The sequence below is a fragment of the Globicephala melas genome, chromosome 19 (genome assembly GCF_963455315.2).
Source record: "Globicephala melas chromosome 19, mGloMel1.2, whole genome shotgun sequence".
Lineage (NCBI taxonomy): Eukaryota > Metazoa > Chordata > Mammalia > Artiodactyla > Delphinidae > Globicephala > Globicephala melas.
The window spans coordinates 26,186,325-26,243,383 of NC_083332.1; the positions used below are offsets into that span (position 1 = coordinate 26,186,325).

The 57,059-nt window shown below is 38.6% G+C and overlaps 1 long non-coding RNA gene and 1 other non-coding gene across 2 annotated transcripts; both read right to left on the reverse strand.

The window, feature by feature from the left end:
• Positions 1-2,342: 2,342 nt before the first annotated feature.
• On the reverse strand, positions 2,343-45,444 carry LOC115840332 (uncharacterized). The gene is made up of 3 exons (XR_011376958.1): positions 45,368-45,444; positions 20,018-20,114; positions 2,343-8,021 (listed from the first exon to the last, which is right to left on the reverse strand). It is a non-coding gene; the product is annotated as an uncharacterized lncRNA (long non-coding RNA).
• Positions 37,992-38,121, reverse strand: LOC115840336 (small nucleolar RNA SNORA11). Its single transcript, XR_004034435.1, has one exon. It is a non-coding gene; the product is annotated as a small nucleolar RNA SNORA11 (small nucleolar RNA).
• Positions 45,445-57,059: the final 11,615 nt, after the last annotated feature.

Sequence of the window (57,059 nt, forward strand, 5' to 3'; positions counted from 1 at the left end):
GTTGACTAGAGTGTTATATCAAAATTTAAAATTCACCTCGCCTTTGATCTTGCAATCCCATACCTAAGAATTTGGAAAGATACTCTCCATGTGCTCAAATGGATTTGTGCAAAAATGTTGCACTTCGCAGCACTGCTTTTCAGAGCAAAATCAGAAACAGCCCATGTGTCCATCAACAAATTGCTTGAGCAAATTAAGTTATGCATACAACGAAATGTCATTGCAGTTCTTCAAAAGAATGATAGTTCTGTATGTAAAGTGATATAATGATCTCCAAAATAGTATTAACTAGAAAAACAAAGTATAGTACACCTTGTTTAAGACTGTGCAAAAATAATATGAAAATATATTTATTTATGCTTGCATATACATTAAGAAACTGGTAATAGGAACTGGAGGGCAGGAAGAGGAGGGAGACATATTCCATATCCTATTGTACTATTTGAATTTTCTACTAGGTTAACCTAATATGACCCCCCCCCACCCCCGCAAAAGGGAAAAGGATTTGTACACAGCTAATGAGGTCACCTGACCCACTGTTGAGGGTGTTGGTGGTCCTAGAAGGCTTTCTAGAAGAGTTATCTCCAAAACTGAATCCCTAAGTAAGTCAGGTGGAATTGCCCAATCAAAAGTGAGAACTCACCAGGCAGATGAGACAGTGTAAGCAAAGGCAGAGAGGTCAGGAGTTTAGCGTTGTGAGCACACCAAGTGCAAGGCAAACAGTTAAAGCTGGAGATGTGGATCATATCCAGCTATGCAGGCAGGGTCTTTGCTACCATGGGAAGGAGTTTGGACTTCATACTGAGTTCAATGGGGCAGTAAGGGTTTTAAGTTGGGGAGTAACAGGATTATATTTGAAGTTGATAATGATTGGGCCAGAAAAATACCTCAGGTTTTAGACCTGAGGCATGGGGAGAGGATGGACAATAAAGAGAGGGGCGGAATTTTTTAAATATGAAGGCCATAATATTAGCAAAACTTAAGGAGCTATTTTGCTGGGGGAGAGTGGTGGTCATGGACATTTTCAGGATGACTCTGAAGTTTCTAATGCAAAGAAATGGAGGAATAGAAGTAGCAGAGGAAGATAGTACCTCAGTTTTCCCAGGAGAATGGTGTAGGGCATGAATCGGGAACCCAGGCCCAGCAATCCTGGCCCTCAGGAGTTTTCTAAAAATTTCATTTGACTGGGTCCTTTTTATGGAAATCTCCCCAAAAGGGCACTTGGCTGGTGTGGGTGTTAAGGAAGAGGTCTTCATCTCTATGGGGCTTTTGAAGTGCTTTACATGGCAGGCACTGACAACTGTCTGATGCAGACTTCATCCAGGTCCCCCCTTCTCTCTAGCCATCTTCTAAGTAGGAGTGGGTCATGTGGTGTTATCTCTGGCCAATAAGATGTAAACCGAAGTCTGCTGAGTGAGATTTTTGGAAAGGCTCTGAGTTCCTGATAAAAATGAAGTGATTCATGACGAAAAAACCTCTTTGTCCTTTGCCTTTCACACTTTTCTTACTGTCTGGAGCATGAATATGAGGCCCTAGAGGTAAAGCAGCCATCTTATGACAGTGAGACAATGAGGTGTTGTATTAGTCATCTATCATTTCATAACAAATTACCCCCAAAATTAACGGCTTAAAACAGATGTGGTTCTGCAGTCTCATCTGAATGCTCAGCTAGGGGGAGATCCACTTCTAAGTTCATTCATTTAATTGTTGGCGGCCACAGTCCCTCATCACATGGGCTCTTCACAGATGTGCCTCGAAACATGGCAACTGGCTTCCCCTAGAATGAGTGATCCAAGAAAGAATGACAGAAGCCACATTCTTTTTATAACTTAATCTCAGAAGTGGCATCACATCACTTCTGCTGTATTCTATTAGAAGCAAGTCACTAAGTCCAGCCCACACTCAATGAGAGGAAATTACACAAGGGCAAGAACACCAAAAGGCAGAGATCATTGGGAGCCATCTTAGAGGCTGGCTACCCTAGGTGACATGCATGGAATTACCATCAATCCACTAAGAAGGATGAATAGAAAACTAGAAAGTGCCTGGGTTGCTCATTGTTGAGTAGCACCCCAGTTGTGACCTGCCTCCCTAGATGCCCTATAATGTGAAAGGCAGAAAATAGCTCAAAATAAGATTCAGCTCCACACCCACTAGAATAGATAAAATTAAAGACTAATAACATCAAATGTTAGTGGAAGGGGGTATAAAATACTGTAATTACTTTCGAAAAAGGTCTAGGAAAACTAAATATACACATAGCCTATGACCCATATTTCCAATCTTAAGTATTTATTCGGGAGAAATGAAAATATATGTCCACAAAAAGACTTGTGCAAGAATATTCGTAACAGCTTTATTCATAATGGACCCAAAATGGGGAAAAAAACACACAAATGTCTATCAATAGGTAAACATAAATAGATAAACAAACTGTAGTATATTCACTTAATGGAATATGAATCAGCTTTTAAAAGGAACAAATTACTGATACATACAACAAAATGGATGAATCTCAAAAACATTATGCTTAATAAAAGAAGCCTTACACAAAAGAGCACATACTGTAGTTCCATTTATATGCAGTCCTAGAACAAGCAAAACTATTCCATGGTAGAAAAAAATCAGAGCAGCATTTGCCTCTTGGAGGATAAGGGTGGGGATAAAATGAAAAGGGTTATGAGGGAACTTCCTGGGCTGATAGTAATAGTCTGTATCTTAATAGGGGTTTGTGTTACACAAGTATTGGCATTTGTCAAAATGAAAAGTACTCTTAAGATTTAGGCGTTTTATTGAATTTAAATTTTATCTCCACAAAAACCTTAAGCAAATATTGAAATCTAAGTAATGATATGTATGCTGAAGTATTTATGGGGAAATGTGCTAATGCCTGCAACTTATATTGAAATGCATAAAAAAAGATGGCTACGTGGGTAGATAAGTGATAAAGCAAATACAGTATAGCAAAATGTCAGTGGTACAATCTAGGCTGTTGGCATACAGGTGTCCACTGTAAAATTTAAGTATTTTGTATGTCTGAAATTTTTCATAAATTATAGGAAATGACCTACTTTTTAAACCACTTTTCATTAGGTTTTCAATTATCTGCTGTCAAACATATTCCTTACTTACACCATTACCAAAACAAGGGCTTTCTACAAAATGGATGATACTGGCCCTGACACTTATTCATTCATTTAATACTTACTAGGTACCTACTATGTGCTGGACCTTGTGCTCTTGATGGGGATATAATCTTGTGAGTAAAATAAAGTTCCTGCTGTTGTGAATCTCATACAAACACATACTATTATACAAATAAATATATAACTACAGTGATCACAATTATGAAGGTACTATTCTGGGGCCCTAAGGCCACTGACGAGGAGATCTGACCTGTGGTAGGGTGGGGCTTCCCTGTGGAAGTGGAGACTTCCTGGAGGAAATATGCATGATGGGTAGAGTTAATGAGGTAAAGAGGAGTAGCAAATATTCAGCCAGAAGGAACAGCATGGGCAAATTAACTGAGGTAAAAGGAAATGAAAGGAAGCTATTATGGCTGAAGCACCAAAAGAAAGAGGAAGAGAGAATCTGACATACTGAGGATGGGTGCTGGAAGAGCCCACTTTCCACTGGCTTTCGATGCTACTTCTAACTTTGCTCAAGATCCTCACGTGTGCTGTTGAAGTGGCTGTAGGTGCTCTAGTCTCATAGTAAGCAATTAGACCAGGCAGGAATTTTTTTTTTTAATTTCCTTTTATTTATTTATTTTTGGCTGCATTGGGTCTTCGTTGCTGTGCATGGGCTTTCTCTAGTTGCAGCGAGGGGAGGCTACTCTTCGTTGCAGTGCACAGGATTCTCATTGCAGTGGCTTCTTGTTGAGGAGCATGGGCTTCACTAGCTGTGGCTCACGGGCTCTAGAGCACAGGCTCAGTAGTTGTGGGGCAGGGGCTTAGTTGCTCCTTGGCATGTGGGATCTTCCTGGACCAGGGCTCGAACCTGTGTCCCCTGAATTGGCAGGCAGATTCTTAACTGCTGCGCCACTGGGGAAGTCCCCAGGAACTATTTTAATATAGGTATTATGTACTTGAGAAAACAAAATGGCCATTCAAAGCCTTTTTCTTTTTCTTTTTTTTTTGTGGCCGCGCCGCTCGCCTTGTGGGATCTTAGTTCCCCAATGAGGGATCGAACCAAAACCCTTATCAGTGAAAGTGCAGAGTCTTAACCATTGGACCACCGGGGAATTCTCTCAAAGCCATTTTTTATCCCCTTTTGTAATTACAACCCAAGTTCTTGGGGGGTAAGGGGAGGTGAGATGTAACAGCCTCTATCTCAACTCCTTTATTCTGACACTAAAACAAACCAAAGTTTCTACCAAGGAACCTTTTAAAGCTTTTCTTTCTTTTCTGGGAAAGGATAACAAGAGCACTGGGATGCTTGGGAGGTCTTGGTGTGTATAAAATGTCTCATTTTTCTTGAAAACCCAATATAGCTCCTAAATTAAAGAGTTAGAAGTTTAAAGCTGTAGTTCCTATTTTTCCAAAGCAACGGAGAGATGATCATCACAATGAGGAAAATGTAGTCATTTTGTGTTGATTCTGTTCACATTATACTCCATATTTCCAAAATGGAACGGTCTATGACTTAAAAAAAAAAAAAAGATACAAATAACAAAGAAGATGCCATCTTTGTCCTGAAAGAGAGCTTTTCTTTCCTTCCTGTGAGGCCAGTAACACACTGGGTCAGGGAACACTCATTGCAGGAAAGCCACAGGCTCAACTCAAGAAGCCAGCCCTCCTTTACAGCTGGGTACCTCTGGACAGTACGAGACAGGTACCAGCCTTCGCTGAGCACTGAACTCAGCCCACTGGCCTGCCCTGAACACAGAGGGGCCTCCAGAAGTGTCCTACGCCTCGCTTTGCCTCCTTTTGCTTTTTCTCTCATAGTATTAAATACTACTTATTGGGCATCTACTCTGTGCCTGTCCTTTACATTAATTGTCCCTCTTCCTCCCCAAGCCCTGCAAAGGTTACAATTAAATAATGTAAGGCTCAGGGAGCATTATCAGTCAGGAATTTTTTTTTTCCCAAATAGAAACCCAACTCAAAATGGCTTAAGCAAAAAAGGTTACTGGCTCACATAACCAAAAAACACTGATAAGTAGTACCAGTTTCAGGCACAACTGGATCCACGTCCTCACAAGAACCACAGGGCCCATTTCTGTCTCTTGGGTCTACACCCCTTGTTGGAGATGGTAGGGAAGATGGCTAAGATAGCTCACCATCCTATATTTGCTCCTTTTCCTGTCTCATCATGTTTACTGCTCCTATTTGGGTTTCCTACCCATCCCGGAAACACTGATTTGGGCTGGACAAGGATATCCACTGAGTGTTTTAGACCAAAATTCAGCATCCAGCTCTGGAAGTCTGACAAGGGGTCTGAGAATTGAGGGAAGGACAGATGGGTCATAGAACAACTACCATCCAGAAACACCACTTTCTCTCCCATTGGCCAAGCCACTGCCTCTCACCCTGTTACTACTTAGCCTCACCCTTGTGCTGTCTTTGAAATAAAGTCCTTCCCACACTTCCGGTCTTAGTCCTCTTACCCTATCAGTCTGAACTAATCAGAAGCTTCACTCTCCTGGGAGTAAGCAAGAGTCCAGAGAAACTCTGTAGATTCCTTGATAAACCCAAAGATGGAGTAGTAAATGAACACGTGACTCCCAACCAGGGCATCCAGCCAGGGAATAAATTAGGACTGAAAGCACCCTATGCTCTGCTCACCAAGCCATGTGTCATAGTGCAGGGTTGCATCTACCCAAAGGAAAGGACAATTTTTTTTTTTTCTTTTTTGCAGTAATCCATTCCATGGTCCTTAATCCTTGGGCTCATAGTCAATTCTACTTTAGGGAATTTCCATTCCATCTCTCCCTCCATTTCCCTTCTTCCCTCCCTTTCTGTGTCTCTCTCTCCCTCCAGGTAAGATCCATTCCAGGATGTCCTCTCACCTCTTAACCTTTCAAGATTCCTTAACTCTCCTCTCCTTCATGGATTAGACATAGCACGTTGTCATGAGCGAAAGAGGCAGGAAGAGGACCATCCTGGTATCTTTATCCCAACTTAATCCCTAAATGCCACAAAGAATAACTGCAATCTAGTTAAAAAATCATAAAGAGGCCATTAATTATGGTCTCTGACAGGCCACCTACATTTATAAAAAATATAAAATCAGAATGGAAAACATATGAAAGAAATGACTGGCTCTGTGTGACAGAGTAAGTATTAACACCCAAAAGCATCACTGAGCCATGTGTGCATGCCTTCTAGTGTTAGAAACATACTTTCATTTCTTTAGTCAAAAAATATTTTCTGAGAGGACTTACCTGGTGGCACAGTGGTTAAGAATCCGCCTGCCAATTCAGGGGACACGGGTTCAAGCCCTGGTCTGTGAAGATCCCACATGCCGCGGAGCAACTAAGCCCGTGCGCCACAAGTGAGCCTGTTGAGCCTGCGCTCTAGAGCCCGCGAGCCACAACTACTGAAACCTGCACACCTAGAGCCCATGTTCCACAACAAGAGAAGCCACCACAATGAGAAGCCTGTCCACTGCAATGAAGAGTAGCCTCCACTCGCCCCAACTAGATAAAGCCCACATGCAGCAATGAAGACCCAGAGCAGCCAAAAATAAATTAATTAATTAAAAAAATTTTTTTTTTTCTGAGAGCCCCAGAGCCTATAATGAGGCAGCTCATCTCCCTGGAACCCACTTTACCCAGACCTTTGCATGGCTGACTCCTAAGCATCTTTCACACACAAATACACTGGGTTGCTCCACATTCCTCCAGTGAAGAAGCCCAAAACTCATGGGCAGCTTGTAGTTTTCCATACCTTAGGTACCTTTCAGTCTTCACATTCTGCCAGGGTCTGGGAAGGTATCAAGTTGAACCACATGAAATTGCATTTTTATGGGTCAAATTAAAATGTTAAATATTTTGGAGAAAAAGAAAAGCTTTATTCAACCAAAGTATGCACTGTTAGCATTAACTGCATTCCCCAAATATTAAATGGTATGTACCATATTTATAAAATTTAGCATTGTTAATGTTTATTCAAATCCTCCAATTACTGCTTCTCAATTGGAGAAAGTTTTGTTTCTCAGAAAAGAGTTCCAAATGACAGAAAAGGTGGTAATTGGTTGAAAAACAGTCAGGTGAATATGATGAATGTGGGATATTTTCTTAGTTCAGTTCAGTTAACTTCTCTATGATGGTTTGTGATTTCTGTGGTCAAATGTTGTCGTGCAACAGTATAGGTCCATGTCTGCTAACCAATACAGAGTGCTTTTAGATCACCTTTTTTGATATATAATTTCAACTTTTTGACAGTGAAGATGCTACTGTTAGTTATACCTGGGTTAAAAAAGCGGTAATGAAACACTCTTTGTAGACCACCATACCATTACCAGAACCTTTTTTGGTTGCAGTGATTGAACACATGTTCGGGAACTTCATCAAAATCCAACCATTGTCCCAACCACTTTCAATTTCATTTTTTATCAGAGCTTATGATCCTCTCCAAAATATGTCTCTGTTCTTTCAAATGTAAAGAGATGAGCATACCTCTAACCATCTGAGTTTATGATCGTCCATTAACTGGTGTGGTACCCACTTGTCCAATTTTTTCACCTTTCCTATTGCAGCCAGGTGTCGAGAAATTGTTGTAGCAGAAACTCCTAAGTCTGCTGCAAGACCTCGAATTGCTGTTTTGGGGTTAGCCTCCACCATGGCTCTCAACTGATCTTCATTTAAAACAGATTTGGGTCTCCCTCGAGGCTCATTTTTCAGACTCAGATCCCCAGAATGAAATTTTTCAAACCACCATCGGATAGTCCTTTCACTAACAGAGCCTTCTCCAAAGACAGAATTGATGTTTCTACTTGCCGTGGCTGCACTACGTCCTAGTTTAAATTCATATAAAAAAAAATTCGTAAATCTTTCAAAGACATGGTATTGTTCACTTCTGTAGAGAAAATAAACAATAAAAACTCAATCATCAAAGAAAACCGAATCTGTATAAACTACTATACTTAGATTCTATACAAAACTTTTATTTTAACTCACTAATTTTACTGTCCATCAGTGCATCTTGTCTGCAACAATAATTACTGTTTAGCTAATGCTGGCTTTCTACTTCCTGCAATTCTTCCACAGTTATTAATTGAAATTCTACTATAAAGGAAGAACTGTCCCTTTCCCCCCCATTTTTAAATTTATATCAGTATGGACTCATGGATATTTACTTTATTAATTCAATGATATCATTATTTCTTTTGCTCAAATTGTTCCAGCTTTGGCCATTAGGAACTCCTTCAGGTTGGCTCCCATGTTCCTTCAACAATATTCCCCCTTTTCTTTTTTTTTTTTTAAAGCGCTTTGTTATTATCTGGCACACCTAAAGATTTTCCAGGGACCTTTACCCCGTCTAAGTCCTGCAGTCGACCACTTCTCTAAGGAGCCCTGGTTCCTTTTATTGGAGAATCATACTTAGAAATAAAAAATTGGATGCTAAGTTTGTTCATTACTGCTGAGGTGTCATCACTTCTAGTTCCTCACAGTGGACAGAGTTAGGAAATATATGTATGCATACTAACCCACACATATAGTGATATCACAGATTCCAATCCAACCCAACGGAGTTCATTTTAGCCTCCTCCTCTCCTTATGAGAAACCCAGTTCTTATTATCTAAAAACATATTTATTTGTTCAGTTAGTACACACATAAAGCATAGATAGAATTGCTAATCTATACCCCTGTTAGAAATACATTTACTGACTAGATTACAGCATTAATGCACAGTTCTTTTATGTCTTTAACATTACAGCATCCAGTCAAGATGATATTTTTCAAAATTACTTGGGTTAGTTCTTTTCTTCCCCATTCTATTCAATGTCACTCCTTCCTCATTCCTACTACCGAATTCCCGCCTCTCCATTTCCTTGCACCCCTTTCCCACCTACCCCCTACAGGTTATCAGTCACTTCATTTTCTGGTTTAACCTGCCGGTACTGATTCTGCACAGATGAACAGATATATGTGTATTGTCTTATATCTCCTTCTTTCTTACATAAAAGGCGTATGCTATAAGTACTATTGTGCTTTACTTTTTTCACTTAACTGTATATTCTTGAAAACACTCCATATCCACATCTCCATTGATAGAGATCATCCTCATTCTTTTTTTATAGCTCCATTATTCCACTGTATGGATACACAACAGTTTAATTACTTTCCTATGTATAGGCATTTAGATTGTGTCCAGTATTTTGTAGTTACATACAATGCTGTAATGAATATCTACATATGTATTTTCATATTGTTGGAGGTATATCTTCATGGTAGATTCCCAAAAATGGTCTTGCTGGGTAAATAAATACCTATGTAGTATTTTTAGGTATTGCCAAATCTCCCTTCAGAAGGAGAATTATAAAAATTACAACAATTATAACAATTTTTATTCTCACCAGCAATGTATGAGAGCACCTGTTTCCCCACAGCTTCACCAACAAAGAATACTGTCATATTTTAAAATTTTTGCCATTGACAGGTATTGTTTTAATTTGCATTTCTCTAATTATGAGTGAATGTGAACTTTTTTTCATATATTTGAGAGTCATGTTTATGGCTTATTTTTTGTGAGTTGTCTGCTCATGGCTAATTCTCACTTTTATATCTGGTTGTTATAACTTGGTTGTTATAACTTTTTCTCTCAATTTTTAAGACCTCTTTGTACATAAAAAATATTGTTAATAAGGACAATAGCACTGGGAACTCTACTCAATACTCTATAATGACCTATATGGGAAAAGAATCTAAAAAAGAGTGGATATATGTATATGTATAACTGATTCACTTTGCGGTACAGGAGAAACTAACAATTGTAAATCAACTGTACTCCAATAAAAATTAATTAAAAAAAAAGAATTATAGAAGTATTCTCATCTAAAAAAAATTATCCTTTTTTGTGGCATAGATTGTCAATACTTTTCCCCACAAACTTCTTTTACGGGATTCTTTTCATGCAAGAATTTAATTTAGTGAAATTTATCACTTTTCTTTTAATGCTTCTGGATTTTAAGTCAGAGTTAAATACCTTTATTTTCTACACCAAGATTATAGAGGAATTAGTTCATGTTAGCAGTAGATTAAGGTGAACTTTTAAATAATATTACAGGGACAAATGGGTAGCCATTTGGAAAATGCTAAAAGTAGATCATTCATTATTCCATGATAAAAGTAGATCATTTTCCAAATGGCTACCCATTTGTCCCTGCACTAGTATTAAGAGGTCTATTTTACCCATAGCTAACGTCATACTCACAGATGAACAACTAAAAACTTTCCCCCTAAGATCAGGAAGAAGATAAGTATGCTCACTTTCACTGCTGCTATTCAACGTTGTACTTAGAAGTTTTAGCCAGAGCTATTAAACAAGGAAAAGAAAAGGCATCCAAATTGGAAAGGAAGAGGTAAAACTATCTCTATTCATAAATGACATAATCCTATACATAGAAAATTCCAAAGAATCCGTAAGAAAGCCACTAGAGCTAATAAACAAGTTTAGCAAAGTTGTAGGGTCCAAGAACAAAAATCGGTTTTGTTTTATACACCAGCAATGAATAATCTGAAGAGAAAATTAAGAAAGCAATTCCATTTATAATAGCATCAAAAATAATAAAACACTTAGGGATAAATCTAACAAAGAAGGTAAAAGACATATGCTGAAAACATTGCTGAAAGAAATTAAAGAATGAAAAGACAACTGTGTTCACGGATAGGAAGATTTAACATTGTTAACATGTCAGTATTACCCAAAACAATCTACAGATTCAACACAATCCCTATCAAAATTCCAATAGCCTTTTTCACAGAAATGTAAAAGCAGATACTCATTTTCATATGGAATTGCAAGGGACCCTGAATAATCAAAATAATCTTAAAAAAGAAGAAAGCTGGAGGACTCACATTTCCGAACTTTGAAACTTAGTACAAAGCTACAGTAATTAAAACTATGGTATAGGCGTAAGGACAAACATCAAGACCAGTGGAATAGGAAGTCTAGAAACAAACCCTCACACAAATGGTCAACTGATTTTCTGACAAGGCAGTCCAGTGGTTAAGACTCCGTGCTTCCACTTCAAGGGGCACAGGTTCAATCCCTGGTGGGGAACTAAGATCCTGCATGCTGCGTGGTGCAGCCAAAAAATATATATATATATATTTTTTTGACACGGTCATGTCAAGACCTTTCAGTGGGAAAGGACAGTTTTTCAACAAATGGTACTGGGAAAACTGTACATCCACATGCAAAAGAATGAAGCTGGACCCTAACCCACACTATATACAAAAATTAATTCAAAATGGATCAGAGACCTAAATGTAAAAACTAAAACTAAACCAGTCTTAGAAGAAAACCTTGGGGAAATTTTCATTGAATTTGTCAACAATTAAGGTAAAAGTAGGTAAACTGAATTACATTAAAATTTAAAACTTCCATGCTAAGGACACAATCAACAGAGTGAAAAGGCAACCTACATAATGGAAGAAAATCATATATCTAATAAATGGTTAAATATCCAGAATATATAAAGAACTCTTACAACTCAATAACAACAAAAAACAAATAACCTGATTAAAAAATGGCAAAGGACTTGAATAAATATTTCTCCAACGAACATACACACATGGCCAACAAGCATATGAAAAAATGCTCAACATCACTAATCATTAGGGAAATGCAAATCAAAACCACAATGAAATATCACCTCACACCCATCAGGATGGCTGTTAACAATAACAAAACAACAGAAAATAACAAGAGTTGGCAAAGATGCAGAGAAATTGGAACCCTTGGGTACTGTTGTTGGGAATGTAAAATGGTGCAGCTGCTATAGAAAACAGTACATTGGTTCCTTAAAAAATTAAAAATAGAATTACCAGGACTTCCCTGGTGGCACAGTGGTTAAGAATCTGCCTGCCAATGCAGGGGACACAGGTTTGAGCCCTGGACAGGGAAGATCCCACATGCCGTGGAGCAACTAAGCCCGTGTGCCACAACTACTGAGCCTGTGCTCTAGAGCCCACGAGCCACAACTACTGAGCCCGCGTGCCACAATTACTGAAGCCTGCGTGCCTAGAGCCTGTGCTCCACAACAAGTGAAGCCACCGCAATGAGAAGCCTGTGCACCGCAATGAAGAGTAGCCCCCACTCGCTGAACTAGAGAAAGCTGGCACGCAGCAACAAAGACCCAACACAGCCAAAAATAAATAAATTTATTAAAAAAAAATTTTTTTTAGTAAATAAAACTAGAATTGCCATATGATCCAGTAATTCCACTTCTGGGAATATATCCAAAAGAATTGAAAGCAGAGTCTCAGAGAGCTATCTGTAAACCCAAATTCATAGCAGGATTATTCACAATAGCCAAAAGGTAGAAGCAACCCAAATGTCCATCAAACAATGACTGGATAAACAAAATATGGTAAATACACAGTAGAATATTATTCAGCCTGAAAAAGGAAGTAAATTCTGACACATGCTGCAAAATGAATGAACCCTGAAGATATTATGCTAAGTGAAATAAACCAATCACAAAAAGACAAATACTGTATGATTCCACTTATATGAGGTACCTAGAGTAATCATATTCATAGAGATACAAAGTAAAATAGAGGCTACCAGAGGCTGTGGGGAAGGGGAAAATGGCAAGTTGTTTTTTAATGGGTATAGAGTTTTAGATTTGGGAGATAAAATAGTTCTAGAGATCAGTTGCACAAAGATGTGTATATACTTACTACTACTAAACTATACACTTAAAAATGGTTAAGATAGGAACTTGCTGGTGGTCCAGTGGGTAAGACTCTGCACTCCCAATGCGGGGGACCGGGGTTCAATCCCTGGTCGGGGAACTAGATCCCGCAAGCATGCCGCAACTAAGACCCGGCACAGCCGAAATAAAAATAAATAAGGGCTTCCCTGGTAGCGCAGTGGTTGAGAGTCCGCCTGCCGATGCAGGGGGCATGGGTTCGTGCCCCGGTCCGGGAAGATGCCACATGCCGCGGAGCGGCTGGGCTCGTGAGCCATGGCCGCTGAGCCTGCGCGTCTGGAGCCTGTGCTTCACAACGGGAGAGGCCACAACAGTGAGAGGCCCGCGTACCGCAAAAATAAATAAATAAATTTTTTTAAAAAATGGTTAATGTGGTAAATTTTATATTTTGTGTAAATTTTATATGTTGTGTATTTTACCACAATTAACAATAAAAATTAATGAAAATTAGATAAATTGGACTTCATCAAAATTAAGAACTTTGTGCATCAAAGGACACTATCAAGAAAGTGAAAAGACAACCTACAGAATGGGATAAAATATTTGCAAATCATATATCTGACAGGAGATTAATACTGAGAATATAGGGAATTCCCTGGTGGTCCAGTGGTTACGACTCCACGCTTCCACTACAGGGGGCACACGTTCCATCCCTGGTCGGGGAACTAAGATCCCACATGCTGCGGGGCAACTAAGCCTACAGGCCACAACTACTGAGCTCGCATTCCTCAATGAGAGAGCCCACATGCTGCAAACTACAGAGCCCACGCACTCTGGAGCCCACGCGCCACAACTAAAGAGAGAAAACATGCACGCCACACTAGAGAGAAGTCCACGCGTCACAACGAAGAGCCCGCCACAACAAAAAAGATCCCACACGCCTCAACAAAGACCCTACGTGCCGCAACTAAGACCCAACGCAGCCAAAAATTAAAAAAAAAAGAATTCTAGACTTTGAGGGGTAAATTAAAGAAAAAAGAGAGAGAGATCAGATTTGTGGTTACCAGAGGCGGCGGCGGGGAAGGGGAATTGGATGAAGTGCACAAAAAGTACACATATCCAATTATAAGGTAAATAAGTACTAGGGACGTGATGTACAACATGGTAAATATAATTAACTCGCTGTATGTTATATATGAAAGTTGTTGAGAGTAAATCTTAAGAATTCTCATCAGAAGGAATTTTCTTTTTCTTTTATTTTGTATCTATATGAGATGATGGATGTTCACCAAACTTATTGAGGTAATCATATCATGATGTATGAAAGTCAAATCATTTTGCTGTACACCTTAAACTTACACAGTGCTGTATGTAAATTATATCTCAATAAAACTGGAAGAAAAAAAAATAAACCCTAGTAGACTTTGCACTAACTTCAGAGGCTGTTTACTTAGGGCAAGATTTAAGAATTACCTTAAAGAAGACTATTTAATCCTGAAGACAGCTGGCCAGATCACATGGAATTATTGGGAAGGCTTGAGAAAAAAACAAATGGAACAAAAAATAATAAAGTGTAATTCAATGGTTTTTAGTATATTCCCAGGGCTGTGAATCTAATTTTAGAACATTTCTTGCTCCACCTCCCACAAGAGAAACTCTGTACCCATTAAGTTATTCCCCATTCTCTCTCTATCCCTTTCCCAGCCCTAAACTATTAATCTATTTTCTGTCTATAAATTTGCCTATGTGGATGTTTCCTATAGTTGGAATCATACAGTATGTGATCTTTTGTGACTAGCTTCTTTCACGTAATATATTTTCAAGTCATTCACGTTGTAACATATGTTACTTCCTTTCTTTTCATTGCCAAATAATATCTCATTATATGGATATACCACATTTGTTTATCATCAAATAGACATCAGGAATCTTTCCATTTTTTAGCTATTATGAATAATGCTGCTAATAACAGCATGTACAAGCATGATTCATGTATAAGTTTTTGTGTAGACATAGGTTTTCAATTCTCTTAAGTATATACCTAAGAGTAGAATTGCTGGATCACATTGGATCACTCTGTTTAACCATTTGAGAAACTGGCAGACTGTTTTCAAAGTGGCTGCACCATTTTACATTCCTATCAGCAGTGTATGAGCGTTTCAATTTTCTACTTTCTTTACAATAGTTATTTCCTGTCTTTTTTATTATTGCCATCTTTTTTTGTTATTACCATCAGTGTGTGAAATAGTATCTCATGATTTTGATTTGCATTTCTCCAATGCTGAATATCTTTTCATGTACTTATTGGCCATTTGTATATCTTCTCTAGACAAATGCTATTCAAATCCTATGCCCATTTTTAAAATCAGGTTATTACTATTTTTTAACATCTTTATTGGAGTATAATTGCTTTACAATGGTGTGTTAGTTTCTGCTATATAACAAAGTGAATCAGTTATACATATACATATATCTCCATATCTCTTCCCTCTTGCATCTCCCTCCCTCCCACCCTCCCTATCCCACCCCTCTAGGGTGGTCACAAAGCACTGATCTGATCTCTCTGGCTATGCAGCTGCTCCCCACTAGCTATTTTACATTTAGTAGTGTATATATGTCCATGCCACTCTCTCACTTTGTCCCAGCTTACCCTTCCCTCTCCCCGTGTCCTCAAGTCCATTCTCTAGTAGGTCTGCGTCTTTATTCCCGTCTTGCCCCTAGGTTCTTCATGACCTTTTTTTTTTTTTTTAGATTCCATATATATGTGTTAGCATACGGTATTTGTTTTTCTCTTTCTGACTTACTTCACTCTTTATGAGTCTCTAGATCCATCCACATCTCTCAAATGACCCAATTTTGTTCCTTTTTATGGCTGAGTAATATTCCATTGTATATATGTGCCACATCTTCTTTATCCATTCATCTGTCAATGGACACTTTGGTTGCTTCCATGTCCTGGCTGTCTCTTTTCACTATTGAGGTGTAAGAGGTCTTTATATATTCTGGACACAAGTCCTTCTCAGATATGTGATCTACAAATAGTTTTTCCCATTCTGTGCATCATCTTTTCACTTTCTTGATGATATCATTTGCAGCAAAAAAAGTTTTAAATTTTTATATAGTCCAATTTATTTTTTGTTTTGTCACTTGTGCTTTGGTGTCATATTTAAGAAACCACAGCCTAACCTAAGGTCACAAGGACTTACTGCTGTTTTCCTTGAAGAGTTTTATTGATTAGCTCTTACATTTAGGCTTATGATCTAATTTGAATTAATTGTTGTGTATGCTGTGAGATAGAGGCCCAACTTCATTCTTTCACATGTAGATATCCAGCAGGGTGTACTAACACTATTTGTTGAAAAGATTTTCTTTCCCATTTAATTTCCTTGGGACCCTTACTGAAAGTCAATTGACAATTTTCCTGGTTATTTTTTGCATGTTTGTTTTTCCGTATGAACTTTAAAATCAGTCTGTCTAACTCAAAAAAATAACTTAGATTTTTTATTAAGGTTGCATTGATTTTATAAATTAACTTAGGGAGGACTGACATCTTCATGTTTTGCCATTTGTTTAAACCTGCTTTAGTATCTTTTAGGGGTGTTTGAAAGTTTCGTTGTATAGGTTTTGCACCTTATTAAATTTATTCCTAAGTATTTAATCTTCTATTTTGCTGTTGTAAATGGGCTTTTCTCTAACATTATGTTCTGTTTACTGTAAGTATACAGGCATACCTCGGAAACATTGCAGGTTTGGTTCCAGACCGTGGCAATAATGAATATTGCAATAAAGCAAGTCACACAGATATTCTGGCTGCCCAGTGCATGTTTATAAAATTATGTTTATATTATATTGTAGTTTATTAAGTGTGCAATAGCCTTATGTATAAAAAAATGTATATACCTTAATTTAAAAATACTTTATTGCTAGAAAATGCTACCCATCATCTGAGCCTTCAGTCATTCTCTTTTTGCTGGTGGAGGCTCTTGCCTTGATGTTTATGGCTGCTGACTGATCAGGGTGGTGGTTGCTGAAGGCTGGGGGGGCTGTGGCAATTTCTTAAAACAAGACAAAAAGGAAAGAAATTTGCCACATCAACTGACTCTTCCTTTTGTTGCAGGAAGGGGGACTCCTTCCAGGGCCCGAGAGCGGGCTCTTGTCTAACACTTGGAAGTGAATTGTCCGAGGAGACACACATGCTGACAAAGCAAGAGACTTTATTGGGAAGGGGCGCCCAGGTGGAGAGCAGCAGGGTAAGGGAACCCAGGAGAACTGCTCTGCCACATGGCTTGCAGTCTCGGGTTTTATGGTATGGGGTTAGTTTCCCAGTTGTCTCTGGCCAATCACTCTGACTCAGGGTCCTTCCTGGTGGCATGTGCATTGTTCAGCCAAGATGGATTCCAGTGAGAAGGATTCTGGGAGGTTGGCAGGACATATGGACTGGAGTCTCCTCTCTCCTTTAGACCTTTCCCGAATTCTTCCGGTTGGTGGTAGTTTGTTAGTTCCACGTTCCTTACCAGGACCTCCTGTTGTAAGATAATTCACGCAAATGTCTACTATCTTGCCTGGCCAGGGCGGGCAGTTTCGGTCAGTGGTTCCCCTAACACTTTCATGAACGATTTCTCTGTAGCATGCAACACTGTTTGACAGCATTTTACTCACAGTAGAACTTCTTTCAAAATTGGATTCAATCCTTTCAAACCCTGCCTCTGCTTTATCAACTAAGTTTATATAATATTCTAAATTATTTGTTGTCATTTCAACAATCTTCACAGCATTTTTACCAGGAATAGATTCCATCTCAAGAAACCACTTTCTCTGCTCACCCATAAAAGAAACTCCTCATCTGTTAAAAAGTTTTATCATGAGATTGCAGTAATTCAATTACATCTTCAAGCACCACTTCTAATTTTGCAAAAATTACCAAAATGTGACACAGAGACACAAAGTAAGCAAATGCTATTGGGAAGATGGCACCTAAAGACATGTTTGATGCAGTGTTGCCACAAACCTTCAATTTACAAAAATGCGGTTATCTGTAAGACTCTATAAAGTGAAGCAAAATAAAATGAGGTATGCCTGCATTATGAAAGCTGATTTTTGTTTGTTAATTTTAAATCCTGCTCCTTCAGTGAATTCTTTCACTGTTTGAGTTAGTTTTATAACTGATTCTCTGGGGTCCATGTACACTATGACCTACAAATAGTTACTGTTTTACTTCCTTTTTTTTTTTTTTTGCGGTACGCGGGCCTCTCACTGCTGTGGCCTCTTCCGTTGCGGAGCACAGGCTCCGGACGCGCAGGTTCAGCGGCCATGGCTCACAGGCACAGCCGCTCCGCAGCACGTGGGATCTTCCCGGACCGGGGCACGAACCCGCGTCCCCTGCATCAGCAGGCGGACCCCCAACCACTGCACCACCAGGGAAGCCCTGTTTTACTTCTTTTATGCCTCTTACTGATTTCTCTTATTTAACTGCCTTGGCGAATTTACTTCTAATATAATACTGAACAGTAGTGGAGACAGTGGGGATGCTTGCCTTGTTCCTGATCTTAATGGATATGTCTGTAGTGTTTTTCCATTTAAGTAAAACACTAACTTTAACACTAAGATATATACTTTATCGAGTTAAAGTATCCTTCAATTCCTACTTTCTTGAGTGTCTCTATCATGAATGGGTACTGAATTTTGCCAAAGACTTTCTCAGCAACTATAGAGATAACCTGATGAGATGTTTTCCTTATACTTATTAATATGACATATGATATTAATAGATTTCCTTCTATTATACTGATGGGGCCAAGTGTGCCACTCTGACATGTGGATTATTTTGAGCTAAAAACAATCAAAGCACAAAAGACTCAGGAAGAACATTTGAACTTCCCTCTTAGCTGCCTAAAAGAATTTAAGATATGAAGCCTGTCCCAGGAAGAAGCTATCACCATAGATAACTATGGTTAAGTATTAGGTGTGGTAGAGGGAGGAACCTAGCAATGCACATTTGATCAAAGTCCTCTCTGTGTCCCACTAGCTTTGGGCAAGCATTTGTTAACCAAACATTAACTCTTTTTATCTTCCTGTGAATTACCTTACTTCCCCTTGAAGCTTCAGACCCCTACCGCCTTCTCCTTAGTCCAGAATATATACATACCTCACCTTGCCTTCTGTGAAATTCTTTATACTTATGTAGATTCCCATGCACATGTAATAAACTTGATTTTCTCCCGTTAATCTGCCTTATATCATTTTAATTGCCAGACAAAAGAACAAAGAGGGGAAGGAGGCGAAATTTCTCCTCCCCCATAGTACCAACTTTGCACTCCTGGAATAAATCTAGCCTTAGAACTTTTACCTTTGCTTTTTCCCTCTGCTTTTCCCTGGTTTTTTTGTTTAGCCCCTTCATCTATTCAGATCTTAGCTAAAATATTACTTCCTCAGAGATGCATCCCCTGACTACTCAAGCAAAAGTCACCTTCCAGTCATCCTCCAAAACAGTTTCTTATTTTAATTTCCTACCTAGCACTTATATTACTAGCTGCTATTTTTCCTATATATTCCATATGTATATTCCTATATATATTTTCCTCTACTGTGATAGCACTGAACCTGTTTTGGGAGTAGATTTATTGCTGTATGCCCAAGATACACAGTACCTGGCACATGTTAGCCACAATAAATTTTGTGATAAATCTACTCCCATTTGGGGTTCACTGTTAGAAATCTGATCTTATCACAGAAAAAGAAAAGAATAACGAAAACCCACCTTCTCTGAATACATTTATTGAATAAATCTAGATTTGTCAACTTTAAAGAGAAAGCTATAAACTCAAAATTAAAATCAGCAAGTTTTTAGATAGTCTAAATCAGTAAATGGAACAAAATAACTGGTACTTTAAAAAATTATATTAATAATAAAACCAAAGTTCTCTTTCTTCCAGTTAACATTTTCAATTTAAAATTCTCACTAAAATTTGTTACAAAGTTTATCAGTATTGTGAAGTAGTTAACATTTAAACTGGATAAAGAACAAATCATCATAAATTGATATACTGTATCAATAAAAGCCAAAGGTGTACTTCAACAGACTTTAATATTATAACTTAACCAGCAAAAAAAATTTTAACTCACAAAAATTAATTTTAAATTTATATAATAGATACATAAAAGATGAAAAGGTGGTAAACTCTCACGGTTACCTGTAAAAGTTGATGATTTCTCTGAGTGTTTTATTTTTAGAAGTTTCCTATTAATAAATACATAACCACAGGGACAAGATTTACATGCAACAGGTACCTGGAGGGGAAAAAAAATGGAAAAAAAATATTATTATTTTACTATTTATTAAACTTCTCAAGTGTTTATGTGGTCTCTTCAACTAAACAATAGTAACTTGAAGGTAGAAATCACATTTATATTTAAACTCCAACTCCTCAAAAATTATTTGAGATAAGAATCACTTCCTTCCCATTCTCCTTTACAGTTCCACACATATAGTAAATATTCAATATGTAAATGGCCAAGGGAAGAATGTGAAGTACAAAATTCATTTCCTAAAATGTCAATCTCAGAATAGTTACAACATGGATTAGATGAGAAAAAAGGGATTAATTAGAAAAATATTACATTTATCCCAGAATGAGAGGCTCTTGGCCCATTCTACAACAACAGCCCGTTCTGCAGTGCTGGCAGAGAGAATGTATTAAAAAAAAAACATTTGACAGAGATTTCAAAGGGAGGAAGGAAAAAGACTTAGACACGAATAGATTACTGATAATAAAACAGAACTGAAAATAAGTCTAAGAATTCAAACATGAGAGGGGAAGAGGGTCAGTGCCAATTACAGCAAAAGGACCATTCACAATAGCCAGTTTGAGGGAAAGGAACATGGAAGACTACAGAAAAGGTGTTGAGACATAGGTTCTCCTATTCTCTGCTTGAGGAAAGACCTTGAACAAATCCCATAAGCCCTGAAGGTTTCTGTTTCTTTTCTAAATTTCTTTACTACCTGAAGTAGTCCATGATTTTTACATATTTTTTAAGTGAAAAAACTATTATTTCATTTAACAACTTCACTAAGGTATAATATACAATAAACTACATATATTTAAAATGTACAATTTGATATGTTTTGATATGTGTACATGCCCATGAAACTATCACCACAATCAGGATAGTGAATATATCCATAAGACCCAAAAGTTTCCTCATGCCCCTTTGTAATCCCCCCTCCTACCCTTCCCTCTTAACATCCCCCCCTCAAAATCCCCAGGCAACTACTGATCAGCTTTCTGTTACTATGGATTAGTTTGAATTTTCTAGTTTTATGTAAGTGGAATCATAAGTACATGCTCTTTTTTTTTGTTTACCCTCTTTCATTCAGCAAAATTATTTTGAGATTTGTCCACATTGTTGCATGTAATAAGTTAATTGCTAAATACTATTCCATGTGAGGATATACCACAGTTTGTTTATCCATCAACTTGCTGATGTACATATGGAGTATTTCCAGTTTTTAGCTATTACAAACAAAGCTGCTATGTATGTAGCAAATACAAGTCTTTGTATAGACATACACTTTCTTTCCTCTTGGATAAATAGCTACTGGCTGGATTATATAGTAGGTAAGTGTTTAACTTTCTAAGAAAACTGCCAAACTATTTTCCAAAGTGGTTGTACTATTTTACATCCTCACCAGCAGTGTATAAGAGAGTTCTAGTTCCTCCACATCCTCAGCAACACTTGGTGGGTTCAGTTTTTAATTTTAGCCATTCTAGTGGGGTAGTGGGATCTCATTGTGGTAATATCCCTCATGACTAATGATGTTGAACATTTTTTCATGTGCTTATTGTCATCTATATGTCTACTTTGGTGAAGTGTCTATTCAAATTTTTGCCCATGTTTTAATTAGATTGTTTTCTTATTATTGAGCATTGAGAGTCCTTTACCTATTCCGGATACAAGTCCTCTTATCAGTGGCTTTCAAAGAGCAGAACTTTTAATTTTGATGAAGTCGGATTTATCATTTTTTTCTTTTATGGATCATGCTTTTGGTGTGTAATTAACAAACATTTGCCTAACATGTTCACAAAGATTTTTTACCATTTTCTAGAAGATTCATAGTTTAAAATTTAATTAAATTAAAATGTATACTTAAAAATGGTCAAGATAAATTTTATGTCGTGTATCTTACCACAATAAAAACAAGTGGGAAAAAAGTTTTGTTTTTTGGGTTTTTGCATATGCATATCCAATTGTTCCAGCACCATTTGTTGAAAAAAAATATCCTTTCTCTACCACTGTGCTCACCCTACAGAGACGAATGGACCTCCTATCCAAAATTTGGTTCAGATGTTGACCCTGATGATACCACCCATGCACCTGGAGGGTATGTAAAGGCTTTCATAATGAGGCTTTTTGGGGAAGGGAAGGCTTTTTACAGGGAAGGCTCCCAAGGAGGTCCAAAATGGCTTGAGAGCAGAAAAAGGAGATTGGCTCTGTTTTTATTGTAGTTAGGGAAAAGGACTGGGGTGAGGGTTCCTGTATGTGAGAAGCTGTGGCTTACACGGTTTGAACTTTCTGCTGGCATTAAAGAAGAGAGTACCTGAGCTTTCTTATCAATTTCCCCAGATGTGGGACAGAAGGGGAAAGAAGTGCTGGGGCTTCAAAGCTGTTAACAATCAAATATCAAAAGCGGAGTTGGGCATTTTATTACAATTCACTACTGATGTTTAACAGATGACATTTTACTTAATTGAATGTGAACTTGTTTAATTAAGTCATTTTGGCACTATATGAGGTTGGTAGCTTGAGACTAGTAAAGAAGGGGAGAGTTCCACCGAATGCCTTGTTCAGCAGCTCAGCATTGTGTATTTTGAGAAGTGAAATGAGTGCCTTGGTCACTATGGATAATGTATGGAACTCCAGAAGGAATAAGGAATGTCTTAGTGAGGCCTTGTATTGTGGCTTTAGCATGTGCAGAGAAATATTTGGTTAATATTAGGTGTCTTGTGAGGCAAGAGATTCCCAGAAGTCTTTCTACCCAAAGGGGCAACCTTGGGTAAGGAGTTATTGCTGCCACTGGCAAGACCAGACAGCCAAACTACTGGCCGTGGCCCAAGTCAGTAAAAATGTGGAGAGAACTAACTGTTGGCCAGAGCATCTAGTGCTAAGATAATTACGTGAAGTTTGGCCAGTAGTGCTGACCCCTGGATCCTGTCCTTGATCAGGAGCATCCTGCTTAAGGAATTAACAGCAACAACTTTCCCATGTGCTCCATCAACTGTGATGCCATCCAACACTGTACAAATTCCCTTTAGTATTCACTCAGTTGATCCCAAGGGGCTCCCCAAGTATCTAAAGGGTCCAGTAGAGGGGTGACATCCTCCAGCATTATGGCATCTGGCAAAGGACTGAGGACAAGAGAGACCAACCCCTCCTATAGGTGGGGTATGCCAGAGAGCTCAGGTTTACTTTTGTTTTGGCAAGGAGGCCTTGATGAGGTACTGAGTTTACAGGGTACCACTTCCATGACCCAAGGCATAATAGGCAGCTAAGGAGGGAGCATCATGGGCTCAGTGCCTATAAAAGCCTCTAATTTCCAGGAAAATCAGTATGTAACCAGCAATTACTGCTAATGGTGTATAGCATGGGATCAAGGAGAGCAGTTTCTTGCATCAAAAGCTTACAATTTATGGCCATAATGGGTAGCCTAGAGACTTCAGGAGGTGTAGAAAGAGGTTGCTAAAGCCTCTACAGTGAAGGTCTTTGGGGCACTAATGTGACTGCCTGTATTTTGCAATTTGGGCAAATTCTAGAGCATTTTGTTATAGGGTCTCCATTCAAGGTATCTGTAAGAATAGCATAAATGGGCTTAAGTAAAATTTGTAAATGAGGAATATGTTGTCTTCAAGAGCCCAAAAGATGTTAGGCTTATTTGAACACTGGTGAAAGAGTCAACAGCTATTTCTTTGTTTTTTTTGGTTTTTTTTTGCGGTACGCGGGCCTCTCACTGTTGTGGCCTCTCCCGTTGCAGAGCACAGGCTCAGCGGCCATGGCTCACGGGCCTAGGCGCTCCGCGGCATGTGGGATCTTCCCAGACCGGGGCACGAACCCATGTCCCCTGCATCGGCAGGCGGACTCTCAACCACTGTGCCACCAGGGAAGCCCTCATCTGCTTTTTATGGTTTCTTCAGGTGGGAAAATAAATCTGGTCTTTCATCATATTGCTTCTTGTTTAAAGGAAATTATAGATTCACATGCAGTTATAGGAAATACTACAGAGAGAGCCCTTATATACTTTGTCTAGTTTCCCCCAACAGTAAGATTCTGTAAAAGTAGAGTATAATACCAGGATATTGATATGATACAATCCACCATGATCTTATTCAGGCATTTCATCATATTTTAGCACTTCAATCCCTGGCAAAAAAAAAAAAAAAGCTTTTGAAGAGACACTGCCCCCAAGATCTCACTAATGATGATCCTTGAATTAAGAATTATTCACCAAAAACCAGAAATGATTTTTAAATACCAGCAAGAATAAGTTCAGACAGAAAACTGTAATTCCATATGTAAATAAGTCTATTCTACCGTTTTTCTTGCATAAAGGTTAGCTGTGGTGCTTTACATTCATGTATTTTTAAGATGCCTCATACTCTAGAATATAAACATTTTATCTAAACTAATTAACACTAAGCTAACTAAAATTCTGGTAGAATTCTTTTTCTTCAGTAAAAATACTGAAAAAGCAGATCTCTAGCTTGTATTTAAGAGGAAAAAAACTTTGATAACTGACTTCTAAATCACAACTGTTACTCCAGATACATCCAAGTCCATACTTTATTAAGTATATCATGTGGTTCTTTCTAATCACAAATAAAAATGTTAATTTTTGAAAAGAGGAAAATATAGTAGAGATAGGTATGTTTGTCATTTTTTCAGTTTACATCTTTGTTCAAATCAAATTCAAAGGTATCAATTCATTTATTCAAAATTAAACATATCACCAAGAAAGTCATATATGCCTTCACTCAGAACTAGCAAAGACTGTTTTGGTTAAATGAGAAATGATACACAAACACTCACATTCAATTAATAGGTTGATTTCCATTACTTAATGAAAATGTTTAATGTAACATTCCTGCAACTGAGCTAATTATCATCTTCCAAGACAACAACAACAAGCAACTACTACCTCCACCAAATTCATTTATAAAAAGAGCTTCCTCTAGAAACAACTGTAAAATGGGTTGGACAAGTTGGATACTATTAATCCAAGAGTTAATTACACTACAATTTGTACTCTGTATTAAAAATATTAATGACTTGCTGTAACACTGCATTTCCAGGATCTTCTTTTAATTCAAAGTATCACTTGCTAATAATATCATTTGTGGGAACACTACATCAATTAATTCCTTGAATGTAGATTGTTTTTACATTTTTCTAAGTAAAACTGGAAACAAACAACAAGGAAAAAGTCCTTGTTTTATTTTGTTTCCTAGATTCAAAGGAGCTATAAAATAACCACATTATAAGTAAATCATTCCAATCCTTTATTACAAAGAGAACTGAAAATCACTGTCAGCAGACATATAATTCATAATGGGATTGCTCTGTGTCAAATAAAACATTCTCCAAATTAAAAAAAAATCTGCTTTATAAGAAAACAAAAAACATACAAACACACACCAAAAAACCCTAAGGTAATAATTAAAACAACATATACACAAAAAATACTAAACAGAACAAATATTTTATGATTTCCCTTATATGAGGTAACTAGAATAGACAAATTCATAGACAGAAAGTAGAACAGAGGTTACCAGGGGCTGGGGGGAGTGGGGAATGGGGAGTTATTGTTTAAGGGTACAGAGTTTCAGGTTGGAATAATAAGAAAAGTTCTAAGAAAAAAAAAAGGTCATGAAGAACCTAGGGGTAAGATGGGAATAAAGACACCTACTAGAGAAAGAAACGAAATTGAGCTATTTGTAATGAGGTGGATAGATCTAGAGTCTGCCATACAGAGTGAAGTAAGTCAGAAAGAGAAAGACAAATACTGTATGCTAACACATATATATGGAATTTAAGAAAAAAAAAAGTCATGAAGAACCTAGGGGTAAGACAGGAATAAAGACACAGACCTACTAGAGAACGGACTTGAGGATATGGGGAGGCGGAACGGTAAGCTGTGACAAAGCGAGAGAGAGGCATGGACATATATACACTACCAAACGTAAGGTAGATAGCTAGTGGGAAGCAGCTGCATAGCACAGGGAGATCAGCTCGGTGCTTTGTGACTGCCTGGAGGGGTGGGATGGGGGGGTGGGAGGAAGGGAGACGCAAGAGATATGGGAACATATGTATATGTATAACTGATTCACTTTGTTATGAAGCAGAAACTAACACACCATTGTAAAGCAATTATACCCCAATAAAGATGTTAAAAAAAAAAAAAAAGAAAAGTTCTGGAGACGGTTGGCGGTGATACTTATACAACACTGTGAATGTACTTAATGCCATTGACCTGTACACTTAAAAATGGTTAAAATGGTAAATTTTATGTTATGTAGATTAAAAATTTTTTAAATGCTAGAAGGCTAACAATAATTTTGAATACTATACACTCATAACCAAGTTGACTTGGTCAACTCTGAGTTATATGAATAATAGATGCGACACACCTTGGAAATGAAAAGCATAAATGATGTTGATGGATATTTCTCAACTTTGGCACTATTTTGTTTGTGACCAATAACTTGCTGTGATGAGCTGTCCTCTGCATAGTAGAATGTTTATCAGCATCCCTGGCCTCTTCCCAGTAGATGTCAGTAGCACTTCCCATCCAATTGTGACAACCAAAAATGTCTCCAGATTTTGCTGAATGTCCCCAGGGAAACACAATCACTCCTGGTTCAGGACTACTGGTTTAGATGATTCTGAACTACATTTTTAATACAGGTCTGCAGAGAATTTTACAAAGAAACTGAAATATTCTACCTCTTTCCTTTTTATAGTATTTCTATAACTATGTTTCTAAATTTTTTTAAAGGATAATATATTCAAATGGAAAAATTCCTTCAAACTTTAAAGATTTTACATATTATGTATAAAATACATATAAAAACTTAATATGATATACTTCAGGTATTGTAGAATCATCATAGTACTCATATGCAATATTCTAATATTCTTATTTGTTGTGTAGTCAAAAAAAGAGTAAGAAACAAAACATGGCTTTCTGGTTTCCGATTTTTTTAGCTTATATCTTAAAGAATTGTTTCTTAATCAAGTTTAGAAAACAAAACTTCACCTTTAAAAACTTAGAAAACCTCAACTATAACATATTACTTTCTTTAGTTTTTTACTAAGAGGAAATAGCACATTTAAGAATCAACATGGGCTTCCCTGGTGGCGCAGTGGTTGAGAGTCCGCCTGCCGATGCGGGGGACACGGGTTCGTGCCCCGGTCCGGGAAGATCCTACATGCTGTGGAGCGGCTGGGCCCGTGAGCCATGGCTGCTGAGCCTGCGCGTCCGGAGCCTGTGCTCCACAACGGGAGAGGCCACAACAGTGAGAGGCCCGCGTACCGCAAAAAAAAAAAAAAAAAAAGAATCAACAAGTTTGAGGGACTTCCCTGGTGGTCCAGTGGTTAAGACTCTGTGCTCCCAATGCAGGGGGCCTGGGTTTGATCCCCGGTCAGGGAACTAGATCCCGCACGGCACAACAAAGATCCTGCACGTGGCAACTAAGACCCGGCGCAGCCAAATAAATAAATAAATATTTTTAAAAAATCATCAACAAGTTTGATTAAATCCTCATGAATATTCCCTTAAGAATTTACATTAAAAATTGAAACAATGTGCTTCAATGGACATAATATTTGTTACATTCAAAAGAATGTATGTAGCATAATTAGCTCTCTCCACATGAAACTGAGCTCTTATAATGACAAAAACTTCTAGTTGTCCTTAGGTTTTCTTTTCACCTTTAAGCCAGCATATTAAAAAATAAGCTTTTTTTTGTCCTGAAAGATTATTTCCTGCCAGGTGAAACAGATCAGGATTTACAATAGTTTCTGACCTGAAGAAACTGGAAGATATTACGCATACAATGTAAACCTAAACTTTTACTCAATTAATCAGAACAAATGAAAATGTTTTAAATATTGAAATATTTTCTTCCAAAGTAAAATTACTCAAGTCAGTTATGTCAGAACATAATAAATTTAATTTTAAGCTAAGAATTAGAGTTTAAATAGGTTTTCCTTACTTTGGAAAACCTCACCAAATCCTTTTTATACTATATACTGGCAGTGTTTATTGGCACTGGAACAACATCAACTATATTTCTCTTGTTTAATCTTTCTCTGATCACATTTCCACCACTGTCCGTAAACCATATTTGTATAAAACAGAATACAGATTGGGTTGGTCCACAAGATTGCTCCCCAAACAACGTACTAAAATCTCCTTTAAAAAAAGGGGGGGCTCTCTAGTTTTTACAAATTACTCATATTTAAAATAAGTATACGTGTATATATTTTTTCTATCATTTTCTTTTAAAGACATATATGGTTGGTTAAGGAAGGCATCAGCAGACTTTTTTTGCACAGATTAGTAAATATTTTTGGCTTATGGGTCATATAACTGTTCGTGTCTCATATTTTTCTTTTTCCTTTTTCTTAGTAACTCTTCCTACAAAAACAGGCCAGGAGCCAGATTTGGTGTGGGAGCCATATTTTTGCCTGAGAGCCATATTTTGCCCACCTCTGACTTAAAGCAAAAAGTACAACATCGCATTGTTGAGTTTATAACATTTATAGATGTAACAAAGATGATAACAATAGCAAAAATGATCAACCTTTCCAATTTGCCCAGGACTGAGGGAGTTGCCCAGACACAGAACTTTCAGTGCTAAAACTAGGAAATAAAACTTATCAGGAGATAAGCTGATCCCTCTAATTATAGCACAAAGGCTAGGAGAAGTAAAGGGAACTAGATGGTTGCAAAATTCCTATATTTTTCCTGAACTAATCCAATATTGCCTCTAGACTGTGATAAGTTAGAGCTGCATAACGTAATTCCTAGAGCAATCTCACACACACACACACACACACACACACACACACACAAGCAAACAAATAAAGGTAAAAGGCCAATAGAGAAATTAAAACATAGTACCAATAACATGTAATTACGACAAAAGAGGGAGAAAAAGAGAAACAGAAGAATAAAAAGCTGATGAGACAGAAAACAAACAGCAAAAAACAAAATTAAATCCAAACATATAAGTTACATCATATGTGAATGGATTAATTCTCCAATCAAAGGGCAGACATTGTCAGATGGATAACAAAGCAAAACCAACACTAAGCTGTTTACTTTAAATACAAAGAAATACACTTTAAATACAAAGACACTAACAGGTTAAAGGGAAAAAGTAAGAAAAAAGATACACCACTGTAAGATAATAGAAAAAATATATTGGTCTACTCCACCCTGCCTTACCAGTTCCTGGCAGGGAGTTTCTAAAACCCTCGTAATTTCCTATGTGATAAGAACATTAGGAACATGTTTTGTTCTAATATTTGGTCATTGATCCCAGTTCCTAATACAGAGTTCCTAAATCCCTTGGAATTTCCTGGGTGATAGCAGTGTCTTTTGTTCTAATGAGGTGAAAGACCAAGCCATGATTAGAAATTTGGAATTAGAAATTTGGAATTTTCAGCCCAACCCCCAATTCTCCAGATGGAGTCAATGATCCATCATGTCTATGTGATGAAGCCTCCATAAAAATCCCAAAAGTACGGGGTTCAGAGATCTTCCAGTTTGGTCAACATATCTAAGTACTGGGAGAGTGATACATCCTAACTCTATGGAGATAAAAGTTCCTGTGCTCAGGCCCCTCCTACACCTTGCCCTATGTATCTCTTCATCTGGCTGTTCTTCTGTATCCTTTATCATATCCTTTATTACACAGTGTTTCCCTGAGTTTTGTGAGCTGGTCTAGGAAATAATCTAATCCAAGGGGGTGGAGGTCATAGGAACCTCTGATTTGTAGCCAAGTCGGACAGAAGTCGTGGATAACCTGGGGACCTAATACTTGCAACTCCAGGTAGATAGTGTCAGAACTGAGTTAAACTGTAGGACATCCAGCTGGTGTCACAGAGAATTGCTTAGTATAGGAAAACCCCCTACACATCTGCTGTCAGAAGTGTTGTGAGTGTGGTAGTAACAGGAGAGTAAAGGAGAGGAAGAAGTGAGTTTTTTCTACTCAACCATGCGAACAACAAGTATAAGAAGGTTAAACTGACTGCAATAAAATCAGACAAAGCAAATTTCAAGGTAAGCAGCATTTACTGGAGACAAAGAGAGACATTTAATAACAGAAAGGTCAAAACATTAGGAAGATACAAAATTATAAATGTATAAGTGCTTAATGGTAGAGCTTCAAAATATATGAAACAAACATGGGGAGAACTAAAAAGAGAAGCAGTCAAATCCACAATCATAACTGGATATTTCTAGCACACTTCTCTCAGTAATTTATAGAACTAGACAAAAAAAATTTAGCAAAGATATCTGCATAACAATATCAACCACCTTAACAAAATAGAAATTTATAGAATATTACACCCAACAGCAGAAAGAATGTATACTCCTTTTAAGTACACAAGGAACACTCAAAAAGGTGGACTATATAATGGGCCATAAAACAATTCTTACAGATTTTAAAAGACTGAAATCTTCAAGAGATGTCATATGACCACAAAAGAATTAAACTGAAAATCAATAAAAATAAGATATCTAGAAAACCCCAAATAACTGGAATTTACTCTTTAAAAACAACAACAACAACAAAAACCCCACAGGTCAAAGAAGAAATCAAAAGGGATATTAGAAAATATTATAAGCTAAATGATAATGAAAACCCAACATATCGAAACTTGTGGGATGTGGTTAGCCAGTGTCCAGAGATAAATTTGTAACTTTAAAAGCTTATATTAGAAAAGAAAGGTCTAAAATTAATATTCTTCATGAAGCTGGAAAAATAAGAGTAAATTAAAATCAAGTAGAAGGAAGGAAATAATAAAAGAGGAAATCAATGAAAAAGAAAACAGGCCATAGAGAAAAATCAAAATATTAGCAAATGGAATCCAACAATATATAAAAAACTTATCATATACCACAACCAAGAGGGATTTATCTCAGGTATGAAGGCTGGTTCAACACTCAAAAATCAAATAATGTAATCTATCACATCAACAGACTACAGAAAAATCACACAATCATATCAATATAGGCATACCTCTGAGATAGTGCAGATTTAGTTCTAGATTACTACAATAAAGTGACTATAACAATAAAGTGAGTTAAATGAATTTTTTGGTTTCCCAGTGTGTATAAAAGTAATGCTTACACTATACTGTAGTTTAGTAAGTGTGTAATACCATTATGTCTACAAAAACAATGTATACACCTTAATTAAAAAATAATGCTGTTGGAAAAATGGCACTGATAGACTTGCTCAACACAGGGCTGCTGCAAACCTTCACTGTGTAAAAAATGCAGTACCTGCAAAGTATTGTACAATAAAGTGCAATAAAACAAGGTATGTCTTTAGATGCAGAAAAAACATTTAACAAAAATCCAACTCCCATTCATGATAAATGCTTTCTGTAAACAAGGAATAGAGGGGAACTTCCTCAACTTTATAGTAGATATCTACAAAAAACCTACAGGTAATATAATACTTAATGGTGGGAACCAAGAAGCATTCTCACTAAGATCAGGAACAAGACAAGGATGTCCCCTCTCACCACTCCTTTTCAACATCATACTGGAAGTCCCAGCTAATGCAATAAGACAAGAAAAGGAAATAAAGGGCATACTGATTACGAAGGAATAAATAAAATTGTCTTTTTTGCAGATGACATGATTGTCTATGTAGAAATCCAAATGAATCAACCAAAAATCTCTTGAAATAAGCTACTGTAACAAGATTACAGGACACAAGGTTAATGCAAAAAAGCCAACTGCCTTCCTATATCCCAGGAATAAACAAATGGAATTTGAAATTAAAAGCACAATACCATTTATAATTAGCATGGCAAAAAAATGCAATTCATTAAGTATAAACCTAATAAAATATGTACAGTAAGTCCCCTACGTACGAACCTTCAAGTTGCAAACTTTCAAAGACGTGAACGTGCATTCACATGTCCAATCATGTAAGTTAGTTCAACTGTCTGGCATACATTGTCACATGCGTGCATCCTCTACAAGTGGTTGTGCTTTTGTGTACTTTACAGTCCTGTATAGAGTACAGGAGTACAGGATCTTTATTTCAAGCCCAGGATGTCCAGAAGCAAGTGTAAAAGCAGCAGTGATGTAGCTGGTACTGCTAAGAAGCGCCGAGCAATAATGATGGAAACAAAAGTGAAAATAATTGAGAATGGAGCGAGGCAGTAAGATGGTAAACGTTGCTCATTCTTATAACATGAATTGTTCAACCATCAATGATTCTAAAGAACAAGGACAAGATCATGGAACATGTGAAGTCTGCTGTGCCAGTGATGTCAACAGTAATATTGAAGAAGCACGGAAAAGTGATAGAGGAGATGCAGAAATTTCTCAGTGTGTGGATGCAGGATCTGCATCAGTGTCAAGTCCCACTCAGCTTAATGTTGGTTCAAGAGAAAGCTAAAAGGCTTTATGAAGACTTGAAGAAAAAACACAGTGAAGAATCAGAGGGCACATCTTTTTTAGTTTTTTTTTTTTTGCGGTACGCAGGCCTCTCACTGTTGTGGCCTCTCCCGTTGCGGGGCACAGGCTCGGGACGCGCAGGCTCAGTGGCCATGGCTCACGGGCCCAGCCGCTCCGCGGCATGTGGGATCTTCCCGGGCCGGGGCACGAACCCGTGTACCCTGCATCGGCAGGCGGACTCTCAACCACTGCGAGAGGGCACATCTTTTAATGTCAGCCATGACTGGTTTCATCAGTTCAAGGCTAGAACCAACCTTCACTGCACATAAAAGTAAGTGGTGAGGCAGCGAGTGCAGATACAGTAGCTGCCCAGGAACTTCCTGAAATGCTTTGAGAAATTATGGATGAAGGCGCATATTTACCCGAGGAGCTTTTTAACGTGGATGAGACAGGACTGTACTGGAAGAGGATGCCAGAACAAAGTTACATCAGTAAGAAGGAAAAGTTGATGCCAGGCTATAAAGCAACAAAGGATACACTAATTCTGTTGTTTGGTGGCAATGCTTCTGGTGATATGAAGCTGAAGCCTCTCTTAGTTTATCATTCAGAGAACCCAAGAGCCCTTAAAAACATAGCCAAGGGCTCTCTTCCTGTTGTGTGATAAGAGTATCCCCAAAGCCTGGGTTACACAGGCCATTTTCCACGACTGGTTTTTCCACCACTTTATCCAGGAGGTAGTGAAATGTTGCTTGGAGAAGGACATCCCATTCAACATTCTTTTGCTGCTTGACAATGCTCCTGGCCAACCCCCATTCATGGACAACTTTTATCCTAACGTCGAAGTAGTGCATCTGCCACTAAATACTATGTCGCTCACCCAACCTATGGACCAGGGAGTTATAGCAACTTTCAAGCAATATTATTTAGGTCACACTTTTTGTCAGGCGGTAAAGGCGAGTGACATGAATCAGGAACAACCTTGCAACAATTTTGGAAGGACTATAACATCTACAAGGCCATAAAAAACATTAACTTTGCTTGGCATGAGGTTACGGTTATCATCATGAATGAGGTTTGGAAGAATCTTTGCCCACAGTTTGTTCACGATTTTCGTGGGTTTGAAAAGGTGGATGAGAGTCCAAAGAGGTCGAAGCTGGAGCGAGATCTGCAAGACGACGACTTCATTGAACTCCTTGCTGAGCAACACAAGGAGCTTCCTAATGAAGACCTGATGGAATTGGAGGCCGAGACAAAGGATGAAGAAGACAAGAGGAAGAAGAAGTAACTGAAGAACCAAAGAGATTCACAATGCAGGAAACGGCAAGGGGATTTTATTTGAGGAGGCACTGTTAGTTTTTGAGGCACAGGACCCAAATGTAGAATGGTACACAAAGGTTGCAGCAGCCGTTCAGAATGCTATCCAGTGCTATCGTGTCATCTATGACGAGGAAAAAAGAGCTACTACCCAGACATCACCGGATCGTTTCTTCAAGAAGGTACATAGAATTGAATCCAGCAAAGAACCAGAACCTGTGCCATCACCGTCAGGCATGAGTGAACTTGCAGCTTGTCCTCCAACTGCTTGTCCTCCTACTGCTTATGATCCTTCAGCTCTACCATCTCCTCCCTCCTCTCCCTCCTCCAGCCAGTAACTCTTCTCGCCTGTTCACTCAATACAAGCCCCTGTATGCCAGCTGTTGTACTGCACTACTGTACTTTTCAAGGTACTGTACTGTAAGATTTTAAATGTTTTATTTTTTGTGTTTGTTTTTTATGTATTATTGTGTGAAAAGTATTATCAACCTATTACAGTACAATACTATATAGCTGACTGCGTTAGTTGGGTACCTAGGCTAACTCTGTTGGACTTAACGAACAAATGAGACTTTCGAACGCACTCTCGGAACAGAACGCACTCTTGGAATGGAACTCGTTCATAGGTAGGGGACTTACTGTACAAGATCCATATTAGGAAAACTACAAAACTATAATGAACAAAATCAAAGAACTAAAATATATGGATATTCCATGTTCACGGATAAAGAGACTCAATATTGTCAAGATGTCAGTTCTTCCCAATTGATCTAAAGAGTCAATGAAATCCCAATCAAAAGCCCGTCACGTTACTTTGTGGATATCGACAAACAGATTCTAAACTTTACATGTAGAGACAAAAGACCCAGAATAGCCAACCAAACATGTAAGGAGAAGAACAAAGTTGGAGGCTTACTATAAAGCTACAGTAACTAAGATAGTGTGATACTGGTGAAAGAACAGATAAATCAATGGAACAGAAATAAAGGGCCTAGAAATAGACACACATAAATCAGTCAACTGAACTTTGACAAAGGAGCAAAGGCAATACAATGGATCAAAGATGGTCTTTTCAACAAATGGTGTTAGAACAACTAGACACCCACATGAAAACAACAACAACAAATGGAATCTAGACACAGATCTTACATCCTTCACAAAAATTAACTCAAAATGGATCACAGACCTAAATGTAAAACACAAAACTATAAACTAAAAGATAACATAAGAGAAAATCTAGATGACTTTGGGTTTGGTGATTACTTTTTACATATGATACCAAAGGCACGATCATGAAAGAAAGAACTGATAAGCTGGGTTTCATTAAAATTAAAATTTTCTGCTCTACAAAATATACTTTCAAGAAAATGAAAAGACCAAGCCAGACTGGGAGAAAAGATTTGCAAGAGACATATCTGACAAAGGACTGCTGTCCAAAATATACAAAAAACTCTTACAACTCAACAATAAGAAAAATAACACAATTTTTTTTTAAAGGGCCAAAGACCTTAAAAGACATGTCACCAAGAGCATTTAAGCATATGAAAAGATGCTCCACATCATATGTCAGGGAAATGCTAACTAAAACAATGAGATTCCAGTACACACTTATTAGAATGGCCAAAATCTGGAACACTGACAACACCAAAGTCTGACAAGGATGTGAAGCAACAGGAACTCTCATTGCTGGTGGGAATGCAAAATGCCACAGACACTTTGGAAGACAGTTTGGCAGTTTCTTATATAACTAAACATACTGTTATCTTACAATCCAGCAATCTTGCTCCTTGATATTTACCTGAAAGAGTTGAAAACTTATATCCACACAAAAACCTGCACACAATGTTTACAACAGCTTAATTCATAATTGCCAAAACTTGGAAGAAATCAAGATGTCCCTCTGTAGGTAAATGGATAAATAAACTGTGGAACTTCCAGAAAATGGAATATTATTCAGTGTTTTTTTTAAAAAAAAAAAAAAAAAAAAGGCTATCCAGCCCTGAAAAGACATGGAGGAAGCTTAAATGTGTATTACTAAGTGAAAGAAGCCAATCTGAAAAGGTCACACACTGCATGATTCCAACTATACGACATTCTGGAAAAGGCAAAACTATGGAAATGGTAAAAAGATCAGTGGTTCCCAGGGGGGAGGGGGAGGGAGGGATGAACAGGCAAAGCACAGAGGATTTTTAGGGCAGTGAAAATACTCAGTGATACTGTAATGGTGGATATGTGTTTTGTCCACACATGGAATGTACAACACCAAGAGTGAAGCATAATGTAAACTATGGACTTCAGATGACAATGATGTGTCAATGTAGGGCTATCAATTTTAACAAATTAACCAGTCTGGTGGAGGATGTTGATATGGGGGAGGCTATGCATGTGTGGGGGCAGAGGGTATATGGGAAATCTCTGTACCCTCTTCTCAATTTTGTTGTGAACCTAAAACTGCTGTAAATAAATAAACAAAGACTTATTGTGTGATCATTTCACAATATATACAAACATCAATTCATTATATTGTACACCTGAAACTAATATAATGCTATAACTAATACATAAAACTAATATAACATTATATCAATTATACCTTAATTTTTAAAATATTTTATTGAAGTATAGTTGATTTACAATGTTATGTTAATTTGTGCAGTATAGAAAAGTGATTCAGTTATACATATATATATTCTTTCTCATATTCTCTTCCATTATGGTTTATCACAGGATATTGAATATAGTTCCCTGTGCTACAGAAGGACCTTGTTGTTTATCCATTGTATACATACCAGTTTGCATCTGCTAATCCCAAACTCCCAATCCTTCCCTCCCCCAGCCCCCCTACCCCTTGGCAACTAAAAGTTTGTTCTCTATGTCTGTAAGTCTGTTTTTCTTTCGTAGATATGTATATTTGTGTTGTATTTTAGATTCCACATATAAGTGATGTCATATGGTATTTGTATTTCTCTTCTGACTTACTTCACTTAGTAAGATAATCTCTGGGTCCATCCATGTTGCTGCAGATGGCATTATTTTATTCTTTTTTAGAATGAGTAATATTCCATGGTATATATATATACCACATCTTCTTTAGCCATTCATCTGTCGATGGATACTTGGGTTGCTTCCATGTCTTGGCTATTGTAAATAGTGCTGCTATAAACGTAGGGGTGCATGTATCTTTTCAACTTATAGTTTTGTCTAGGTATATGCCCAGAAATGGGCTTGCTGGATCATATGGTAACTCTATTTTTAGTTTTTGAGGAACCTCCACACTGTTTTCCGTAGTGGCTGCACCAATTTACATTCCCAGCAACAGTTTAAGAGGGTTTCCTTTTCTTCACACCCTCTCCAGCATTTATTATTTGTATTATTTTTTTGAGATTAATTTGTGCTTTTATTTGCCAGTATAACTTAACTATGGTGGCCTGCAAACTTTTTTGATCTAAAAAAAAATTTTACATCACAATCCAACAAACACACACCATATAATATGTATACATATATAAAAGTGAAACAAAAGTTTTGCCAAAAACTTCTACCCTGAGTGTTAATTCTTTTGAGACTTTTTTTCTTAAGCAGTTTTAGGTTTACAACAAAATTGACAGGAAGGTACAGAAATTCCCCCAAATATCCTCTCCCCTCACACGCATAGCCATTATCAACAGAGTGGCACCCTTTTTTTTTTTAACACCAAGGATGAACTGCATTGACAGATAATCACCAAAGTCCACAGTTCACCTTAGGGTTCACTTTATGAAGTGAATAGTGTTGCACATTCTATGGGTTTGGACAAAAGTATGATGACATATAGCCAGCATTATAATGTCATTCAAAGCATTTTCACTGCTCGTAAAAACTTCTGTACTCTGTGTATTCATCTCCCTCTCCCCGCAAACTCCTGGCAACCACTGATCTTTTTATTGTTTCCATAGTTTTGCCTTTTCCAGAATGGCATACAGAATCTATTTTTCTTTTTCTTTTCTTTCCTTGAAAAGAGAGGTTCAAAGCCTTTATGTCTATAAGACCACTCATGGCCCACCCATGTGTGGACCAGATAGGCTCTAGGTGGCAAACTCCCCCACTAAATACTGTAGCTTTCCTTCCAGTATCGAGCCCTGCCCAGCAGCCACATGGAGGTGCAGGGGGACACGTGTTGGGTATTTGTTCACAGGAAGGCCACAAGTTTTGTGCCTCTTGTCACAATTAACCCAGATTCCTCTTGGGTTTGTTGTAAACAGAGAAGCCATTTCTTCAGGCCCTGTGCTCTGAGCACACCCCAGGTAGACTTTTTAATGATGGCCATTCGGACCAGTGTGAGGTGGTACACTTCATTATAGTTTTGATTTGCATTTCTCTAATAATTAGCAATGATGAGCATCTTTTCATGTGCCTATTGGCCATCTGTATGTCTTCTTTGGAGAAATGTCTATTTAGGTCTCCTACCCATTTTTCAACTGTGTTTTTTGTTGTTGCTGTTATTGAGTTGTATGAGCTGTTTGTATATTTTGGAAATTGAGCCCTTGTCGGTCACATTATTTGCAAATATTTTCTCCTTAGTCATATATTAAATTTATAATAATGTATTTAATATATAATTATGCATATAATATATAATTATACCTTAATTTTAAAAACTGATGTATAGTTGATGTGCAATATTATATGCTACAGGTGTATAATACAGTGATACAAAATTTTTAAAGGTTATACTCCATTTATAGTTATTATAAAATATTGGCTATATTCCCTGTGTTGTACAATATATCCTTGTAGCTTATTTATACATGATAGTTTGTACTTCTTAATCCCCTACCCCTATATCACCCATCCCCCCCTTCTTTCTCCCCACTGGTAACCACTCATTTAATTACACCTCAATTGTTTAAAAGTCTTTAAAATTAATCTTGGACAAAGAAGACAAGAATATACAATGTAGAAAAGACAGTCTCTTCTGCAAGTAGTGTTGGGAAAGCTGGACAGCTGCATGTAAATCAATGAAGTTAGAACACTCCCTCGCACCAAACACAAAAATAAACTCAAAATGGCTTAAAGACTTACATATAAGACATGACACCATAAAACTCCTAGAAGAGAACATAGGCAAAACATTCTCTGACATAAATCATAGCAACACTTTCTTAGATCAGTCTCCCAAGGCAATAGAAATAAAAGCAAAATAAACAAATGGGACCTAATCAAACTTATAAGCTTTTGCACAGAAAACCGTAAACAAAATGAAAAGATGACCTATAGAATGGGAGAAAATATTTGCAAATGATGTGACTGATAAGGGCTTAATTTCCAAAATATATAAACAGCTCCTACAGCTCCATATCAAAAAAAAACAAACAACCCAATCAATAAATGGGCAGAAGACCTAACTAGACACTTCTCCAAAGAAGATATACAGATGGCCAATAGGCACCTGAAAAGATGCTCAGCATCACTAATTATTAGAGAAATGCAAATCAAAAGTACGAGATATCACCTCACACTGGTCAGTATAGCCATCATTAAAAAGTCTAGAAATAATAAATGCTGGAGGGCTTCCCTGGTGGTGCAGAGGTTAAGAATCCTCCTGCCAATGCAGGGGATGTGGGTTCGGGCCCTGGTCGAGGAAAATCCCACATACCACAGAGCGACTAAGCCCATGCGCCACAGCTACTGAGCCTGTGCTCTAGAGCCCGCAAGCCACAACTACTGAAGCCCACGCACCAGAACTACTGAAGCCCATACACCTAGAGCCTGTGCTCCACAACAAAAGAAGCCACCACAATGAGAAGCCCGCACACTGCAACAAGGAGTAGCCCCTGCTCGCTGCAACTAGAGAAAGCCCGCGCGTAGCAATGAAGACCCAACGCAGCCATAAATAAATAAATATATAAAAATAAATTTATTTAAAAATAAATAAATAAATAAAAATAAATGCTGGAGAGGGTGTGGAGAAAAGAGACCCCTCTTACACTGTTGATGGGAATGCAAATTGGTGCAGCCACTATAGAAAATAGTGTGGAGGTTCCTCAAAAACTAAAATAGAGTTACGATATGATCCAGCAATCCCACTTACAGGCATATACCTAGACAAAACTATTATTTGAAAAGATACATGCACTCCTATGTTTATAGCAGCACTATTTACAATAGCCAAGACATGGAAGCAACCTAAGTATCCATCAACAGATGAATGGATAAAAAGGATGTGATATATATACACACACACATATACATACACACACACCCTGGAATATTACTCATTCTAAAAAGGAATGAAATAATGCCATTTGCAGCAACATGGATGGACCTAGAGATTATCATACTAAGTGAAGTCAGTCAGACAGAGAAAGACAAATACTATATGATATCACTTATATATGGAATCTTTAAAAATGATACAAAATGAACTTATTTACAAAACAGAAACAAACTCACAGACATAGAAAACAAACTTATGGTTACCAAAAGGGGAAGGGGGGATAAATTAGGAGTTTGGAATTAACAGATACACATTACCATATATAAAACAGATAAACAACAAGGACCTACTGTATAACACAGGGAACTATATTCAATATCTTTTAATAACATATAATGGAAAAAATCTGAAAAAGGATATATATACGTATATGAATCACTTTGCTGTACCCCTGAAACTAACACAACATTGTAAATCAGCTATACTTCAGCTTTTTTTTAAAAGTCTTTAAAAGAAGCCTATGTATCCATGAGAAAAGAAAAACTAAACAAAACAGTGTTTTGTTTAGTTGGCATAACAGACATATAGATCAATGGAGCAGAATTGAGAGTCCAGAAATACACCCATCAATCTATTGTCAACTGACATTCAACAATGGTGCCAAGACCACTCGAGGAAAAATAGTCTCTTCAACTAAAGGAGCTGCAACAGTGGGATATCCACATACAAAAGAATGAAGCTGAACCCTTACCTCACATCATATACAAAAATTAACTCAAAATGAATCAAGGAATATATATAACAACTAAAAGTATACAACTCTTAGATGAGAAAATGGGTAAATCATTATAACCTTGGGTCTGGCAATAGTTTCTTAGTTATGACACCAAAAACACAAGCAACAAAAGAAAAAAATAGACATACTGGACTACATCAAAATGAAAAACTTTTGTGCAACAAAGGGCACTATCAATGGGTTTTTGCAAATATTTGCAAATCATATATCTGATAAGGGTTTAGTACCCAGGATATACAAAACCTCTTAGAACTCAAACAATAAAAACAACGCAATTAACAACTCAAAAATAGGCAACGAGGGACTTCCTTGATGGTCCAGTGGTTAAGAATCCGCCTTCCGGTGCAGGGGACGCAGGTTTGATGGTTGGTCAGGGAACTAAGATCCCACATGCTTCGGGGCAACTAAGCCCACCAGCACAACTACAGAGCCCACGTGCTCTGGAGCCCGCGGGCCACAATTAGAGAGAAGACTGTACCATAACGAAGAGCCCACGTGCAGCAACGAAGATCCAATGCAGACAATAAATAAATAAAATATTTTTTTTTAAAAGGGCAACGAACCTGAATACATATTTCTCCAAGGAATATATATAAATGACAAAGAAGCACATGAAAAGATGTTTAATGCCTTTAATTATTAGGGAAATGCAAATCAAAACCACAATGATATCCCACTTCACATGCTCTAGGATGACTATTCTAATCCCCCCCCCAACAGGAGGAAGGGCTATTTGTCTCTTTTATTCACTATTTTACTTCCTGAACTAGAACAGTCTCTGACACAGCATGTGCTTAATAAATATTTGTTGAATTAATTAATAACAAGCTCTAGGAAATTACATTCCAGAGGACCCTCCAGAACTAGGAAGATATCATCGTGTCCATTTTTCTCCTCCATCCTCCCAGCATGCTCTCCACTGAGAAACTGACAGGCTTGGTCATGGTTATAAAGAGCCAACAATGCAGCTTAAAGCTTTTCAAACATGAGAATTTTCTTTTCTTTTTTTTTTTTGGTGTCAAACTATACTAATTCTTTTAAAAACAAAAAATAACAAGTGTGGGTGAGGATATGGGAAAATTAGAACCTTCATACAATGTTGGTGGGAATGTAAAATGCAACAACTCCTGTGGACAACAGTTTGACAATTCCTCAATAAGTTAAACACAGAATTACAGTATGACCATGCAGCTCCACTCATGGGAATATAATAAATGAAGACGGATATTAAAACAAAAACTTGTGGGAGTTCCCTGGTGGTCTACTGGTTAGGAGTCAGCACTTTCACTGCCATGGCCTGGGTTCAATCCCTGGTTGGGGAACTGAGATCCCGCGAGCCACGCGGTATGGCCAATAAACAAAAATTGAGTAGTAAATAGAATATATTAAACACACACACACAAAAGAAAAACTTGTACATGAATATTCATAGCAGTACTATTCACAATAACCAGAAGGTGGAAAACACCAAAATGTCCATCAACTAAGGAATGGACTAACAAAATGTGATACATCCACACAATGGAATGTCATTTGGGCATAAAAAGGAACGAAATACTGATATATGATACAACATGGATAAGCTAAACAAAAGAAGTCAGATATCAAAGGACACATATTGCATGACTAGTCCATTGAAACAGAAAGCAAATTAGTAGTTACTAGGGGCTAGAGGGAGGGTGAATCAGGGAGTGACTGCTTAATGAAGACAGGTTCTCTTTTTGGAATGATGAAAATGTTCTGGAACTAGATAGTGGTGATGGCTGTACCACATTGTGAATGTATTAATCCCACTTAAGTGTATATATATATATATATATATATATATATATATATATACCTTAAAATGGTTTACATGGTGAATTTTATGTTTTTACCACAATAAAAAAAAATTGTATTCCTATATATAATTAATGAACACTGATAAAATGAAAATTTTAAAACAACTCCAATTACAGTAGCATCCAAAATATTAAATTCATAGAGATAAATTTAACAAAATATGTACAAAACCTGTACACTGAAAACAATGCTGAGAGAAAGTAGAGACAGTAAATTTCTCTTGCTGAGAGAGGGCAAGTAAAAGGAAAGGTAATTATTTTGAAAAGAAATACACATTAAGGTCTGCATTTTGACATAAAAGATGTCTTACAAATGGTTTTAATTGAGGGAGCTTTAAATGAACTCCTTTTTCTGGTTAAGAATAATCAAATATTATACATATAGGAGTCAGTAAAAAAATTTTTTTCATTGGATTATGTATGACACATTAATAAAGGGTTAACAAAACTCCATCATGAGAAAAAATACCTTTGGTCAATCTTCTATCACTCTGACCCTGTCAACTTGATAAAGATGGAATGGCAGCAGTGTTACTGTTACCAAAACGCAAGTCCACGTGCCCGACGCACAGAGGCCAAACTACCGAAACATTGGAGTTTGGAACAGAGAAAGGTTTATTGCAGGGCCATGCAAGGAGATGGGTGGCTCATGCCTTAAAAACCCCAAACTCCCTGAAAGCTTTCAGCAAAGCCCTCTTACAGGAAAGGTGAGGGAGGGGTACTGTTAGTTGTTGCAAACTTCTTGGTGTCAGATCCTTTGTCTGAGGTCAGGTCATGGTCAGGAAACGATGTTCCTGTAAATCTCTACCAAACAAATGTTACTCTCTATTCTGACAAGAAAAGGGAAGGTCCCAAGGCACGACTCTCACCCTCCGAGGTCCAGGCCTAGCTAAGAAAAGGGGGTGTCTCCAGGGGCACTGGTTACCCTGCCCCAGAGCATTCGTCCAGCACCCAGTGTGGGTCTTCCCACCAGTGCCCAGGCCTGGCTGAAAAGGCAGATCTCAGTTGATGGCTCCCTCAGGACCTGATCCCCAGACTCTGCCCAGCTGTCATCGCTTAAGGAGCCAGGCGCTCAGGACCCAAATGGCCCTCAGGCTCCTCAAGCCACCCAAACAGCGGGGGCCAGGTCCCGAAAACTGCGTCACATGCAGACTGCTGCCATTAGGTCGCAGAGGCAGGTATGGGGGAGAGGTTCACCGCCCCCTCAAGGCCTGCGCCCGGCCAGTGGGCGGTCTTGGCAAGGGCTCTGGAGCCCTGCAGGACACAGCCCCCAGCCTGTTTTCTGGGCCCCCCAACTCAGTCACTGGCTCGAGGCTGGGTGAGCTGGGGGGCCTGGTGAGAGGCTGGGATCTGCCTCTTACCTCACTCTCCGCCTGACGACCACGGCACTGCTGACTGTTGGCTGAATGGGCCAACAAGGAGCTCATTGACAGTTGCTCGTTTGGGGGAGGGGCCCACTGCGACGCAGACCAATGGCTGAGTGGGGCCCACTGTAGCACCGACCAATGGCTGAGCAGGACCTCTAACGCTGCTCTAACCATACAGCATTAATGGTCTCCCGGTAACGTTGCCAGGTAACGGGGTGGGGGGAGTAACAGCGGGTAGCAAGGGCGGAGTGCTAAGAGCTCTGCACTGCCGGCTCTATTACATTACTAGGCAATATTGCCTAGGGTAAAAATGACCCTTTGTTGGCATCTGGACTGGAAGGCACCTGGTGAGAAGCCACAGCTTTGGGCTCCCTAAGTACAGTATAATCCTGCCATTCTCTGCAAAACCTTGGAAGCGTAGCTCATGGGCTAAGAAACATGAAATTTCTAAGCCATGGTGGCTCTTGCAACCACATGCATAGTTTTTTTTCTTTACACCTGGGCTGTCATTTGATGCTGTTCTGATGCTGTGCTGATCACATGCATTGTTTACTGTCATAGCTGAGTTCCCATTTTTTAAAAAATATTTATTTTATTTATTTTTCTTTTTTTTTTTTGGCTGCGTTGGGTCTTAGTTGCAGCACATGGGATCTTTGTTGAGGCATGCAGGATCTTTCCATTATGGCGCGCAGTCTCCTCGTGTTTCTCTCTAGTTGCGGCACGCGGGCTTCTCTCTAATTGTGACATGCGGGCTCTCTCGTTGAGGCGCCAGAGCTCAACAGTTGTGGCATGCAGGCTTAGTTGCCCCGCGGCATGAGGGATCTTAGTTCCCCGACCAGGGATCGAACCCTCGTCCCCTGCATGGGAAGGCGGATTCTTTACCACTGGACCAACAGGGAAGTCCCCATAGCTGAACCCTTTTAAGTTTGAATGTCTATCTGAACCCCAGGCCACTAGTGGTCATAAAGCCATTGCATGACCTAGTGAATTTAGTTTAGAAAGCAGATATTAAAAGTTCAAGAAACCACATAAAGTAAGAAAGGTAAATTCATCTTTTAAAAAGTAAGAATATACAGCATATGAAGAGGAGAGCACCTAGAAAAACAGGACTTTAACGGAGACAGTATTTAAAAGTGTTCTACTAAAAATTAGACCAAATTAATGACTATTGGGGTTATGAAAATTATTAAAAAGCATAAAGATCACCAATTTACTTAAGTCTAAGAGGAAAACATCATTACACTGCAGGCCTTTCTGTCACATTCGCCCGCCCGCGCGCACCCGCCCCACCGGCCCGTGTGCCCGGTGCCCGGCCCAAGGCGCCCACCTGTTGGTCGCACTCGGGGCATGATTTGGTGGCCATCTTCACTTTCTTGGCTCGAGTTGCAGACATGCGCGGCGGCGGCGGCGGCGGCGGCGGCGGCGGCGGCGGCGGCGGCGGCGGCGGCGGCGGCGGCGGCGGCGGCGGCGGCGGCGGCGGCGGCGGCGGCGGCGGCGGCGGCGGCGGCGGCGGCGGCCTGGCTCCGCCCCTCGTACTTCAGCAGCCCAGCCTCCGCCCGTCGGTCCCTGCTGGCCAGAGTGAGGCTCTGAAGAGCGCGCGCGCGCGCGTGCGCGAGCTCGCGCGGAGCCTGCGTGCTGAGGGGGCGGGGCGCGGCGTGCGCGGGCTCCGAGGGACCGCGGAACACGCCCCCCCCGCCCCCACGCTGCTCCGGTCCTCTAGGGCGTACCGATTCTCACGAGAGGAGACCGACTGGATCGTCCGGCGGGACGATGGACACGCCCTCTCTGGGCCAGACGAACGGCGTGGAGGCGTGGTTTGGCCGGGACTCGGCAGTAACGAGCGTCAGGCTCGACCAACGAATGCACAGACAGGGCGGGTCGTGGTGCTGAGCCCGCCCCCTCCCCCGGAGGAAGGAGAACGTGAGTGAAAAAGGCGGTGGGAGGTAAAGCGCTTGGCACAGATCCTGCCGTTTGATAAACTTCAGTAAATGTTAGCGAGTCTAGTCATTGAGGAATTGTAGTAGGGATTTTAAATATTAACGCCCTGGACCCAACGTTGGAGATTGAAAATTCATTTATTTAATAAATAGTAGCCTAAGGCCCACTATCAGGCAAATTAGAATAGAATGCAATGCCTGCCCTCAAGGAGCACAGACTAGCTGTTTAGACCAGTGCTACTTACTGTCCATGATGAAAGACTAGGGTTTTTTTAAATTCATCATTTACTTTTAAGATAAAATATATTACTCCGGGACTTCCCTGGGCGCAGTGGTTAAGAATCCGCCTGCCTGGGGCTTCCCTGGTGGCGCAGTGGTTGAGAGTCCGCCTGCCGATGCGGGGAACACGGGTTCGTGCCCCGGTCCGGGAGGATCCCACATGCCGCGGAGCGGCTGGGCCCTTGAGCCATGGCCGCTGAGCCTGCGCGTCCGGAGCCTGTGCTCCACAACGGGAGAGGCCACAGCGGTGAGAGGCCCGCGTACCGAAAAAAAAAAAAAAAAGAATCCGCCTGCCAATGCAGGAGACACAGGTTCGATCCCTGGTCCAAGAAGATCCCACATGCCACGGAGCAACTAAGCCCCTGCGCCACAACTACTGAGCCTGCGCTCTAGAGCCCTTGAACCACAGCTACTGAAGCCCGCGAGCCACAGCTACTGAAGCCCGTGCACCTAGAATCCGTGCTCCGCAACAAGAGAAGCCACCGCAATGAGAAGCCCGCGCACAGCAACGAAGACCCAACGCAGCCAAAGATAAATAAATTTATATATTAAAAAACACAATTGGAACAAAGATAACAAAGGAAATAATTTAAGAAATTACACTTTATTCTGACAGAATTTGCCCATTAGCATTTATTACAGACAATGTTTGCTGCACTGGTATCTGTTCTACAATTTTAAGGAAAGCAAAGGTATTAGTGAAATTTCTGTTCTACATATTAAAGCCTGTAAGCACACTTTGAATGAAAACAATGTATATAAATATTTAAAGCTTTCAGTGTGACAAATAAGATTGTTTCTTGTTTAGTCATTTATCTAAATCAGGTTGGATTGATAAAAGCACCACTTGCAGGGAAAAATTTATGTCTAAACCATCTCTAAGTTCTCAAGGCAGGAAAACTATCTTATGGAGGTATGTTAATGGTGATGGAAGAGTAGATTTTAAAGCAATTTCAGTAAATTTGTGGTTCATTCGTAACCTTTATCCAAAGGAACTGATGATATATTTTCAAAATTCATATTCAATCCTTATAAGTAGGTAGGTCTGACAATTTATCCCATATAGTAATGGTTAGAATTTAAAATGTCTTTCTTTTTTAATTAATTAATTAATTAATTAATTTTTGTCTGCATCAGGTCTTAGCTGCGGCACCCAGGCTTCTCTCTAGTCGTGGCACGCAGGCTCCAGAGTGCGCGGCCTCGGTAGTTGCGGTGGGTGGGCTCTGTAGTTGTGACACACAGGCTCCAGAGCATGTGGGCTCTGTAGTTGCAGCATTCAGGCTCTCTAGTTATGGCGTGCAGGCTTAGTTACCTCGCAGCATGTGGGATCCTAGTTCCCCCATCAGGGATGGAACCTGCGTTCCCTGCATTGGAAGGCAGATTCTTAACCACTGGACCACCAGGGAAGTCCCCTAAAATGTCTTTCAATGAAAGAAATTGATTCCAGATCCATGATTTGCCTATACGAGGATCTTCTTTTGAGGGAAAGTGCAATTCAAACTGTTCTATCACATTTGTAAAATATTTAATTATAATTTTCACAGGTGTGCAATGTCAAGTTCATTGTCTCTTTCATTGATAATTGTCGAAATATGAAATAATATTGTAAAACTGTTCTTTCAACTTTCTAACTTAAATTTTTGTTCTTCTGTCTTAACTGCCATACGTTGCATTCCTTCCTTCCATTGATATATTAAGATCCAAATATCCTTCACAAAATACTAGCAAACCAAATTTAGCAACACATTGAAAGGTTTATACATCACGACCAAGTGAGATTTATTCTCAGAATTCTGGGATGTTCAACATACAAAACCATTCAGTGGAATAAACCACAGGAGTGACAGCAACAAAATGGTGAAATAGGAGTTTTCTACCATCTTTCCTTCAAAGAACACTGGTTTTGACAACACCCACAAATGAGAGTATCTTTGTGGAATTCCAGGAGTCCAGTGGAGAAGTTCTAGCACATACTTGGAGCAAAAAGTAAATCCAAGATTGGACACATTACAGAGGGCAAGAAAAGCAGTTTTACTTCATTTGTGTCTTCCCTCCCACAAGGCACACAGCTCAGTGGCAAAAGAGACCCCCTAGGCCTGGAATTTCTTCCACAGCAGCAAGTGAGTGTCTGAGTAAGTGCCCAGTTTCCCCAGCTGTGCAGGACACTGCCAAAGAGGCCCACTTCTTTCTCACCCCTTCCAGAATACTGAGGTAGGTTGCACAGCTGAGAATGGAGAGAGGCTGGCAGCATAGCAGGCAGGGCTTGGAATGCATCAAAGAGATACAAATCCTACTAACTGCTTTGCAGACTCCATTAGAGGGACCACCCACAAACTTCTGGAGGGGCCTTGCCGGCAGATCCCCCCAGCTGGCCCACAGGCATTCCCAACACTCCCCACACCTCACCCACATAACCTTCTACCTTGTAACCAGCTCCCTGTGTGTGCCCCTCAGGTGGCAAGTACAAGCATTGGCAGAGAGCTTGTGAGCACACGCAGAAAGCTGGCCCAACTCTGCAAGACTGTGAGAAAGCAAACAAACTTGAACATTCACCACCACCTTAGGAAAAGTAAAGCTGATGCTGTCAGCACAAGGTCTAGTTTGTTGGATTAAAAGAAGGCATACAAATCTTAAGAATCACCCCCCCCATAAAAGGGAACAAGAAGTGTGGAGTGGGTATATCCATAGAAAAAGTCTGAGAAATTCTCAGAATCCCTAGCCAGGATGACAGAAATTGTCTCCCAAAGCCAGACAGTAAAGACTAGAGGTTACTGCTTCTTCAAATGCAAAGATAGCAGTGCAACTCTTCAAGGAACATATGAAAAATCAAGGAAATATGAAACCACCGAAGGAAAATAATAATTTCCCAATAACCTACCTCACAAATATAGATCTATGGATTGAATGATAAAGAATTCAAAATAGATGCTTTAAGGAAACTCAGTGAGCTCCATGAAAACAAAGAAAGATAATTCAATGAAATCAGAAAAACAACACACAAACAAAATGAGAAGTTTAACAGAGACACAGAAATTATAAAAAAAAAAAAAAAAAGAAGAACTAAAATTCTGGAACTGAAGAAAACAATGAATAGAATGAAAATTGTAATAGAGAATATTAACAGCTGACTTGAGAAAGCAAAAGAATGTATCTCGACTTGAAGACAGGTCACTTGAAATTATCTATTCGGAGGAGAACAAAGAAAAAAGAATGAAAAAGAGCAAAGGAAGACTACATGAATTATGGGATACTATCAAGCAAAAACAATTTCTGCACTATTGGAGTCCCAGAAGGAAAAGAGAGGGAGAGGGAGCAGAAAGCTTATTTAAAGAAATAATGGCTGAGAACTTTCTAAATCCAGGGAGAAATATGGACAAGTGAGTTTGTGAAGGTCATATGTCCCCTAAGAGATTCAACCTGAAGAGATTTTCTACAAACACATTGTAATAAAACTGTTTAAAATCAAAAAGAATAGTAGAAACAACAGGGGAAAAAAAAAAAAAAAAAACCTCCTCACATACAAGGTCTCTCTCAGAACAAACCTTGTAGTCCAGGAGAGAGTGAGATGGGATGATACAGTCAACATGCTGAAAGAAAAAAACTGCCAGCTGTCATTCAGATATGAAGGAGAGATAAAGAATTTCCCAGACCAATAAAGCCTGTGGGAGTTAATTACCACTAGATCTGCCTTAAAGAAATGCTGACAGGAGTTCTTAAAACTGAAATGAGAGATGCTAACTAATAACATGAAAAATATGAAAAGATAAAACACACTGGTAAAGGTAAGAATATAGTAAAATACAGAAAACTCTAATACAAGACTATGGTGGTGTACAAATCATTTAACTCTAATGTAAAGGTTAAAGACAAAAGTATTCTCATATGGCTTCCCTGGTGGTGCAGTGGTTAAGAATCTGCCTGCCAATGCAAGGGACATGGGTTCGAGCCCTGACCCAGGAAGATCCCACATTGCTGCGGAGCAACTAAGCCCATGCACCACAACTACTGAGCCTGAGCTCTAGAGCCTACAAGCCACAACCACTGAGCCCACGTGCCACAACTACTGAAGCCTGTGCTCCTAGAGCCTGTGTTCAGCAACAAGAGAAGCCATGACAATGAGAAGCCCGTGCACCACAATGAAGAGTAGCCCCCGCTCACCACAACTAGAGAAAGCCCGCACACAGCAACAAAGACCCAACACAGCCAAAAATAAATAGATAAATAAATTTATTATTTTTTTAAAAAAGTATTCTGGGCTTCCCTGGTGGGGCAGTGGTTGAGAGTCCCCCTGCCGATGCAGGGGACGCAGGTTCGTGCCCCGGTCCAGGAGGATCCCACATGCCGCGGAGCGGCTGGGCCTGTGAGCCATGGCCACTGAGCCTGCACGTCCGGAGCCTGTGCTCCACAACAGGAGAGGCCACAACAGTGAGAGGCCCGCGTACCACCAAAAAAAAAAAAAAAGTATTCTAATAACTATTGCTACAATAATTTGTTAATGGATACAGAATATAAAAAGATGTAAATTGTGACATAAACATAAAATCGGGGGAATAAAGGGTAGTTTTTGTATACAATTGAAGTTAAGTTGTTATCAACTTAAAATACATTGTTGTAACTGTACGATGTTTTATATAAGCTTCATGGTAAGAGCAAGCAAAAATCTGTAGTAGATACCAAAAATATAGAGAAGGGTATCAAAGCATACCACTATGGAAAAAAATCACAAAGTAAGACAGCAAGAGGAGAAGAAAGGGACAAGAAACTGCAAAACAGCCAGAAAAAAAATTAACAAGATGACATTAGTAAGTCCTTACCTATCAATGATTACTTTAAATGTAAATGGATTAAATTATCCAATCCAAAGACATAGAGTGACTGAATGGGTAAAAAACCCAAACAGACAAACAAAAAAAAAGACCCAATTATGCTGCCTACCAGATACATACTTCAGCTTTAAGAACACAAATAGCCTTAAAGTTTTAAGGGAGGAAAAAGATATCCCATGCAAATGGTAACCAAGAAATCATGGGTAGCTATACTTATATCAGACAAAATAGATTTCAAGTCAAAAACTGCAACAAAAGACAAAGAAGGTCATTATATAATAATAAAGGGGTCAATTCATCAAAAGGGTATAACAATTATAAATATATATGTACCCAACATCAGACCTCCTAAATATATTAAGCAAATGCTAACAGATCTAAACGGGAAAATAAACAGCACTACAATAGCTGGCATTTTAACAGCCCACTTTCAACAATTGATAGATCATCCAGCCAGAAAATCAATAAGAAAACATTGGACTTGAACTCTAGTTTAGACCAAATTGAACTAACACATATATAAAACATTCCTTCCAACAGCAGCAGAATACACATTCTTCTCAAGTGAACACAGAACATTCTCCAGGATAGATCGTATGTTAGGTCACAACAGTCTTAGCAAATGTAAGAAAATTGAAATCATACCAAATATCTTTTCTAATCACAATAATATAAAATGAAAAATAAATAAAAGTAGGAAAACTAAAAAATATATAGAAATTAAACAACACCCTCCTGAACAACCAATGGGTCAAAGAAGAAATCAAAAGAAAAATTTGGAGTAACTTCAGACAAATGAAAATAGAAACACAACATACCAAGACTTACAGGATGCTACAAAGCAGTTCTAAGAAGGAAGTTTAGAGTGATGAATGCCTACATGAAGAAAAAATATGTCAACTATGCAACCTAACTATACCTCTTAAAGAACTAGAAAAAGAACAAACTAAGCACAAAGTTAGCAGAAGGAAGGAAATAACAGAGATCAGAGCAGAAGTAAATGAAGTAGAGGAAAGAAGAAAAATAGAAAAGGCCAACAATAATAAAAGCTGGCGTTTTGAAAAGATAAACAAAACTGACAAACCTTTAGGTAGACTAAGACAAAATCAGCATGAAAGAGGAGACATTACAACTGATAGCACAGAACTACAAAGGATCATAGAAGACTACTGTGAACAATTATAATCCAGGAAATTGGATAACCTAAAGGGAATGAATAAATTCCTAGAAACATACAGTCAACCAAGACTGAATCATGAACAAATTAAAAATCTGAACAAACCAGTAACAAGCAAGAAGATTTAATTAGTAATTTTAAAATCTCCCCAAATAGAAAAACCCAGGTTTCATTAGAGAATTCTACCAAACATTTAAAGAATTAATGCCAGTCCTTCTCAAATTCTTCCAAAACAATTGAAGAGGTAGGAATACTTCTAAATTTATTGTAGAAGGCCAACATTACCCTGATATCAAAATCAGAAAAGAAAACAACAAGAAAAGAACAGTACAATATCCCTGATGAACATAGATGCAAAAATCCTCAGCCAAGTATTAGCAGGCTGAATACAACAGCATATTAAAAGGATTATACACCATGATCAAGTGGAATTTAACCCTGGGATTCAACATATACAAATGAATAATTGTGATACACCACATTAACAGATTGAAGGATAAAAATCATATGATCCTCTCAATAGATGCAGAAGCAGCATTGGTCAAAATTCAACATCCTTGGGCTTCCCTGGTGGCGCAGTGGTTGGGAGTCCGCCTGCCGATGCAGGGGACATGGGTTCGTGCCCCGGTCCGGGATGATCCCATGTGCCACGGAGCGGCTGGGCCCATGGGCTGTGGCTGCTGGGCCTGTGCGTCCGGAGCCTGTGCTCCGCAACGGGAGAGGCCACAGCAGTGAGAGGCCCGCATACCGCAAAAAAAAAAAAAAAAAAAATTCAACATCCTTTCATGATAAACTCTCAACAAATTAGGTATAGAAGGAATATAAATCACTTAATAAAGGACATATATGACAAGTATGAGTATAATAGCTAATATCATACTCAACAGTGAAAAGCTGAAAGCTTTTCCTCTAAGATCAGGACAAGACAAGGGTGCCTACTCTCACAACTTCTATTCAACATGGTACTGGAAGTCCTAACCAGAGAAATTAAATACAAAAAAGAAATGTAGCCTATCTAAACAGTAAAGAAAGAAGAAAATTGTCTCTGTTTGCAGGTGACATAATCTTATATAGCTAGAACAGTAACAACAAAAACTGTTAGAACTAATAAATGAATTCAATAAAATTGCAGGAAAAAAATTCAATCTGCAAAAATCAGTTGCATTTCTATACACAAATAATGAACTACAAGAAAGAGAAGTTAAGAAAGCAATCCCATTAACAATAGCATCAAATATAATAAAGTATTTAAGAATAAATTTAATCAAGGAGGTGAAACATCTCTACATTAAAAATTATTACAAGGTATAAAAAGCAATTGAAGAAGACACAAACAAATGGAAAGAAATTTTGTGTTCAGGGATTCAGAGAATATTGTTAAAATGCCATACCATTCAAAGCAAATCCCTGTAAAAATTCAATGCAATCCCTATAAAAATTCTAATGGCATTCTTTACAAAAATAGAAAACACAGTCCTAAAATTCACATAGAATCACAAAAGATATTATAAATGGCCAAATCAACCCTGAGAAAGAAGACCAAAGCTGGTAACATTGGGGAAAGGGGAGAGGCAGGTGCAGACGAAAAGTGGAGGATGTTGGAGGGCAGCTCCATGGACCTGTTTCCCAGGGGAGAACGTGGAACCAGAGGGTGGGGGTGGCACACGCATGCCACTGTACTCATCTGCACCAAGGTCCTCCACCACCTCTGGTGCAGGGGGTGGGCTGGGGGACCTGGATGGTCACTGGCCTTGTGTTCTTCCTCTCTGCAGTGCAGGTCGACCAACAGTCCCAGTGGGCTTGGGCTCCATAGACTGGCTGAATGGGTACAAAAACAAGACATGTATATATATGGTCTACAAGATACCCACTTCAGGTCTAGCAACACATACAGACTGAAAGTGAGGGGGATGGAAAAAGGTATCCCATGCAAATGGAAATCAAAAGAAAGCTGAAGAAGCAATACTCATATCAGACAAGATAGACTTTAAAATAAAGACTGTTACAAGAGACAGAGAAGGACAATACACAATGATCAAGGGATTAATCCAAGAAGAAGATATAACAATTGTAAATATATATATATACCCAACATAGGAGCACCTCAATATATAAGGCAAATACTAAGAGCCATAAAGGGAGAAATCAACAGTAACACAATAATTGTAGAGGACTTTAACACCCCACTTACATCAATGAACAGATCATGCAGATAGAAAATCAACAAGGAAACAAAGGCCTTAAATGACACATTAGACCAGATGAACTTACTTGATATTTATAGAGCATTCTATCCAAAAGCAGCAGAATTCACATTCTTCTCAAGAGCACATGGAACATTCTCCAGGATTGATCACATGCTAGGTCACAAAGCAAGCCTTAGTATATCTAAGAAAACTGAAATCAAATCAAGTATATTTTCCAACCACAGTGCTATGAGATTATAAGTCAACTATAAGAAAAAAAACCACAAACACATGGAGGCTAAACAATATGCTGCTAAATAACCAAGAGATCACTGAAGAAGTCAAAGAGGAAATCAAAAAATACCTAGAGACAAATGAAAATAAAACACAGTGATCCAAAATCTATGGGATGCAGCAAGAGCAGTTCTATGAGGGAAGTTTATAGCAATACAGTCTTAACTGAGGAAATAAGAAAAATCTCAAGTAAACAACCTAACCTTACACCTAAAGCAACTAGAGAAAGAACAAGCAAAATCCAAAGTTAGCAGAAGGAAATAACTCATAAAGATGAAAGCAGAAATAAAACAGAAATGAAGACAACAATAGAAAAGATCAATGAAACTAAAGGCTGGTTCTTTGAAAACATAAACAAAATTGACAAAACTTTAGCCAGATTCATCAAGAAGAAAGGGGAGAGGGCTCAAATCAATAAAATTAGAAATGAAAAAGTTTCAACAGACACCAAGGAAATACAAAGGATCATAAGAGACTACTACAAGCAACTACATGCCAATAAAATGGACGACCTGGAAGAAATGGACAAATTCTTAGAAAGGTACAATCTCCCAAGACTGAACCAGGAAGAAATAGAAAATATGAAGAGACCAATCATAAGTACTGACATTTAAACTGTGATTAAAAAACTCCCAACAAACAAAAGTCCAGGACCTGATGGCTTTACAGATGAATTCTATCAAACATTTAGAGAAGAGTTAACACCTATCCTTCTGAAACTATTCCAAAATATTGCAGAGGAAAGAAGACCCCCAAACTCATTCTCTGAGGCTACCATCACCCTGATACCAAAACCAGACAAAGATACCACAAAAAAGAAAATTACAGGCCAATATCACTGATGAACATAGATGCAAAAAATCCTCAACAAAATACTAGCAATCTGAATCCAACAATACATTAAAAGGATCATAAACCATGATCAAGTGGGATTTATCCCAGGGATGCAAGGATTTTTCAATATCCACAAGTCAATCAGTGTGATACACCACACCAACAAATTGAAGAATAAAAACAATTATGATCATCTCAATAAATACAGAAAAGGCTTTTGACAAAATTCAACACCATTTATGATAAAAACTCTCCAGAAAGTGGGCATAGAGGGAACCTACCTCAACATAATAAAGGCCATATATGACAAACCCACAGCAAACCTGATTCTCAATTTTGAAAAACTGAAAGTATTTCCTCTAAGATCAGTAACAAGACAAGAATGTCCACTCTCACCACTGTTATTCAACATAGTTTTGGAAGTCCTAGCCAAGGCAGAGAAGAAAAAGAAATAAAAGGAATCCAATTGGAAAAGAAGAAATAAAACTGTCACTATTTGCAGATGACATAGTAACTATACATGGATAATCCTAAAGATGCTGACAGAAAACTACTAGAGTTCATCAATGAATTTGGTAAAGTTGCAGGATACAGAATTAATACAAAAAAAATGTAATACACAGAAATCTGTTGCATTTCTATACACTAACAATGAAAGATCAGAAAGAGAAATGAAAGAAACAATGCTATTTACCACTGCATCAAAAAGAATAAAATACCTAGGAATAAAACTACCTAAGGAGAGTTCCCGGTGGCGCAGTGGTTAAGAATCTGCCTGCCAATGCAGGGGACACGGGTTTGAACCCTGGTCCAGGAGGATCCCACATGCCACAGAGCAACTAAGCCTGTGCACCACAACTACCGAGCCTGAGTGCCACAACTACTGAAGCCTGCATGCCTAGAGTCCATGCTCCACAACAAGAGAAGCCACCGCAATGAGAAGTCTGCACACCACAAAGAAGAGTAGCCCCCACTCGCCACACCTAGAGAAAGCTCACGCGCAGCAATGAAGACCAAATGCAGCCCCCAAAAAATATATAAATAAATAAATAATAAAAAAGAAATACCTACCTAAGGAGGCAAAAGACCTGTACCAGAAAACTATAAGATACTGATGAAAGAAATCAAATATAACACAAACAGATGGAGAGATATGCCATGTTCTTGGGTTGGAAGAATCAATATTGTGAAAATGACTATACTACCCAAAGCAATCTACAGATTCAGTGCAATTCCTATCAAATTACCAATGACATTTTTCACAGAAATAGGACAAAAAAATTTTAATTTGTATGGAGACACAAAAGACCCCAAATAGCCAAAGCAATCTTGAGAAAGAAATATGGAGCTGGAGGAATCAGGCTCCCTGACTTTACACTCCACTACAAAGCTACAGTCATCAAAACAGTATGGTACTGGCACAAAAACAGAAATATAGATCAGGAGAACAGGATAGAAAACCCAGAAATAAACCCACACATTTATG